Source organism: Solanum pennellii, chromosome 3 (assembly GCF_001406875.1).
Source record: "Solanum pennellii chromosome 3, SPENNV200".
Lineage (NCBI taxonomy): Eukaryota > Viridiplantae > Streptophyta > Magnoliopsida > Solanales > Solanaceae > Solanum > Solanum pennellii.
The window spans coordinates 35,228,153-35,300,241 of NC_028639.1; the positions used below are offsets into that span (position 1 = coordinate 35,228,153).

The window sequence follows — 72,089 nt, forward strand, 5'->3', positions numbered from 1 at the left end:
CGTTAATGACCCTCTTCAATATCCTTTATTATTCCCAAGAGGTGAAGGTGGATGTCATCAAGGAATAAGAAAACGGAGCAAAATACTGCCTCACAGAAGAAGTGCTCACTCACCACCTATAGTCAATGATATTCCAACATTCATATCAGCTAATGCAATATTAGCCAACGAGGATCAAGGTAAAATATATTACATTATGCCCTCTTATAGCAAAAAAGTAGTCATGTTCTTCACAAGTTAGCAACAGATAAAAAACACATACACGATATAAAATAATACTACCAAAGGCGTACAAAATACAACTATAAGAAAATACATTTTTCTACTATACCAATATGATAACCAACATAAAATAAAAATAATATTAATATGATTCCTTTCACTTGTAGATGTCCGCTTGAGACAAAGGAAATGTTTCTTGCAGAGAGTACTATTGTTATAAGCTACAACTACAAGAAACAGAAAGGTCAGTATTACTAGTATGTGGAAGATTACTAAAACAATTTGTGGTTGAAATGTACATAAATTTGAAACAGCAAGGCTAGAATATTTCAGAAAGGAACAATCAAATTTTAGAAGAGAGGTTTATCAAGGTATTGTTGATAGTGTCAGCTCGGGAGAATGCAGGGGAGATAGAATTGGGCAAAGAATACTACTTCCATCATCTTTTATTGGGGGGCCACGAGATATGAAAAAGCGCTATATGGATGCAATAGCTTTGGTACAACATTTTGGCAGGCCAAATCAGTTTATAACAATGACGTGCAATCCTGACTGGATTGAAATCCAACAAGAATTGCGCCCCGGACAAACTCGTCAAGATAGACCTGACTTGGTAACAAGAGTATTCAGAGCTAAGTTGCAGGATCTAAAAGACCAAATTTTCTATAAAGAAATATTTGGAATTGTTGTTTGTAGATTTTCAAAAACGGGGATACCACACATACACCTCCTTCTCATATTAATAGAAGGGCACAACATCAAATCAGGAGATCAGTACGATGGGTTTATCTCAGCAGAGATTCCAGATAAATATGAGTATCCTATATTGCATAAATTAGTGCTCAAACATATGATGCATGGTCCATGTGGAAACAAACATCCAACAAAAACATGCATGCAAAATGGACAGTGTAAATATCATTATCCAAGGCCATACAACAACAAATCAATCCAAGAAAAGGATGGATATCCTATTTATAAAAGAAGAATGGATGGAAGAATAGCGATTGTTCGTGGAATGCATATGACAAATTAATAAGTAGTACCTTATAGCCCTTATCTGCTTACAACATACAATTGTCACATTAATGTTGAGGTTTGCTCAGGAGTCAAACCAATAAAGTATCTATACAAGAATATATATAAAGGACATGATTGGTGTGCAATTTATGTTCAGTCTGATTATGGTGAAAATGTTATTGACGAAATAAAAACATTTCAAGATGCGTGATGGGTCTCACCGCCTGAAGCACTATGGAGAATATATGAATTCAACTTGACTGAAATGCAACCTGCAGTCATCAACCTTCAACTACATTTGCCAGAAAAACATTCAGGTACACATATTAATGCATTATAATACACATTTACTTACAAAAATAATTAAAATTATCAAATACAAATACTAACTCAAAAAAAATCACAGTGTTTTACTGGACAAATCAAAATTTAAAAAATGTCATCGCCTGGGATGATGTCAATTAAACAATGTTGACCGAATATTTCAGAATGTGCTCAATTGACTCAGAAGAAAAAAAGTATCTTTATAGTGAATTCCCAAAGTATTATGTTTGGAATTCAAAGGTAAAGACATGGACAAAAAGGAAAACAAGATCTGTAATTGGTCGCATTGCAATCGGTAAGCTGAATGTAGTAAGCTATAAAATCATACACATTGATACTTTTTAAACTTATTAATTAGTACATATTGATTATATTGCACAACTAATCCTCGATAAGGGGAAAGATATTATGAGCGGTTGTTACTAAACCATGTAAGTGGACCATTGTCATTCAACGACTTACTCACGGTCAATGGCAAGCAATGTAAGACCTTCAAAGAAGCAACCAAAGAAAGAGGGTTACTTGAGTCCGACAACAACATATCAGAATGTTTGAGAGAGGTTGTTGTCTTCAAAATGCCATTCGCTCTTAGAAGTTTGTTTGCTACAATTTTGGTTCATTGTAACCCAACGGATATAAGAAAACTCTGGGATACTTATTATGAGGATATGTCAGAGGACTTCAGCAGTTATATGGCAACTCAAACAATACTATACTACAGTCTACTCTGAATAGTATTAATATTTGCTTGCAAAGTATGGGCAAAATCATAGACATATATGACATTCCTCTACTAGATCATAATTTCCTCGAAGTTGGTTCATCAGAATGTAGAGAAATAAATGAAGAAATGTCCGTGCAGATACCACCTGAAGATTTTGATGCATAGTCACAATTAAATCCAGAACAACATCATGCTTTTACAAAAATAATGCAAACAATCGATGCTGGAACAACTGCAATATTCTTTGTGGATGGACCCGGGAGAACTGGAAAAACATACCTATACCGTGCATTAATTGCCAATGTTAGATCAAGAGGTATGATAGGTTTGGCAACAGCAACCAGTGGCGTAGCTGCTTCAATCTTACCATGAGGACGTACAACACACTCAAGGTTCCCTCTTCAAACAAGTGAATCAACTATGACAAACATGTCAAAGCAAAGTGGTGCTGCCAAATTGATTAGAAAAGCAAAAGTGATTATATGGGATAAAGCACCAATGGCCAAACGACAAACAATAGAAACAGTCGAAACGAGCTTCAGAGACATAATGGACATCGATAAACCATTCGGCGGAAAAGTCATGGTTTTTGGAGGAGATTTTTGGCAGGTGTTACCAGTAGTTCCAAAATCAACTCGAGCAAAAATTGTAAATGCAAGCTTGGTAAAATCATATCTCTGGCCTTTGATGGAGAAGATTTAATTTACTAGAAATATAAGAGCAAGAACAGATCCAACATTCAGTGAGTTCTTACTTCGAGTGGGTAAAAGTGATGAACCAACAATAAGAAAAAAATTAATCCTCCTCCCAGAACAATTAACAATCAAACATTCCCAGGATGGAATTCCAGAAGAATCCATAATAAAAGACATATTTCAAAACCTGCAAGAAAATGCTGCTACAACAAAATATGTCACTGAAAGAGCTATTTTAGCAAGCAGAAATGGCCATGTAGATAAAATTAACAACAAGTTAATATCTCAATTCCCAGGTGAAAGCAAGAGATTCAATAGCTTTGACTCAGCAGAAGATAACACAAACAACTATTACCAAGAAGAATATCTAAATACTTTAACACCAAACGGTCTCCCACCACATAGGTATTGAACATAATACATTACAACTTACAAGAGGCGGAAAAAATAAAAAAAATGGATAGATTTTGACATATCTTATTAAATGCCGGTTAGAATTGAAGGAAAATGCACCTATCATGTTGCTAAGGAATTTGGACCCTTCAAGTGGCTTATGCAACGACACACGAATGATATGTCGAGGTTTCTCTCAAAATATCTTGCATGCAGAAATATCAAGTGGTCATTTTGCAACAGAACATGTGTTTCTTCCAAGAATACAACTATCACCACCAGATAATGAAGGATATCCATTTAAATTCATTCGAAAGCAATTCCCCGTATGCCTTTGTTTTTGCAATGACTATAAATAAATCTCAAGGTCAAACAATTCACAATGTTGGTTTGTATTTGCCCCAACATGTTTTCTCACATGGTCAATTGTACGTGACGATATCAAGAGGGATATCTATGTCCACAACAAAAGTACTTGTCCTAACAGAGCAACCCAAACGTCAAAAAGGAACGTACACAAAGAACATCGTCTATAAGGAAGTTTTAGGTACGATAACCCCATATACATATATGGTCATTCTAACACATATAATTAACTATTTACAGATACTATATACAAACAACATTACATTGCTTCAAATCACAGGTTTAGAAGACGCAAACAAACCTATGCAAACATAATGGATTCTTCAACAACCCACACTCTTCAATTCGTTAGGGTCATTTTCGGAATATTTCTTTCAATACTATTATCAACTTTATTAACATTATATTCTATTATAATGTTTAAATATTAGTATTATTGACAATTAACCGTACTTTCGTACTTCTATTTAAACACTTCATATTAACTGCATGTTATCGTTCCTACTTATTAGTAAATGCGTCAAATATTTTTCACCATACAAAATCACTAATACCTCATGTAATCATCAAAAGACTAATTAAAACAATGTACACTTCTACTACATCAATAACAATTCACCCAATCATCAAAACACTAATTTACTAAAAAAAATTCACATAGAATGATATACTTACCATAGCTCACACGTGCAACGCACGTGCCCCTGACTAGTGTGTGTATATATATATATATATATATATATATATATATATATAATATAGGTAATATGCATAAGTACCCCCTCCCGAAATCTCAGAGACACACTTATACTATACTAAGGTCCTATTACCCCCCTAAATTTATTTTTCAAATAATTTTCTACCCCTTTTCGGCCTACATGGCACTAGATTGAAAAAAATGTCAACACATGCTGGGCCCACAAGATAGTGCCACGTAGGATGAAAAGGGGTAGAAAATATTACTTATAAATTAGTTCAAGGGGGTAATAGGACCTTAGTATAGTATAAGTGTGTCTCTGAGATTACGGGCATAGGTTGAGGGGGTACTTGTACATTTCCCTAAAATATAAGTCATAATACATAATTAGATTCTAAGTCTCTTTTGCCATCTTAGACTCAACATCAATAGGATAAAATAGGGACACAACCCTTTAACATCATAACATAATATTTAATATATTACAATACATTGAATATAAACTTGACATAGGAAATCCTTGATCATAAGGATCCCTTTATTGAGCTTGGGAAACACATATCAAGCCCTTTACTTTAGAGATATCCTTTAAGCATCCATTACCTACACTTTGCGTAAAAAGGCGAAGAAGAATGGTGTTAGTACAAGAAAATGCACTAAGTATGACAAATATGCATTTAAAGAGGACATTTGGTTAGAAAACCATGCATCATGCTTTTTAGTAAAACTTCATAAAACATTGATACAATAAGTATAACATAGCTCATATACTTCACATAGGCATAGAAACTATTCATGACATTCCACAAAGCCACATAAACCATTTAAGACACATAAAGCCACATAATTCATTTTAGGCTCATTTAGCATTTCATGACTTTATTCATTCTTTTAACTTAAATCCTTTAGCACTAAGTAAACCTCTAGTAACACTTGGTGCAATGTATGAATAGTGTCCCATTCCACTACCCACACTCAAGCATCACCTTAAGGTCACCAAGGTGAACATTCACGTAACCCTCCTTAACATCAAACATCTTTACATATACATAGAGACATAGCATATCATGACACTACAACCTTCACGTAAAACTCAACATATTGCATGAACCTTATATAAGACTCATCCCAAGACAACATACAATTCAACACTACCAATAACATCATAATAGGCAATAGTCAACAACTACATGCTTGGACTTCACTTTACTACAACATCGTAAGACCTTACTCGTAATTCCAATCTAAGCCTACTAGTGCAACGTACTTGTGAAGTACCATAACCTCATATATACTAAGTAAACTCACAAAGAGACCACAAGAATGATATACTCCATATATCATCAAGACAAGTATAGACAACTTCATACATGCCAAGTATGACCTTCATCATATAGTAAATAAGACAAACATCATGCATATTATCACAAAAATTGGTCAATATCATAATGTCATGCATAAAAGAAATATAAATATACATATAGAACACCTTCCTATAACTCCCTTCAAGAGCTACTAGTGCAATGCATAGATAAAGTCCCATACACTCACCTACACTAAGCAACTTCCCTTAGGTTATCCTAGTTAGGGTTCATTACTTTACTTCCATTGTCCATTTTACTTTAGGGAATTGCTAGCTTAACCGAGAATAAGACCATGTAAGCTAAACATGGAATTTGATGTCATTCCCTCACACCAAAATAGGGTATCTTACTTTCCAAGGTAAGACGTGAGTATCATTCTAGCGTTTTAGGTGGATCCACTAGCTAGGTCCTATGGGAAACATAGTTATGGAAACTTGGGGGTATACATGGAAACCCTCTTTATGCCTATTGGGAATTGTAGTTATCCACCTCGCGAGGACTAAGGTGAACAAGCTTTCCCACATTGGAATAGGGCACCCCTCATCATCAAGTTCACTCGGTGCTAAGCTAACTTTCCTTTATTGAAAAGTCTTTATTAACTTTACTGCTTAAAAATAGATTTATGAGGTATAACTCCTTATATGCTTAACTCATAGGGTATATATTAGAATGTCCTTTCATCAACCTAATTCATGTAAGAAAACCTTTCACATGAACATAGCATATTCAGGCACAATCTAGTTTAGAGTACAATTAAGAATAATTTTCAAGAGACTCCCTCTTTACTAGATTATCAAACATGCTTCCTTAGATGCATTCATGTGTGTGTATGTGTATTTACATGAGAATACCTTTAAAATAAACACATTTAGACACTACACCTATGCATACTTCATCATAACATTTACTTTCATATTCATAGCTTAGTCATGCATTCATATTCATGTACATAGAGTAATCACCCTAGGAGTTATTCTATCAAGGTAGACATGTTCCATGTATAGGCAAAATGCATACCCTTACCTATACTAGTTCACCTATCAAGTCATCCTAGTTAATATACATATCTTACTTCATGGACGTATACTTTGCATGCATAGTAGTAGACGTTAGTGCATATGAGAATTATCCTTTCATTAGACGCCATAAACCTAGACTACTCATAAACATACATGAGGTGTGAGTGTGTGTACATTGGTAGACATGATAACATAATGGCTATCAATATAAAATTAAGGCACCCACCCTCTTAAGACCACATTATACACTCATGCATAGACCACACACCACATTATAGCATAGGAGACAAAACTTCATTTACATTGCATCCAAGAACCCTAACATTGGCTAAGATAACACATTCATATTGGGGCACATAGGTAGGGGTCATTTACCATTATTAAATCATCAATGGAAGAACATATATCATACCTAACCCTAACAACTTCATTCAAATGTATTAGACATTATCAACACCTAGAACATGATACTAGCATTGAAGACTAGACTTAACACTTCATAGGTGTGATCATCATAACCACACTTCATAATTCATAACTCTCCTTCAAGTCCATGATCAAAACATATAGATATATAGAAAATAAGGTAAATACCACCAATATAAGTGGACCATACCAATCAACACAATTCAATGTTAATTCTCTACTAAATAGAGAGATCTAGGTCAACTCACCAATACTTCCAAGATATGATCACCATTTATCAATTATCAACAATTCATCCAATCCTCATTGATTCATATTCAATATATATAGATAGTAATAGAAATAAGAAATTCAATAAAATCTAGTCACAATTCAATTAACATGGAATCAAGATCACAAGACCCACATTATATGCCAATTTGAGAAATTAGAAGGATCATGGTTTTTTTTATGGAATTGGATAGAATTTAATCTTAACATCAGTGATTAATCATGTATTCATCATTAGAATGCTTTAGAATTCAATTTGACTATGAGCCTATGGCTATATTGAAAGATAGGAATTTTGATCATGAATTCTCTTTGAAAACCTTTGAAGGAACTCCTTAGATGAATGGATAACTAAGGATAAAGGATTAACATACCTTATTGATTGAAGACCCATGAGAAGTTTGAGAAGAAACCATGAAAATCCAGCCCTAGCTTGAACCTTGAGTTTTCCCTCCAATGGAGGTTTGAGAGAATTTGGAAGAGAAGAGAGATTTGGGATTTTGATATCTTATTGGGTGTTGGGGTTTTTACTTGGGAAAGGGGTTAAATAAGTCCTAGAAACAGTTTATAACCAACTCCCAAAGATACCAAAACACCCCCATAATTATTGGGACTTTTAGACATGTCAAACTTGACTTTAAAACGACGCAACCGAATCTGAGAAGTGGCTGTGCGTCGCGGGGGCAGATCCTAATTTTTGCCTCACTAAAATTTTGAGGAAGTGGACCTCTGGTAGGGCACACGACGCACAGGCACACTCAGTTCCAGGTGCGCGACGCGTGACAGCATCCACTTTTTGCTGCTGCACGCTGCCTTGAGCAGCTTCCTTGTCCAACGTTTGGGTCCTCCTAGGGGGCCCTTAGGGTGGTCCTCGGGGAGTCGTACCCAGACGTTTTGACCCTTAAAATATCTAATAATATGATAGGATCACCTATACTGTTTGTGAACTCCCCACAACACATAAAAACAAGGCAAACATACAAGGACACACTAGCACGTCTAAAGACTAACTTTCAAACGTTGTGAACGTTCTTGGACGTTTGACCTCCAAACCACTTTAAATCAACTATGCACACTATAAAACACTTAATTAAAACATTAACCTTTTTATGCACATGTGAGTCTCTAGTCACCTTACTTCATTTTGAGAGACCTTACAGTATGGATATATGCAAGTAAAACATTTGAAGATATGCACAAAGGGACATTTTGTTATAAAATTTCTAAGTTCACTTTAAAATCCTTTATTCACATTCCAAGAACATATACAAGTCCACAACACAACAAAAATAGGACATATTCATATTCATGTTCAAAAGTAACATCATAATAAAGCCATTGGCAACTTTTCATGTGTAGAGTCCATTTCATCAATACATCACAAGATCTTACTCATAACCCCAATCCAAGTCCACTAGTGTAACGTGTATGTGAAGCCCCATAACCCCACATAAACCAAGTAAACTAGCAAAGAGACCATAAGCATTGTCTTTTACCTCGTACATCACCATAACAAGTGTAGGCAATATCATGCATAACAATTTAGAACAACATCACGTATCTTAAGTGGAACCAACATCGTATAAGACCAACATTACATATACATAAATAACCAACCCTAGAACTCCCCTCAAGGTCTACTTGTGCAATGTATAGGTAAAGTTCTATACCATTACCTACACTAAGTAACACCTCTTAAGTAGCATGAGCTATTAACATGTCATCTTCTTACTTACATTAATTCATTTTACTTTTGACAAACTTTGCCATAACCGAAATAGACCATGTGAGCTAAACATCGAATCCAACGTCATCCCCTCACACCGAAAGGAGGGTGTTCTACTTGCCAAGGTAGAATATATACATCATAATAACATCTAGGTGGTTCCACTAGCTAGGTTTCCTATGGGGGCACATAGTTAAGGAACTATGAGGTTGTTACTAGAAACCCTTTTTATGCTAATTAGCATTGTAGTTTCCACCTCATGAGAGAACATAGTGTGAACCTTCCTTCCTTTGTGAAGGAAAACCTCTCTTTGTTAAGTTCACTCGGTGCTAAGCTAAATTTACCTTTTGAAGTATCTTTAAGCCTTTCTTAACATTAATGCATATCATAGGCCTTAGGAGTTTAACCGCTCATATAACATGTTCGTAGCTCATAGGTTCTAGGATGAGAAAGTCCTTTCATCACAAACCCAACACCATGTGATAAAATTACATCATATCATAACCATAAGATGCACATAGGAATTACCTTCAACCCCTTATAATAGTACATCTATCATCATCTCACAACCATAATATTCATAGCATGAAAATACATTCATAACTTCATCATTCATACTTCAATTAACCAACGTTACCAAAGATAAGCGAATAATACTTCAATAACAAATTCATAACCTTGAAGGTCATACCAATGGCCTCCATGACCCATTCAAGACTTCATTCCAAAGCAATGATGTGTATCCATAAATTCAAATATCATCTTCATTGGATAGTCAATTATACAAGAACATACTCAATTACATCACCTCTAGTCATTAATCAACATAATTCAAGAGCTAGGGTTAGGAGAAGAAGGACATTCATGGATTCTGAAGAATTAGATCAAGACTTAAACAATACATGATATAAGGCTCCATGAAGTAATAATACAATTAACACCAATATAACAATTGATATACTAATCATTTTTAAGCAATTCATCAAACAAGATCCAAGATTTATGAAATTGAGGACGAACATGGGTGCTATGGAATTTCACATTAAAAACAACAATTACTCATATCTATACACTTAAATAACCCTAATTAATCATAATTCATCATAATTGATACACAATTTAGGATTTATAAGAAGACCCATGTATAGAGAAAACCCTTGAGTTTTGGGGATTTGAAATCATGTTTGAATGGACCTCTTGGGGAAAAGAATCCCAAGACTGAAAGGGTCCATACTTTGATGAAGACTTTAGCCACGAATTTGAGTAGAAAAATTGGAGAATTGGTCTTCTTATTCAAGCTTCAATGCTCTTCAATGGAGGTTAGGTAGAGAGAGAATTTAGAGAGAGGTGAAAGCAAATTTGGATTTCAATATGAGTATTTGATTTGGGTAGGTAAAAGTGATGTAAAATTAACTTAAAATCAATATAGAACCATACCTAAAATACCCAAAATACACCTCACTTACTTAGACCTTTTTGTGAAGTCAAACTTGACTTTAAATTTTTGAATTTTCGTCGTGGACCAAGTCCGCATCGCATAGCTGTCCGTCAAGTTTTATGGAATTAATTTTTGAGACAGTAGAGTCCATGATGACGTATGCGGCAAGGATCAAACATATTTCCCATGGGGGAGTTAGTCCGCAACGCGGACATGCTCTTTCCATGTACAAATGCTTGCTCCCTTGGGCAGCTTTTTGGCCAATGGTTGGGTCCTCCTCAAGGACCTATAGGTGGTCCTTGTGGGGTTGCACCTAGATGTTTTGATCCTAAAAACATTATTTTACCTATATACAGTTATTTACAAGTTTTAGCCTTCATACGACACTCCCAAACCTTCACAAGACTTAAGGTCATATGCTAGTTCAATTTCACTACTTTCCGGAAATCATGGTCGTCCGTTGACGTTTAGGATCTAGTAATTCTAAATAAAGTTTATTACATAAGTATAGGTCAAGAAACACCAATTTAAACATCATTCATTAAGTGAGGCTCTAGCCTAGGTCAGTGGATTTTCAGGTATAACATTACTCAGCGGAAGAGTTAAACACAAGAGGTAACTCATGAAATAACTTGAAAGTAATATTTAGCAAAACTGGAAACTCATGTACTAAACATTTATAATTGAAATGAATAAGAATAAAAAAACTATGTTATCTGTCTATCTATGAAGCCTCTAAAAACAAAGAGGGATGTTGGGATAGAACCCCCAATAATCCTAACAACTTAAAATAGAAAATATGTGATAAAAAATGTCTTCCATAATGTAAGGAGGCTTACCAAATGACTTTGAGCTGTTCACTGGATCAACAGTACGCTAGATGCTGATCCTAGTACCTGCGTCTACATCATGAGACTATGCAGTTCAACTGACATCGGTACACTAAATGTACGAGTGTGCGAGTTGGAATGCGAAACTCAACTTTAGCTTGAAAAGAATATGAAGGGAACAATTGCCTTGACACTTCTCAACTCAATGAATAACTTAAGTCAATATAAATCAATAAGACACATGCAATANATAGCTTTTAAAATAGTTTAAAACAACTTAGTTCATTAAAGAAAGTGCAATAAGAAACTCAACTTTACTTGTGTAATAAAGTGACATAGTTTCTGTGGGAGATTCTCTAACCGAAAACCACCACTATGAGCTTAAGTGTTGATAGATCATCTTGCTCACGCTGCCAGAACTCTCCAATACATTGCTGTCGCATATAACTACTTGACTTTGTGGATCCACTAGCTTAACTTAAGTGATCATCTAAAAAGTATGATCCTTTAATACCCATGATGACTACATGGTTTATGAAGACTTGAGTTACTATGAACGCGCATCCCAATATCGGTGCTGAATTCTACTCCCAAAAATATACTTAAATCATGTATCATTAAAATAGCTTCTTTCTTTGGGTTGAGATAATTACTCAACACTTAGCTTAAAATCTCTCTTGGAATCAATGTTCTCTTTCTTGTTCATATGTTAAAACATTTATGAATTCTTAGGAAATATTTAGTTCCCTTATAACTTTTTGAAATGAACTCAACTCTTTACTCTTTACTTAACTTGAAAACTTGAATCTTAAAAACAAAGCTAAAATGTTGCTATAGATTCTTGAAAACTTTTGAGGACTTTGCTTTGACTTGCTTCTTAACTGTTAATCTTGAATCTTAACTTCTATGACATTGATCTTAACTTTCATTGAATTGAATTATGGATTCAAGGTTCATGATCTCATGTTTACGGTTGATTTCATGATGTTTAGAGGTACCTTAGACTGTTTAAATCAATTAGGAAACATGGGTACATCATGAAGGAACTAGTACGAAAAGATGAGGGAAGAATGGGGAGAGTTGGCGTCCCTGGTGCTTTGAGAGGCTTGGGGTGCCAGCCCTCAAACTTGAGAGAGCTGGGTCGGGTGCTCTGGCTGTCGCGGCGCCCTAGATGCCAACGGACAGAGATTATATTTTGGGTCTCCTAGAGGCGCGACGCGCTAGGGCTCTTTCGAGGAATTGTTCGACTTCTCTCCTTCGTTTTTTATCTCTAAACCCTCTAAACTTCTATTGTTCTTTTCCCAAATACTTAGGATCATTAGTACTATCTGTAGCGACTCTCATAATGAAATTGGTTTACCTAGAGCTTTGCAAGTGTTTAATAATGAGTTAAAATAGTGAATTTATCATTTCAGGTCAGTTTTGTAAGTTTGGAAGTTAAACGTCAAGGGACGACCAAGACGTTCCAAACTAGCCTTATGTTTGCTAGTGTGTCCTTGTTTCTTGTACATGATTTTAGGTGTTTTTTGGAGTCTAAAACAAGTCGGGATGGCCCTAGTACCTAGAGGGACATACCAAGGGTAAAAATGTTGTAGTACGATTCCTCGGGGACCAACCTAAGGGTCCCCAAGGAGGACCCAAACGTTGGACAAGGAAGCTGCCCAAGACAGCGTGCAGAATCTAAATGTGGGGGCCACCTCGCATCGCGCGCCTGACACTGAAACTGCCTATGCATCGCGCGAGTGACACGAGGTTCACTGCATCAAAAATGGTGAGAGGAAAAATCAGGAGCTGCCTCCGCGACGCGCAGCCACTTCCCAGATTTGGTCGTGTCATTTTTAAGTCATATTAGACTTTGTAAAAGGGTCTAATTAGTTGGGGGGGGGGGTCTTTTAGGAAGTTTGGGGATAATTTGTGGACGATTTTAGGTCATTTAAAACCTCATTTCCCCCACCAATTCAAACCTTCATGTTCAAAACAAAAATATCTCCAAAACCTTTCCTCCAAAGTCCTCCATTGAAGAAGCTTCAAGCTCCAAGGAAGAAGAACAAGTTCTTCAAGTTTCAAACCCAAATCTCGTGGGTTTCTTCATATTAAGGTATGGTAGTTCATCCTTGAACCTTGTTTCATTCAAGGAGCCTTTCCAAAGAGATTTCAAAAAGGGTTTCAAACTCCAACTCCTTCTATCTTTGACTCTAAGCATGGTTCTTTGCATGAAAACGTTATAATGGATGAAATATATTATTTTCAATGTTAATTGATGATTTTAAGGTCAAAATCCCAATGAAACCATGCTTATGCATATTCTCAACTTTTGGCTTTTGGAGTGGGTCTAATGTGCATGATTTAAATATGGTTTTATTTATGTTACGTTGTGATTAGATACTGCCTTAAATGCTATTTTATGATGTATTGATGGATAAATTGAGAAAAGTTGGTAACGGATTGGACAAGGGTGGTTGTTCTATTTTGTTTAGTTCTTATGGTGGAATGATCTTGAGTGGTACGGTCCACCTTTGGTGGCGGTGTTTATTTGAAGTACATTAATATGTTTATGTATGTATATTGTGAGTATGACCTTGAAGGCATAACATGTGAAGTTAAGTGACAAGTATGATGTATATGCATGATATGTATTAGGAACTGGACAATGTATATCTGGAAGAGGTTATATCTAAATGAAGTATATGTATATGTGAAGCATGATAGTGGGTGTTACGATGAAAGCAAGGTGAACATGATTATAATTCAATGTCATGCATGATAGGGGTTATGTGAAAGGTGTTCTCACATGTACTCACACACACCTTAGCTGAATAAAAGAATGAAGTTAATTGTTGTGTATGAATGAGAGTCTATTGAAAGATTTTTTCAATAAGACTCTAATGAATATAAATGGGGGATTGTACGGTAGACACTCTTCGTGAGTAGAGATTAAGTGTTTAGACCACCCTTACTATTCAAAGAATATGAAAGAGGGGATTTTTAGGTGAACACTCTTCATGAGTTGAAATGAAGTGTTTAGTAGCAACCTCACTATTCCCAAGAGCTTTCTAAGATAGGTTGGAGGTGGGATACCCTTCGTGAGTTGAGATGTGGTGTTCAAAAGTAACCTCTAGGGATAAGTACCCTTTGTGAGTTTAGATGTGGTGCTAAATATCTATCCCTTAAACTATAGTTAATTGAATGTTTAAGACTCCGTGGGGGAGTTATGCTTAACACTAAGAGGATTAGAAGAAGGGGTGGGTACACTTCGTGAGTTGAGATCTTGTATTCAATGTACCTTTTTAGATGAGTACTCCTTGCTAGTAGAGAATGAGTTACTTAGAAACAATCTCCTTATCCATTTACTATGCGCCCACATAGGTGTACCTATTGGAAAATCCATGTAAAGGCTAAGAGAATGACCCTACCTTACGAAAGTGGGGATTCCTTATCCGGTTGGGGTTAATACCGGGATTCCATGTCTAGAGCTCATGGTCTGTGTCAGTTAAAGCTATCTCGTACAAATGAACGTAAATGAAATGAAGTCTTCTTAAGGGTGTACTACTTAGGGTAGGTGGTGGTATGTGACGCTATATATCCATTGCACAAGTAGGCATTTAGAGGGAGTCTTGGTGTGTACTTATGTGAAAATGTATGAGTGGGTCATTATGTGATGTAAATGAAGTTATGTGACATAATGTCTAATGTCAAGAAAGCATGTTAAGGTTATGTCTTGTCTAATGAAGTTTATGAATGATGAATGTGATGTCCCTAATGTAAGGGAATCCTCAAGGAGCCCTTGGTGGGAGTAGTATTATGGGATTCAACTTTCACATTGCACTACGTGTAACTTGGGGGTTGTCTTGGAGAAAGGTCCTTATGTGAAGTCCTTGAATGCAGGTATGTTTCTCTAGTGTCTTTGATGTTGATTGTGGGCTTGTTACCTGTGTGAAGTAAGCTTATCCCTGGTAGTATTGAGGATTACTTAGGTGTGTATTCAAGGGATTGTATGTGCATTTTTTTCATGTCTTACCTTAGTGAGTCTTAGGATAACTTTGGGTAGAGAAGCTTCAAAGGAAATGAGTTCACTGTAAGTTGTAACGGAAATAGTTCACTGTAATGCTTTTATGAGTTCACTGTAAGGTGTAGTCTTGTGTTAAAATTATGGAGGTATTACCTTATGTGATAAATGATGATGTATATGTTGTTTTATTACTATATTCATGAAGGTTTTACTTAAATATCATGAAAGCTTTATTTCAACTAAAACATCCTTTTTACATGTGTTTTTGCATAATGCCATACTTAGTACAATGTTTATACTAACCCTATACTTTTCTATACTCTATAAGTATAGGTTGGAGGCAAGTGGAAATTTAGAAGGCAAGCTTGGGAAGTTGACTCTCTCATGACTCTGTATGTCCTCATATATTCGAGGACATAGTCTATGTTTCTTTAGTTCTTCTTCAAGATTTATTATGTATTTCTTTCAATGTAAAGAGCTGTGACCTTGAGATATTTATGTTTTGTCTTTAAGTTTGTTTGTGAAGATGAGACTTATTCCTTAGTAATTTATAAAAGATTTTCTTCTTTATATTGTTGTGAAAAGATTTAAATTCCGAACTACTTTTCATATCTTATGTAATGAATGATAGCTAAGAGGCTTGTACAAGACCTCCGAAGGGTCAAGTACATCGTGTGACGACTCTAGAGTGCTCCCTTGTCCTAGGGTGTACTTGCGGGTCATTACAAACTTGATATTTGAGTATATGGTTTTGGGAAATAGTTTAGGGTCCAAAGTGTCACAAGCCACTTCTAGTAGAGTCTTGTTCATTGGTGTGAGTCGTGACACATCTATGAGCGAGATGCTATAGGATGATAGTGTTTCTCTTTCTTTATTGCTCTTATGTTGTGCCATAGAGCTTAACTCCATATGATTTCTCTCTTATTTACCTTGTCCAGTGGAATTCTAGATATGATTGCTTGGAAGGGGTGATGTTGAAAGGTATGAGGGAGAAAATGTGAGTTTTGATGATTATGTGGTTTTGTGACTAGATGAGTAGATGTAAAGTGAGTTTGGAAGATTTTGATGTGATTCCATATATGGCTATGTGTGATCTATGAGATTGGGGTATTCTGATGGGAAATTGTATTGTGGTGTAGTTCTAGCATGATAAGAGTTAAATTGGTAAAATGATGTACTTTTTGGGGATAATGAGTTATCTTGTATGCTATGTGCAATAATGGTAAGAAGCCACGATGTAGATGTGAGGAGTGTTGGAGGAATATGGCAACAGTAAGAGTGGGAAGTTTCCCTTTTGAATGTGTAATGGTTTGTAGATGTCATTGTGTTAGATTAAAGTTCTTGTGTAGGCTTATTCCTAATAAGGAGGAATTATAGTATGTTTTCCTAGAAAGGTAGTTTTGAGGTTATGCTAGCAAAAGGTTGAATTAAAATAGCTAGAATGTTGTTTCCCAAATGAATCTACCTTAATGGGTGGAAAGGGAAAGAGGAAAATTTTATTCCATAAGTTTGATTTATGTTGTGACTAAGAGTTGAATGAGGTGATGTTCAAGAGGGTTTGTCTAAGCTTGAATCCTAAGAGGAGGGTGTTATGCTTGACTAATAAGGTTGATTGTTTGTCTTGATGTTCATAAGTTAAGGTTAGTATGTGTTTCCACCTTATGAGAGGTATAGTAAGATTTTGAAGTATAAGACCTTGAAGATGATTGGTAAGGGTCTTAACAAGAATTTATGAGAATGGGCTAAAGAGCTAATTCAGAATAGACGCCCCGGTAAGTTAAAGTTCCTTATGGTTGTTTGATTTTCCTTAGATGACTTTACGAAGTGGGGGAGAATGAGTTGAGTAGGAGGGTGGTTGATATCCTTATATTTTCCTTCTATTCTTACTCAAGCTTGAGACCAATATTCTTAGTAGTTTGCATATGTTTTGGAGTCTTGCATATGAGTATGAGTAGCATGTCTCTTCATGTTATGAGTATCCTTGATGATATGATGTTTTGCATGCTCTTGATGATTTCATGGTTATTTGAGTATATTTGTAGTTAATCTATAATCTTCCATGTTAATTAGTAGCTAATTATATTGCTCAGTTGCTTCAAGATTGTTATGTTTATGTGCCAATGTGTGATCTGAAAGTTATTACATTTTAAGCTTCGAAATGGTATGATGATCATGTCTAATGTTGGAGAAGGTAGTTCCTCCATCAAAGAAATGAAAATCATGAAGTAAGTGTGTGCTTTGAATTATGCAATTTGTTCCAAGAGTATCCTGTGTTGCAAAATAAAATGCTTAATGATATGAAGTTGGTGTTCCTTGTAAGTTGATGCATTTATTATGGATGTTTTGACCATGAGGTTATGTGTTATATGCTGCTTATTGAGACCTTGATGTCCTTAAAAGTGTTTACTGTTATTCGAGGATGAATTTTTTTTTAAGGGAGAATGTAGCGACCCTCATAATGAACTATATCGAACTAGAGCTTCGCAAGTGTTACATGAGTTAATAATGAGTTAAGATAGTGAATTATAGCATTTGAGGTCAGTTTGGTAAGTTTGGAAGTCAAACGTTAAGGGACGACCAAGACATTCGGAAACTAGCTTGTGTGTGTGCAAGTGGGTCCCTATTTGTAGTGCCTGATTTAGGTGTTGTTTGGAGTATAAAACCAGTGGGATGACCCTAGTACCTAGAGGTACATACCAAGGGTCAAAACGTTCGAGTACTACTCCTCGAGGACCACCCTAAGGGTCCCCAAGGAGGACCCAAACATCGGAGAAGGAAGCTGCCCAAGGCAGCGTGCAGAACCTAAATGTGGAGGCCACCTCACATCGCGCGCCTGGCACTGAAACTGCCTGTGCATCACGTGAGTGGAACGAGGTTCACTGCATCAAAAATGCTGAAAGGCAAAATCAGGATCTGCCTCCGTGACGCGTAGACACTTTCCAGATTTGGTCGCGTTGTTTTAAATCAAATTAGACTTTGGGAAAGGTCAAATTAGTATGGGGGTCTCGTGGGAACTTTGGGCATTTTTTGTGGACGATTTTAGGTCACTTAAGACCCATTTCCCCCTCCATTTCAAACCCTCAAGTTCATAACAAAAATCTGTACAAAGCCTTTCCTCCAAAATCCTCCATTGAAGAAGCGTCCAGTTCCAAGGAAAAAGACCATGTTCTTCAAGTTTCCAACCCAAATCTTTTGGGTTTGTTCATATTAAGGAATGGTATATTATCCTTGAACCTTCTTTATTTCAAGGAGACATTCCAAAGAGATTTCAAAATGGGTTTCAACCTCCAACTTCTTCTATCTTTTACTCTAAGCATGAGTCTTTGCATGAAAACGTTTTAATGGTTGAGATATGTTATTTTCAATGTTATCTGATGATTTTGAGGTCAAAACCTCAATGAACCCATGCTTATACATGTTCTCAACTTTTGGCTTTTGGAGTGCGTCTAATGTGCATGATTTGATAATGTTAGGACTATGGTTCTTTATGTTACGTTTATCTACTGCCTTAAATGCTATTTTATGATTTATTGATGGAGAAATTGAGAAAAGGTGGTAAAGGCTTGGATGAAGGGTAAGTTGTTCTATCTTACTTAGTTCTTACGGTGAAATGACATTGAGTGGTATGGTCCACCTTTGGTGGCACTTTTACTTGACATATATGAATGTTGAAGTATGTGTATTGTGAGTATGACCTTGAAGGCACAACATGTGAAGTTAAGTGATAATTATGATGTATATGCATGATATGTATTAGGAAGTTGAGAATGTATATCATTAAGAGGTTATGTCTAAATGAAATATATGTATATGTGAAACATGATAGTGTGTGTTATGATGAATACAAGTTAAACATGATTAGAATTCAATATCATGCATGATAGGGGTTATGTGAAAGGTGTTCTCGCATGTACTCAAACAAACACCTTGAATGAATGAAAGAATGAAGTTAATCGCTATGTATGAATGATAGTCTATTGAAAGGTTTTCTCAATAAGACTCTAAGGAATGTAAATAGGGGATTGCAGGGTAGACACTCTTCGTGAGTAGAGATAAAGTGTCTAGACCACCCTTACTATTCCTAGAATATGAAAAGGGGGATTTTGTGGTGAACACTCTTCGTGAGTTGAGATAAAGTGTTTAGTAGCAACCTCACTATTCCCAAGAGCTTTCTAAGATAGATTGGAGGTTGGATACCCTTTGTGAGTTGAGATGTGGTGTTCAAAAGTAACCTCTAGGGATAAGTATCCTTCGTGAGTTGAGATGTGGTTCTAAATAGCTATCCCTTAACCTATAGTTAATTGAAAGTTGACTCCATGGGGGAGTTATGCTTAGTGTAACACTTCTAAAATGACATAGGTGAAACTAGATCCTAACACGTGTGTCATGAAGTTATAAAATCCTAAAATTGTTAATAATAGTGTTAGAAGTCAGTTTGAGGAGTTTGGAAGAGATTGGAAGTGAAACGTCCAAGACGTCCCGAAACTAGTCGAAGTTGAACTAGTGTGTCATAGTGTTTTTGTAGTGGTGTTTTGGGGTATGGTTTGAGGCTGAAAGTGAGCATTGATGGTTCCTACGCATATCATGACATGTACAGGGTCAAAACATACGTGAATGACAGTGTGAGGACTTTGGAAGAGATTGGAAGTGAAACGTCGAAGACGTCCCGAAACTAGTCGAAGTTGAACTAGTGTGTCATGGTGTTTTGTAGTGGAGTTTTGGGGTATGGTTTGAGGGTGAAAGTGAGAATCGATGGTTCCTACGCATATCGTGACATGTACAGGGTCAAAACTTCCGAGAACGACGCCCTGAGGAGCAGCTTAAGGGTCCCCAAGGAGAAAACAAACATGGGTAAGCAAGCTGCCGCGCCAGCCAAGAATTGGCAGTGGCTGCGCGTTGCGCAGCCTGTATTGAAAAGGGATAATTTTTCCATTCGATGCGGGGACATCGGGAATCATTCTATCTCAAAAATTTCCAGAACCAAGAACTGAAAATGCCTCCGCGACGTGCAGTAACCTCCTAGATTTGGTCGCGTCGTTTGTAAGTCAAATTTGAATTGTTTGCAATGTTCATTAAGTGAAGGGGTCTTTTGGGTAATTTGGTGATGAATTATGATGATTATTGAGTATTTTTAAGCCCCTAATCTCACCAATCAAAGCTAAATCCTCAATTCAAAACAAAACCTCTCCATTACTTCTCTCGAAAATCCTCCACGGATTAAGCTTTGAAGCTCCAAGGAAGAAGACTGATTTTCCAAGATTTTCTCCATCAATTTCATGGGCTTTGATTCACATAAGGTATTATTTTAATCCTTGAATCTCTTTTCTTCAAGTATCCAAAATTTAAAGTGAATTCCCAAGACTTTCTCAAACGATGAACTTCTATATTGAAATCTAGCCATGGGTTCTTGCATAAAACATTTTGAATCAATGTATTATAATTGAATTGATGTAAATTTGATTATTTTAGACTAAAAACTCTATGAACCCATGCAAATCATGCAATCCTAGTTATGACTTTATTATGGGTGATTTGGTCATGTCTCTATACTATTGAATTCGAGTTTACTTTGGGATATTGAATTATGAAAGAATCATGTTAGAATTATATGTAAGTTGTCCTAAATTGATGAATTCATATTGTATTATCTTGGATTCATTGTATGTTGTGATTATTGGATCAAATTGGTGATCATGGCTAGAGGTAAGAGCCTTTGCGTATTGAGTTGGTTGAATTGACTATGGATTGGAGTTGTGAGATTAGATTGGTGGTAAGTTGACCTAACCTTCTCTATATTTTGTAGTATAGGTCTTCAATTATGGCGCCGTTGCTTATGTGCTATACTTGTGAATAATGTGGCCTCGTTGGCATTACTTTATGAATTGTGAAACAGTGTGGCCTTGTAGGCATTACTTTATGAATTGTGATATTATAATGTTATAACTTGAATATGTGAGTATTGCGAAGGTCTTGATGACTTATGTGTATATGTGAAGTCAAAGTATGTGTTCTTCTAAGTGACTATATGTGATCATGATAGGCTATAGTGATGCCTTATATGTGTAGAATTGATGTTGAAGTGTGGATCTTCCTAGTTGACTATATGAACATTATGATGAGTTATGTTGATGATTCTATAGAAGTGTGTAGGCTGACTTGCAAGTATACTTAGTTGACCCTATGTGCTACAAGAATGATATTGTATATGTGATAAGATGATAATGAAGTGTGTCTTGTTTAGGTAGACATATGTCCCTTACTTGATACATGAAGAATGTGAATATGGATCCTTGATTTAGTAGGCTAAATCACCATTTTCATAAATGTATATGTATGAATGGAATATGATCTTGAATATAGTAATAAAGGTCATTTATGTGGAACCTTTTAGAAAGAAGGTTATGATATCATCCTTAGGAAATATATATTAAAGTTGGTTGGTTGGAACGACATAAAATCATCAATCTGAAAGGCATTGAGCTATCTTGATAACCATTGTTGGCAGCCCTCGTGGACCCTCTTTGGTAAGGTGTAGTATGATTTGATTATGAACAAGATATGATGCCTCTTCATATGTTATTTTATTGAATTACTCTAGAGAACAAATGATAGCACCGAGAGAGTATGCTTTGGGAGTAGCTCTAGTGTAAGATGAGGCTAGAGTACAAAGAAACCTTGATATTCCTTAACCATGTTCCTACATGGGTTGTGTCCTAGTTTTACCATTGGCAAGTAGAACACCCTTTACCGGATTCCATGCCTATCTAGAATGGTCTATGTCGGTAATTGCCTATTCTCGTCATGTGGTATACATGATAGTGTGGGGTGAGTTCTATGAAGTTTAGGTAGTGGAATGAGACACTATCTACATATTGCACGAGTAGGCTTTGAAGATCTTAGTATGTGAGTTCCCTAGGTCTTCTCCAAGACCATTATGTGAATGTCCTTAAATGTTGAATGTCTTCTAAATGGTTTAACGAACATAATACCTTAAGTAAGTTGTATGTTAATGAAAAAGTACTTATGTAGAGTAGCTTTAAGGATTGCTAATGTAGGCTTGGAGAGGGTGTATGGGCGTTCTCTTCATGTCTTACTTAGGTGAGTCTTAGAGTAATTCTAGGTAAGAAGTTGAATGTATGAAATGGGAATAATCTTATCTTAAGTAGTCTAAAGGATCACTTTGGTGTGTGTGAAGGGATTGTATGGGCGGTCGCTTCATAACTCACTCAAGTGAGCCTTAGAATCACCTTTGGTAGGAGGGTCTCATGTGTATATGAATTGAAGTGATATTAGTGTTATATTGTGGAATGTGACTATATGTACTTATGTTGACTTAATGTGATTTCTTATACTTGATTTATGAAGTTTTACTCAAAAAGAGCATGTTTTATACCAATGTCCTTTTAGCATGATTTTATTGCATTATGCCATACTTAGTACATTCGGATGTACTAATTTCATATATTTTGTCTATCTCTAAAGGTGTAGGAGGCATTTGAGAGGAGTCTTGAAGTGGAAGCTTGGATTAGTGTTCATTCAAGCAAGTGTTGGTATGTCGTCACTAGATTCGAAGACATCATGATGTTTAGATTTCCTTATTGAAAGTATTTTAATAGACCTAGATATTTTCTATATGTTGAAGTATGAGCCGTGTCCCAATATATTCGTATGTCTAAGATGGCGACTTTGAGACTTAGTCTTTCATTATGTTTTTCTATAAAAGAGATATTTTGAAGTATTACTATTTTGTGTGAAAAGTTTTAATTCCGCACTACTTTTTGTACATGTATGCAATGAATGATGTAAAGGGCTTGTAGAAAACCTCCGAGAGGTCAAGTACCCCATATCGCGATTCGAGAATACCATATCTTCTAGGGTGTACTCTCGAGTCATGACAAAGTTGGTATCAGTGCATAAGGTTTTGGGAGTAGTCTTTAGGAATCCAAAGTCTCATTAAAGCCACGTTTAGTAGAGTCTTGTTCATCGATGTGAGTCGCGACACATCTACGAGCGAGAGGCTATAGGACGATAGAGTTTCACTTTCTTCATCAATCTTTCGTTCTTTTCTATAGAAGTAATGTTATAGGTGTCTATTCATATTCTCTTCTCTTGTGATTATAGGGTATGACTACAAGAAGAATGGCTGCAAGAAAGTTTGAAGAGGAAGGAGTGCATTAGGAAAATCCCCAAGGTGGATTGGATCCACAAGGATATCAAGTTCCTTCCCAAGGTGATCAAGTCCCTATTCGAGGTGAAGGTAATGAGGTTCCGGTGGTTCCCCCGAACTTGACTAATGGGGAGATTAGAGAGGTTCTACTTACTTGAGCCCGAGCCTTGACAACTCATGTGACTAGGGACGTTGGACCTAGGATGAATGATTTAGAGAGTACCATGTCCTATAGGTTGCGAGAATTTGTGAGAATTAATCCTCCTATATTTCATTGCCCTAAAGTGGGAGAAGCCCCAAGAGTTTCTTGATAGTGTGTACAAGGTGTTGAGAGCTATGGGGGTGACTTCTAGGGAGAAGGAGGAGTTGTCCTCATACCAATTGACGGATCTTGCTCAAGTGTGGTACACTCAATGGAAATATAATAGGCCGGTTGAGTCGGGTCCTATAGAATGGGAGGAGTTTAAGGAGGATCTCTTAAAAAAGTACTTTTCCCGTGAGAGGAGGCATGTGAAGGTTGAGGAGTTCATTAACCTTAGACAAGGGAACATGAGTGTGGAAGAGTATTCTTTATAGTTTACATTGTTGTCTAGGTATGTCCCATTCTTGGTGTCTAACCCTAAGGAAGAGATGATTAGGTTTGTGACCGGTGTTGCCGACCTTGTGAAAGAAGAGTGCCAAATGGCCATGCTCTACAATAATATCAACTTGTCTAGGCTTATGGTGTATTCACAATATATTGAGGAGTCCAAGCTTAGTAGGATTTCAAGGAACTTGAAGAGCAGTGGATCCAATTAGCAAAACCAACCTAGGTTTAAGAAGAGGGCTCAAAACCATGATGGATCTAGTACTCCTAAGGTCAAGGGTGAAGGTGGTAGTAGTTCTCAAGGTGTTAAGCCTACTTGCGCTACTTGTAGGAAGAAGCACTTTTGGAAATGTCTAGTTGGTATCAGATATTGCTTTGGTTGTGGTAAGGATGGTCATAAGGTAAGGGATTGACCTAATATTGCAGCTAGAGGAGGAGAGGCAAAGGAACCTACTTTAAGTGTTCCAAAATGTGGTGTTCCAAAGAGGAATCTGTCAAGATACGAGAGTACCCCCTAGAAGTTAGGGCATTCTCGATACGGAACAAGTCTTACTTGACCTCTCGGAGGTCTTGTACAAGCCCTTTGACATCATTCATTATATACATGTATGAAAAGTAGTGCAGAATTAAAACTTTTTAGGCGGAATTAAAACTTTTCGCACGAAATATGTTAAAACATCTTTCATATTAAAAATCAAAGAAACACGAAGTCTAAACATATGCGAATCTTAGACTCAAGAATACTTGGGACACGACCCATACAATATGAATATAGAAATACTTAGTCTATTACAATACTTCAAATTAAAGAAATCTAAAGACGATTATTCCCTTGAGTCAAGTGAGGATATACTTCAACTTTGCTTGAACAATAACCAGATTCCAAGCTTGCTCCAACATACCTCTCACCTTCTGTACACACCTTTAGAGATAGACAAAGAGTATGGAATTAGTACAAACAGTTGTACTAAGTATGTAATCAGAAATATGCTCTTTTTGATTAAAACATCATATTAAAATTATAAGAACCACATTCAAGTACCAAACATCACAAATAGTATCAAGCCTACATCAAAACATATAGACATGAGATCCTCCTACCGAAGGTGATTCTAAGTCTCACTTAAGTGAGTTTGAAGTGACCGCCCATACAATCCCTACACACACACCTAAGACATCGTTTAGACTACCTAAGATAATATCATTCTCACTTCACATAATAGCATATACATATATAACATTCTCTTCCCAAGGTTATCAAAAGACTTACTTAAGTAATGCAAGAAGAGGCTGTCCATACACCCTCTCCAAGCTTACCTAAATAATCCTTAAGACCACCTAAGTATAGTTCAAGTGTACTTATTAAATTTACTTTCCCTATCTATAGTAATTCTTAGGACTTACCTAGATAAGATATGAAGTGACCATTCCTATGCCCCTTTCATACCTTAACTAAGAAACCCTTAAACTACTCTAGGTAAGTACTTAGTCATTAACATGCTTTCTAACATAGCAATTTTCTTTATTATTCATTAAGAGACATTCATCACATAAGGACATTCAAGTAATGGTCTTGGAAAAAACCTAGGGAATCACTCCCTAACATCTTCAAAGTCTACTATGCAATGTCTAGATAGCATCCCGTACAACCAACAAAACTTCATTGAACTTCTCCAATGCTAGTGGATATCCCATATGATGATAATAGGCAATAACCTACATAGACCATGCGTCACGACCCGAGACCACACACTAGAAGTTAGTGCCAATCTCAAATTTCAACCGGCATACTTGACCTCTTGGGGGTCTTATACAATCCCTTTTCGTATCGTTCATCGCATATACATAATAAAAAGTAGTGCGGAATTAAAACTCTTCACAAAATATTAGAATATCTTTAATAACATCTTTCATTAGAAATCATAGGAAATACTGTCTCAATCTTATCAAACTTAGACACGAGAAAACTTAGGACACGACCCATACAATACGAATATAAGAAAATACTTAGTGTATTACAATATTTTGAAATAAAAGACATATATGTATTCCCTCGAGTCAATTGAGGACAAACTTCACTTCTCTTGGACCACTCTAGAGTCCAAGCTCTCCTTCGCGATCCTTCTCACCTTTCACCTACACCTTTAGAGATAATAAAATGTATGGAGTTAGTACAAACCATTGTACTAAGTATGACATTATGCATAAAATCAAGAAAACAGACATTTATTAGAAATATGCATCTTTTCATTTAAAACATCATATTAGAAACACATAATATAACATTTAAGAAATTTATAGCATTTTGAACCAACTTTACAGTAACCTGAATTCACTGTACAGTGAATTCCTTCACTGTTACAGCGAAGTGCTTTCTCTTCACTTTGACACTTCCTAGCATGTAGTATTCTCACTAAAAGCTATCCTAAGACTCACTTAAGTAATACAAAGAGAGATAGTCCATACAACCTCTCTAGGCACACCTAAATGATCCTCAAGACCACCTATAATGAGATCAATACATATTTACAAGACATCAAACACATAATCATGACATTCTCCTTGCAAAGGCTATTAAAAGACTTACTTAAGTAAATCAAGAAGATAATGTCCATGATTGACCTCTTCAAGATTACCTAAATAATCCTTAAGACCACCTAAGGCTTAGATAATGTCCACATCATCAACATCTTCCCTAAGTAGAGTCATTCTTAAGACTTATCTAGGTAAGATACGAAGTGACCATTCCTATGCCCCTTTCACACCTTAACTAGACAACCCTTAACTACTCTAGGTAAGTACTTATTCATTTAACATAATTTATTACCTTAAGTCATTACATTCATTAGTTCATTTAAGACTCATTCATCACATAATGACATTCAAGTAATGGTATTGGACAAGACCTAGGGAATCTAACTAAATCTTCAAAGCCTATTGTGCAATGTCTAGATAGCGTCCTATGCCACCACCTAAACCTTATAGAACTTCTCTAATGCTAATAGGTAACCCATATGATGAGAATAGGCAATAACTGACATAGACCATGATAACTAGACATGGAATCCGGAGTTCTAACCTACTCCGATGAGGGTGTTCTACTTGCCAATGGTAGAACTTGGACACATCCCATGTAGGCACATGATTAAGGAATATGTAGGGCGTGCTTTGTACTCTTGTCTCATCCTTTAACAAGATATACTTCCCTTACCATACTCACTCGGTGCTAGTGTCATGACCGGAGTCAAGACCCTAGACGAGACCGCCATCGTTGACCTCTCAGAGGTCGCAGACAAGCCTACATACGTCATTCTTACTTCATCTAGATTAATTTTAGCGGAAAATTTGAAAATTTTTGTTTCCTAACATGCTTACTAAACATTCTATTACATATATAATTGTTCACTATCAACCATCTAACATTAATATCATCAAATGAAAGAAATAGTTCATAGCTGCATTAAATGTGTACTTGTAAAAACGGCACCAATACAAAGTCTGAAATGAAATGGGAAATGAAACACTATTGGAACATGCTCCACTAGATAAAGCATACATCTAGGCTAGATAATAACAGTAGACAGCCTCGAAAGCATGAGGACCTACCAATTCCGGATGAAAGCTCCACGTCCGGATAGCTGCAACGTCAACCTGTAAGCTCTAGAGTCAACCTGTGCCTGCACATAAAAATATAGAGTTGTATGGAATTAGTATACACTTGTACTAAGTATGGGTATATGCAAGCACACCCACGGACATGCATGAGAAAGAATAGCTCTTTCCTAACAACATGATTTATGGAAAGTCAAGTCAGTGGACTTGCCAAATTTGGATTAGGAAAGTCAATGGACCTGCCAAATTTGGATTTGGAAAGTCATGCCATAAGTGTAACATGCATCATCAAACTTATCATTTTGCAAACAACAGATAACATATTGCACATATCATATCACATCTAGAACATAACATCTTTCATATATTTCATGCATATGCCATGAGACCTTGGAATCACGGACTTAACATTAAGAGTTTCCAGAAAAGAGGGCTCCACCTATGGGACCTCAACTAGGGAATATGCTTTAGCAAACACAGAGTCTGCTTCGTTCATTCATACGTATTCCATTTCATTTCATTTATGGGCCAGTGTAAACACCAGCTATACCTATGATGTAGTTTAAGACTTTCATCGGGTTCGTTGTACAATGACCAATAATGACCTAATTTCATTACTTGAATCTAACTCACCGTTTGATTATCCTATCTTAACACCTTTGGTATCATTCATTTCATTATGTGCATCATTTAAGGCTGGCCTCCTTCATTAATTGGGAACTTTAACTTTAACCGACATAGATCATGTGAGCATCATGAAATCGAGTGTCTTGGAACTCCACATCGAAAAGAGGTGGAATCACCGGCCAAAGTGACCCAAAACATGCTAGCGTACATGGGAATTGAACCCCGCCAGATCCCTATATTGGCAATATAGTTTCGAAGACTAGGAGATATAAGGAGACCCATACCCGGCATGTCGGACAGTCTCATCTCATGAGAGTTATGTGAACCTCCGCCCTTCCCGAAAGAAGACAGCACCGCTCATAGCTAGTCTATCGGTGCTCAGTATAAAGTTCCATTACATTCAACTCACGTCATGGAAGCTGGCTTCTAGTATGAGGACATCATAACTCAATAGATGATTTCTCATCTCATCATTAGTATTTAGTGTGTTAATCTCAGTACTTTAATTAGAGGGTTCATAGAGACTGGTCTCTTCATTAACTTTACACTCTCATAGGTGAGTACGTTTTAGTAACATTTACTTAGGCTCATTTGAGATTGCTCTCATCTTTTATATTATGATCATATCATGTTGTCACCACATTCATTAACATTAGCACATTTGCTCTTCATAATTACTCAACCCTTTTTAGTGAATGTTCATTTCATCATATGCCAATGCACTTGGCCATTTAGTGTATTTCACACTCTTACTTAACCCTTTAGGGTTTCATCACTTCATTGTCATTTCATTGTTCATTTCGTCATATTCCAATGCACTTGGCCATTTAGTGTATCTTAACTCGTACTTAACCCTTCTAGGGTTTCATCATTTCATTACCTACATCTTAGGTTCACTTACTTTTAAACGTATGCTAGACTTATATATCAATATATACAAGCCATGGGGCTTAATTCATTATTTGTCTAAGTGATTCATATTTACCCAATATTTTGTGGTACAAGACTTATGTATCTTGTAGATATGCCAAGATATTGATTTCGATCTTTAGAGGCAGCATTCATTAAATATTTACTTACGTATGACTTATGTGTCAATACGGAATTGGGCAAGGGAACCCGATTTCGAATCCCTTGTACAACACTTAATCTTATTTTAAACTTGATAATCGCATTTTCCAGATTTTGGGGACCCTAGTTCGATCCCCATCAACCCCATAATATTTCCTTTCTTTTTCTCCTCTCCTTTTTCATTTAAGTCAAGGAGGTTGTGGGTTCAATCCCCCACAAGCTCATTATTTTTATTTTATTTTATCTCTTACTTCTCACCTATCCAAGAGGTTGTAGGTTCAATCCCCACTCTCCACATTTATTTTCTCCTTTATTTTTCTCCTAACACTCTCATCCACTCAAGAGGTTGTGGGTTCAATCCCCACTCACCACATCTATTTTTCCTTGCATTTTTCATGAAATTTTTATGAAATTTTCATTTGGTGAGGTCATGGTTTCAATCCTCAATGACCTCACATTTAAAATTTTTTTTTAAAAGAAGCTCATTTTTTTAAAAGTTGGCCGAGACTACAATTTCCAGCAGGCTGGAAATTTAGTATCTTCCAATCCATTTTTGTCTTAATCTTTAGTTGGTTTTTTTGTAGCTTTCATGTAATGATGTCTTGGGTTCAATCCTTAGTTATCTCAATTATTTTACATTCATTTTTCATTGCATTTTGTACCATTTTGTTTGGCCGAACACAACCTATCAAATGCTGGAAATTTGTTCACTATTTTCAGCTTCTTTTTATCATCATTCATACGTTAATTCTTATGGCATTTCGTGGATCATTTGGTGCATCTTTAAGTGTAATCTTTGTATGATTATATTGATCCCAGAATTACCATTTCATCCAAAAACAATACAACACTTTTACACCTCATGATTTACACAAACATTCGCACATAAAATTTAACCATAAAAACAATTTCACATACTTTCGGTTGACATAACTCAACATGCTTAAAATACCAAACACATAATCAAGAACACATTATCACGACAATAAAGCTTCATACTTAAACTAACATCAAACATACTAACCACATGATCTATAACCTATTTCACATTGAGATTAAAGGGATACTAGGCACAAGGAGTTCGACAAGTACGGGAACAACCCTAGTTTTTGAGTAGATTCATCTGAGCCTTAAGGGTATCTTGGGAAAGGTACAAAGAGTAAGAAAACCCATACCTTTTATGAAGTTCAAACCTCGACTTGCTGCCCAAAATCTTCTCAAAAAATCACGTCCAAATCCCCTCAAAGTCAACACCAACTCGACGGACAAACTTCTCTTTGCCTACGTGATTGATTTCGTTTGTTTTCTTATATTTTCGTTGTGAGTTCTTCAAGTGTGAAGAACTTTGGTTTACCTACTGTTTTTGAAGTTATTTGGCAGAGAGAATCGTGAGTGAGAGTGATAGAGACGTGAGAGAGAAAGAGAGATGAGCGTGGGAGAGAAGAGTTTTCTTAGGGTTAGGAGTCTAGTTTAGGATTAAGTCAAATAAGGTTTCTATTTAATTATTAAAAATCTGATTTCCTTTTATTTTAAATCATCTAATAAATAATAAGTATAAATTAATTACATTAAATTACCAACTTAAATTAAAAATAATTTAATTCATTGCTTCCACCTAGGTTCGAACCCAGGTGGAGCAAGACTTCACTTCAAGAGCTAATTTTCGGTCCTCCCTCCCCAAAATTTCCCTCCACATTATTAATTAAATAAATAATTATATATTTAGGGTAATTATGACACTACCCTTAGTCTGGAAAAAGACCATTTTACCCCTAGACCCTCCAAACTTAAGATTTTCCCTTTTTAAGTCCGGTAAAGACTCCTTCAAGTAAATATTCGTATTCGAGAGCCCTACATTGTTGGACCCAACCCTTTCTAGCTCAACTAACTCCCCAAGTTAGTTGTCTTGGATGTAACAAGGGTTTAGAGGTCTGGTTCTACGCGCATCAATCCGTGTGAACCCGGTCTATTCGTAGGCATTCTAGACACATTAAGCATTACTTAGCATACTTATTTTTTAGGGTTGTTACAACTAGATTTTGTTCTCATAGATTAATTTACATTAAAGTTTCATATAAAGGAGTTCCATATCTAGTTCATAACCCGATCACATTCACCCTACCAAAGAGGTCCACTAGGGATAGCTTACAATGGCGACAAGAAGCTCAGAATGACTTTCCTAAGGTTTTATATGATGAAGTTCCAGCCAACCAACCTTAAGTCTATCATACATTACTTGAAGGATACCATTACGACTTTCTACTTCAACATTCATAACCTTACCACTATGTTCAAGGTTTCACATACAGGACCATCTTAACATCATTTAAGATCTCATGTCATTCATACATACAATTCAAAGAGTCTTTAGCATCCGAAGTCAAGACATCTCATATTCACATTCATACATGCATCAAGTAAGGGACACAAGTCAACCAAGACAAGACACAACATATTTCACTTGAAAACATATTACATGTCATTCTAGAAGCACATATAAATAACCATTATCATTTTTAATTTATCCTATACACTACCATATCATCATCAATATGACCATCATAGACTCATATTGTCCAGTAGGAATAACGACGCATCAACCCTAAGACTATACACATAAAGCCATAGTTTTAGTCTAACATGATCATCTAATTAGCATCAACAGAAGAACACATATACTTTCACATTACTTATCATGTAGATAGACATTATCCAACTTCACATAATAAACAACACAAATCATCATAATACTTCAAGAAGTGCCGACAAGGCCATGATTAGCATATTACATAGAGTAACGCCGACAAGGCCATATCAATTCCAAGTAAAACACATAACACCGCCACCATAAGTGGAACATACCAATCACAACATAATTGAAGTCTAATTAACATAAATAAAGGGAATTAGGGCAGCGTACCACCACTCTATCCTCAACACTTCAATCTAATGCTAAAACATCCAATTCAATACCATAAGGCTCTTACCCATGGCCATGAACATCAATTCAATATAAAAAATATGATACTCAATGAAACTAGGTCAAATAAATATATATTCATCAATCTAAGACAACCTAGATATAAATTCAATACAATTATTACATCAATCAATAGTCCATAAGAACCACACTAGAATTCATAAGCATTAGATCAATATTACTTAATCCATAAAGTAGTCAAAAACTAGGGTTCCTCCATAACATGGGTTCATAGGTTAATTGAGTTGAAATAGTATAATTAATAACAATTCAATCAATATTCAATGCTTAAAAACGTTTAATGCAAGAACCCGTGGATAGATCAAGAAATTGGACAATGCATCTTTGAAAACTTTAGAAAACATCTTTGAAAGTTGGGATCCTTGATGAATAGATTTTCAAGGATCAAAAACCTTACCTCAATGAAGCAAATTCATCAATTTGATGAAAAATCTCCACTTAACTCTCCAATCCAAGCCCTTCCTTGTGTTTGGCTCCTATGGAGTTCTAGAGAATTTCTAAGGGTTTTAAGTTTTTGGGAAAATGTTTATTTTGTATAGTTTTGAGACTTTTTAGAGTCGCCACTTAATTTTTAAGGAATAATCAAGAAAACTATCTTTCAATTTGACTAAAACAGAAAATCAAATTTGAAAGATTTTTAGGTGTTCGGGGAGTCTTATTAACGCCTTAGGAAGGTTTTGAAAGCACCTAAGACGTCCACTTACTTGCGGTTATCCGACAAATAATTCATTTGGCTAAAGAAATATCTAACTTGATTTTGAGGTAATGAAAATACTTAGAATTGTTTGAATAATTAAGTACTAATTTTACCAATTAGCTTGTAAAAGATTTTTTTAAAGTTATTTTATTTTGGATTGATTAAGTCGTTAAAACCGAAGCGGCATTTTGCAAGGATTTGGATTCGTCAACCCTAAGACTAACGACAACGAGTATTTAAACAAAGGTAGAGAGAGAGAGAAAGAGAGAGAGAGAGAGAGATTGGGTCAAAACCAGTTTCTGTCCGCCTGGACCGGTATTTGGACCCACCTGTCTTGGGTTTTTGACCCATTTCACCTGTACCTGTCCTAAAATCTAAGGATATGATAAATACAGTAATTAAATGCGCTAAGGCCCAACAACAGCAAAATACAAATTTTAGGAAAAATTAAATTTCGGGCCCTAATGACCCAATTTCTTCAACTCTTCAACTTCTTCCACTCGAAATTTTCTGCTTTTGATCTGTACGCCTAAGGATAGTGGATGGTTGACTTGAAGATTGTGTAAATGGGCCTCCATGGACCATTTTTAAAATGCGCAAGATATGGAGTCCCGACAGACACAGAGAAGTATCACATGCAACATAACGGAGTATTAGGAAGTTAAGATATGCTCATAGTGATAAAACAAATGAGATAACCAAAATGGAGCTCAATTGCCCATAAGCAAACAAAGATGTAATAGATCAATAAAGGGGGGTAAACAAAAATCACAAACTCAAATTCCACGACGTCAAAACTCGAAGGAAAATAAAAAAAACACGGGACAGAAACAACAAACAATGAGACACTAATCAAATAAAATATTTAAAGCTAATGACAAAGTGACTAAAATTTAGGAGAAAACATGTCACTTGGCACTAAGAGGCATTACAACCAACATCACCACCAAGAGAAACACATCCCCCCCTGTTATTAAAACACGCAACATATGCATAGTAAAGAGATAGAGATAATTTTCCTTTCATTAAAGAGCATCATCTATGTATGCTACAACTCCAGCAAAACCATGAGTCCATTTGAGAAACACAATGTATAGCAAAACAATTTATGGCGTCAGACCCCTCCAAGCGATAAGACAAAATTCATACAATTAAAGAAAATACCCACAAACTTAAACTTGTGGAGGCAGAGATTCCGGATGACTAAAAACTACAAATCCTATCTCAAAATGAAAGCCCTCCTACCACCAAATGATCAAACGAACTAGACTTCAGCAATATGGACAAAAATAATAACTCTAAACCAGATAACAGAAGGAGCAGCAGGGCGACACCTTAACGTCTAAAGAAAAAGCATAACTCGAACATGAATATATTTTTGGAGACTACGGACTCAAACTATATTAAAGCTGTCCACATCAAACAAACCTACATATTGAATAAAACGAAACTAAGGCTTCAGGACATGATTAAAACAGCGATTTTAAATTAGTGATATTTGCGAAACCTTTAAAGAAGCGAGTTATACTTATGAAAGTTATGATGTAAAGTAGACTGGAGGAGTTAATCCCTACTTTTCCAGAATTTAGCATGATTTTAAGGATATAAACAGAAAAGAAGAAAAGAGGAAAACATGAACCCATAAACGAATATAAATACTAGGCTTCAAATTATACTAAACAGATAGTGAGTGCATTCAACATGAGAAGCAAAGGTAACACAAAATAAGATTTAAACCATTACGCATTGTAATTTGCATATTTACTGAGGATGGCAGGATCACGCAAAAAAATAAATAACTTGAACGCTATACGCCTGAACTCATACTCAAACAGAAACGAATAAGAAAACAGTAGAATGACCAGAAAAAAAAACTCAAATACCGAAGGAGACGAACAACATTAAGCCAAAAGATTTTTATGAACCATACAACATATCGATCAAAATGAACTAAGATGTGAAAAGGATTATACCTTCTTAGAAGCACCGTACTAGACAACACGAACAAGGTGCGGCAATGTTTCACCACAAAACGTGAACCTGAGTTAAGAAGGCTAGGCAAAATCCACACAAAAAATTTGAACCAAAGGTTGGAAGTATGGTACCTCTATTCTTTTTCAAAGGGGTATGTAGTGAGTATTTAGAGGAGTTCGCTGAATCTTTCTTTGTATCCTTCTTCCTAGGTTAAAACTCAACTAGAAAAATAAAATACTGGTCAAATTTCCAACTCCAATTTTCTAGCCTCTAAAAAACAAAAACTTTCCACTAGAACCGAAACAAATATATAAAGGAAGATTTAGGGTTTCTTGAGGGAAACAGAATGGGCATCCAGTTCAAGGCCCATCCCCATTAGAATTTGAAAAAATTCCCTCAAAAGGACGAACATATTTTCTACAAGTTCACCCTTATTCCCGAAAAAAGAAAGGCGAGATTAATGGCTTTGAACGATTCCATCGTCCTTGGGGGCGATGTGGTTCGATCCCACAAAACCAAGGACGATTTCGCGTGCCTTGTGTGTTGCGGAGGTCGTACAAAAACGGGGGCAAACAAAGAAAAATTGTAGGTGTCCGTTGTTGAGTCTCATGCATGAAAAAGAAAGGGAGAAAAACAAGGGTCGTTTGGTACGTGCTGCTGCTGTAGCTCACGCCGTCTAGAATCATCGCACATGTATCACTGCTTCTGTAACATTCTGGAAACTCAAATGTCTAATGAAGAGCCCACTATGCCCTTAGTATAGCATATTATGGGAACATAGGCACCCCAATGCCCAATATTGAGAAATATTGGGCATAGTATAGAAAAAAATTGGCTAAGGGATGTTAGCCAATTTTCTATATACGAATTAGAAATATACTTTTTGGGTTGTCATACTCCATTCCAAGATTGATGTTTAATAAATGTACCTGCAATGAAGACTTTAAGCTAAAAGAAAATCTGTTCAGAAAAGTTTAACACAAATTACTAGGCATTCAAGTGTCAAGCCTAGTACCATTCCACATGACCATTTAAAATGATCTCGTAAAAAAAATTAAGCAGTGCCCAAGGACATAGTGAGGATCCTTGGGACAATATGTAAATATTCCAAATAGGACATAAAGAATAGTTAGTTAGGAAAGTATAACCAACCCATGGGCAAGAACATGGGCAAAGCAAGTGAGAATCGACCAAAGGAAGGGGACCACCCTAACAAAATTCGGTTAGGGTAATTAAGGGGCAGCATGGTAGACGTGTCCCTCCGTGTGGGGCCTAACTTCCTAAACAACTCTAGGTCATAACTAACTGTCTTAAATAGCTAACTAACCTAGGACTAACCGAAATGGACCCACTAGTACACCCGACAACTTAGGACTAAAGCGGGTTGACACTAACCTAGTAGTAGTTAAAGAGACAACCTAGTACCTAACCTTGGATGGTCCAAAGAGTTCGTTAAGGTCCTAACAACATAGGGATAATTTAGTAATTATCCTAGGATACTTAATCAATTAATTGAGCAAGTTAATTAATTAATTTAAAGGGGAAAAACCGAAATCACAAAGCAATTTCCAGATTGCGGTTAAAACAAGAAAAAGAGAACCTAGTACCTAACCTAGGAAGGTTCAAAGGATTTGTTATGATCCTAACGACTTAAGGGTACTTTATTAATTACGTTGGGTCACCTAATTAATTAAATATCAATTTAATTAATTATTTTAAATGGTCAAAATGAAATCCTTACACTAACCTAGTATAATTCAAGAAACATCCTAGTATTTAACCTAGGATGGTCCTAAAGGGTTGATTTTGGTTCCAAAAACTTAGGGGTACTTTAGTACTTACCCTAGGTCCATAAATTATTTGAGTTTAGGATTTAATTAATCAATTTAAAGTCAAAATGTTGACCGAAACCATAGTAAACACTAATTTCCAGATGTTTTAACTAGTCAACATTCTCCTATGTTTAGTCAACTTAGGAGGGGCATTTTGTTAATTGAATAATTAGTTTATTGATTTAACTTATTAAACGTATGTTGTATAATCCAAGATCAGTTCCTAAACCTAAAAATCATGATAAAAATCGTTTATACTCACGACCCTAAGGCAGTAGGCGACAAACCACAAGAAAACGTAGAACGCTAAAGATATCTTAGGCGAATTCAAGGTTTTCTTCAAGGCTTCGTGTAAGGTGATCTTTATAGATTAAATTGTAAATAAGGTATGGGTTTGTATCCTGGACTTCTTTCTCCAAGAGAACTTTTTTTCGAACGATTAAAAGATCTTGAAAACTAGGGTTGTTTCCTGTCGTTCTCGTCGACCTCCTTTCCCTAGTATCCTTGTATGATTTTAATGATTAAGTAGGTTAGAAATCATGTTGTTGGTATGTGGTGATGGATGATAATATGTGTAATGTTCTTGAATGATGAATGTCGCATGAACCTATGAACTTATAATCGTACGAAGTAAAACGGTAATAACGTGAATTAAGAATTGATGACGTGCTAGTCACATTTGGAATTGTTAAGTGTTGATGTGTTTGTACGAATGTTGTATTGCTGTTATTATGACGTTATGAAGGTGTTAAATTCATCAAATATTAATATGATTCTGTATAATATGTCTTAAAAACGGTACCCTAATGTTATGAACCAAGAGTTGTTAAGAGAATGATACTATGTTAAGAAGTGTCCGAAAATGTTAAGTATGAATATAATTACAGTTTGTTGTGCATACCTACTGAAATGTGACATGTTGATGATGTTGTGTTCGTTAAATGAATAATGTATCCTAAATTGAGTATTATTGGATGAAACTTTGGCTCATGCTAATAAAGAATGTTATGAAGTCTATAGCCAATTGCTTATGCCAGTATTTATCTTATGCCATTTTTATATAGCCGAAAGATTGAAATGATAACCCAGTAATTCAATGAATGTAAATGGTTATAAATTTATGTTTTAAATGAATAAAAAGATTGAATAATGAGTAAAAGACATATCCAACCAAGCATGAAAGAATGTAAAATTGGCCTATGCCAACAAAAATGGTTGTGTAATCTATACCCAAATGTTTATGCCAATACTAATCATATGCCAATCTTGTCCAGTTAGAGTATCAAATGATATTATAAGCACTTCTAAAGTAATTCAATGAATACATAACCAAGGGCATTCCATTCATTGGCAAAACTCCGAACATGCTCTAAAAGAATGAACTGTGGACATATGTAACTCATCGAAAGAAGTGTTCATCATCCATAAACGATGAAATGAAGCTACTTGAATAAAGTAAAGAAGTAAAGTGAGTCATAACATAATTAAAAGGGGTCTAAATTAAGTGAGTAACCAGAATGGGATGTTAAAGGAAGTGAGACAAGTCTTACTTACACCTAAGCTACTATGTTAAAAGAATACTCACGAATGAAGGTGTTACAATGTGTGAGACTAGTCTCATTAACACCTAAGGATGATGTGCAAGGACAATTCACATTTCATCAATGTAAAGTAGGATGATATGTAAGGACAATTCACATATCATCAATGTATAGTAAGGATGATATGTAAGGATAATTCACATTTAATCAATGTAAAGTAAGGATGATATGTAAGAACAATTCACATTTCATCATTGTAAAGTAAGGATGAGAAGTCATCAAAAGAGTAAGTAAATATCAATCTAAAAGTAAGCTTCCGTAATGCTTGAGTCAACTCTAAAAGATAAAGAAGATAATGAAAGTGAGCACAACACCGATAGACTAGTTATGAGCATGTGCTTGCACGTGTAAGTCTCATGAGACGAGGCTACCACCGAGGTGGATAAGTAGTCTTCTTAAGTACCTAGTCTTCGAACTATGTCTAGCCAACATAGGAACTACCCAGTGGTTTCCACCTAAGCGAGCTAGGTATGTTCGATTTCACTTTTGCCGGTGATTCCACCTCTTTTAGGTGTGGGAAGACACCGGATTTCATGTTTAGATCACATGATCTATGTCGGTTAATGCTCAAGACATGTTTTTGATTCACTATAGCCGTGAGCCACTCCTTTTTGTGTGTAGTGAACACTTGAGATGGATTAGCCATAGCCGGGAATCACCCCTTTTTGTTGTGGGGCAGACACTGGATTTCATGAGTAGGTCACATGATCTAGATTCATTTTAATCGGTAAATCACCTCTTTTCGGTGTGGGGAAGATACTGGATTTCATGTTAAGCTCGCATGATCTTATTCCTAATGATGTCACTATGAAAGTGAGAACGAATGATGATGATGGAACATTTGTTCAAAGTGAGCAATGAAGAAGAGCTTAAGCATGTCAATTGCCAATATCACACTCATTAAGTTTCAGCAAATAATGGGCAAAGACAAATAAGATTGGCCTATAATGACTTCTTCTATGATGTCAATAAAGGGGAGTAGAAACGTAATGTTTACTAAATACCTCATAACTTCCCTAAGATGAAAGTAATGAAATATATGGCATAGCTAATAGATAATGGCTTATGAAATGTTAATGAATACATAGTGCAAAGAATGACTCATTATAAGGTAGGGAAATCATTCCTTTGTCCTTGGATTACTTACGTCGATTCATTGTGGGTATGGTACTAAAATGAATCATTGCACTTGTAAATAAAACATAGACTAAAAGAAGTATTAAACTACACAACAATAAGAAGAAAAGAATTGAAAATAAAACTAAATATAGAGAGGTAAGTTCTCGGGTTCGGAAGAATAATTTTTCAAATCTTCGCCCGAGTGGTTCTAAAATTATGTTGATGATACTAATGTCTTGTAGTAATATATAAAATGAGTTGTGTGTTTTTAATGCTTTAAAATACATCATATTCATACCACAATTCACAACTAACGGAAAGTCTAGTGACGACAGATTGACGACACTTGCAGCGGTTTGGACTTCAGAGTTTCTCCAGACCATTTTGTAGGTCCTCTTGGTTTCGAGGATGCTACAACTTAGTCTAGTGTTAGATATAGACATAGCCAGTGGATGTTGTCACTAGAGTTTCCTTCACAATTTATTTCGAAGCTTTTTGTAATAAGGCCACTTTTGTCAAACGTATTTATGATATATTCATATTCTATTTTGAATTGATTCTTATGATAGATGGTTGTTTCATTTACGTTGAGCTTAGTATATGATGCAATAAAGTATTAACTATATGAAGTCTATGTAAACTTCATACTTATAAAAAGTTTTAAATTTTCCGTTAAAATTAACCGTATGAATGTGATGAATGCAAGAAGAGGCTTGTTTGCGACCTCTAAGAGGTCAACGACGTAGGTTGTGATTTGGATTCCAGAATCCGAGTCGTGAAAAACATGGTATCAGAGCATGAGGTTAAATTACCTAGGAACTAAAGATCAACACAACCACATTACATAGTTTCTGACTTATGGTTGTGAAGCGCGCCACAATCATGATTTAGAGACTATATAATGCAAGGAAATCTTCCCTTATTCTACTCTTTATCGTGCCATGTAGAGTTGTGACATTTTTATGTCATTTTAAGGATCTACTCTCTTCTTGTGTATACATGTAGAATGATGAACACAAGGAGGAATGCCATGAGAATAGTTGAGGAAGTAGCTGTTGGAGGGAACCAAGCTCCTCCTTAAGCGCCAATTGCTGAAGTTCAAGTGCCTGTCAACCCAGCTGGGTTGACAAATGTTGAAGTAAGGGAGCCTTTGATGAAGATGGCACAGGCCATCACCACTCAGGCGCACGCCATCACAGCTCAAGCTACAAGAGAGGGTGCTCACAGGGATAACCCGCATGCTAGCACAATGGCTAGCAGGCTGAGGGATTTCACCAGAATGAATCCCCCAGTTTACTACAGATCAAAGACCAATGAGGATTCTCAGGATTTCGTAGATGAGGTCCATAAGATTCTGTGTGCCATGGGAGTTAATGAGGAGGAAAAGGCTATGCTGACTGCATATCAACTCAAGGATGTGGAACATGTTTGGTACAGGATGTGGGATGATGGCCGAGCAAGAGGAGATGTCCCCATCATTTGGGATGTTCTCAAGACTGCCTTTCTTGGGAGGTTCTTGCCTAGAGAGCAAAGGGAAGCCAAAGTTGAAGAATTCATCAATCTGAGACAGGGAGGTATGTCTGTCAAGGAGTATTCCTTGAAGTTTGTTAAAATTTCAAAGTGTGCTTCTTCCCTGGTGGCAAATTGCAGGGGTGAAATGAGCAGATTTGTGATTGGCGTGTCGGAGGATCTAGTAGAAGATTGTCGGGCAGACATGTTGCATGACAACATGGATTTTGGAAGATTAATGGTACATGCTCAGCAAGTAGAGGAGAGCCGCAACAAGAGGAGAATTCATGAAGGCAAGAAGCCTAAGGTCGAAGACCATACTGGTTCTAGTTCGGGTAGAGGTTCATTTGGAGTCCAGAACAGGCCTAAGTTCAAGAGACACTCGGGTAATACTACTCCTTCTAAGGATACTAATACCAAGGAGGGCAATGATAGAAATGTCCAGCGTGATAGAAAGTCATGTGATAAGTGTGGTTGTTCGCTGGAGGTGAGTGTTTTGTAGGTACGAATGCTTGCTTCAGGTTTGGCAATACTGGAGACATGTTCCGAGACTATCCTCAAGTGAGGAATCAGAGATGCTCAGCCTCGGCCAAATCCTAATGCTGCAGCTGAACCCCCCCCCCCATGAGAAACCGGTTCTATGTGTTGAAAGGAAAAGAGGAACAAGAAAAGTCCGTGGATGTGGATACTGGTAACTTGCTTGTCTCCTCCTAACCTGTTTATGCATTATTAAATCTCGGATATACCTTGTCTATGGTAACTCCTTCGGTGGCTAATAAATTGGACTTACTTACTGAAATCTTACATGAACCGTTTCTAGTTAGTACTCCCATATGAGACAGTATTAAGGCCGAAGGGGTATATAGAGAAGTAGATGGCATAGTGGCAAGTCCCTTTAAAATTAAGTTGGGCGTCATTAGGTTCAAATCTTAAAGCCAACATGATTTTATCTAAGAGGTTAGATATACTCTTCTAAGTCTGATTTATTTTTAAGAAACTCTAAGTTTTAAGTGCTTTAGTCGATTTGGTGTGATAAGTCCCTAATCGTAGGTCTTATAATAGCACTATGTGAGTTAAAACGAAGTTATGTGTGCATTTCATGTGCTGTTTTTGTGCAACATGTACATGTTTGTTGTGTTGCATGATTTGTGATGTGCATTAAGTTAAGTGTGATTGAGAAGGAAATTGCTCGATCTCAAATATGAAGCTTCAAATAAGCTTGAATGATATGCATCATCCAAATAAGTGTGAATCAGATATTCACAAAAAAGAAACGTCTAAGTATGATAAAGTAACTTTCGAAAATCACCCTCTTTTTTAAAATGATGTGTAAGTGTCATTCCGGGACGAATGTTCCTAAGGGGGAGATAATGTAATATTCTGGAAAAGCATATGTCTAATGAAGAGACCAATATGCCCTTAGTATATCCTATTAGGGGTACATAGGCACCCAATGCCCAATATTGAGAAATATTGGGCATAGAATAGAAAAATAATTGGCTAAGGGATGTTAGCCAATTTTCTATATACAAATAAGATCTATACTTTTTGGGTTGTCATACCCCAATCCATGTTTGATGTTCAATAAATGTACCTGCAATGAAGACCCTTATCTAAAAGAAAATCCGTTTAGAATAAATTCACACAAAGTACTTGGCATCCAAGTGTCAAGCCTAGTACCATTCCACATGACCATTTAAAATGATCTTGTAAATTAAGCAGTGCCCAAGGACATACTGAGGATCCTTGGGACAATTAGTAAATATTCCAAATAGGACATAAATAATAGTTAGTTACGAAAGTACAACAAACCCATGTGCAAGCACTTGGGCAAAGCAAGTGAGAATCGGCCAAAGGAAGGGGACCAGCCTAACAAAATTCGGTTAGGGTAGTTAAGGGGCAGTATGTGCGGACGGGTTCCTCCATGTGGGGACTTACTTATTAAACAAATATAGGTCCTAAATAACTGTCCTAGCTATATAATTAACCTAGGAATAACCTAAATGGACCGACTAGTGCACCCGACAACCTAGGACTAAACCGGGTTGACACTAACCTAGTACTAGTTGAAGAGACAACCTAGTACCTAACCTTGGATGGTCAAAAGAGTTTGTTAAGGTCCTAAAAACATAGAGATACTTTATAAATTACCCTAGGATACTTAATTAATTAATTTAAAGGGGTAAAACAGAAATCACAGAGCAATTTCCAGATTTCGGTTAAAACAAGAAAAAGACACCCTAGTACCTAACCTAGGATGGTTCAAAGGATTGGTTATGATCCTAACGACTTAAGGGTACTTTAATAATTACCTTAGGTCACCTAAATAATTAAATTAGAAATTTAATTAATTAGTTTAAATGGTCAAACGAAATCCTTACACTAACCTAGTATAATTCAAGAAACATCTTAGTACTTAACCTAGGATGGACCTAAAGGGTTGGTTTTGGTTCAAAAGACTTAGGGGTACTTTAGTGATTACCCTATGTACCTAAATTATTTAAATTAATGATTTAATTAATTAGTATAAAGTAAAAACATTTAAAGAAAACATAGTGAACACCAATTTCCAGATTTTTTAACAAGTCAACATTCTCCTATTTTTAGTCAACTAAGGAGGGGCGTGTTGATAATTGATTAATTAGTTTATTAAATTAAATTATTAAACTAAAGTTGTATAATTCAAGATAGTTTCCTAAACCTAAAAATCACGATAAAAAATATTGAGAAACACGACGCTAAGGCAGTAGGCGACAAACCGCAAGAAAACGTAGAACACTAAAGATTTCTTAGGTGAATTCAAAGGTTTTCTTCAAGATTTCGTGCAAGGTGATCTGCGTAGATTAAATTCTACATAAGGTATGGGTTTCTCTCCTGGAATTATTTCTTCGAGAGAACTTTCTTTCGAACGATTCGAAGATCTTGAAAACTAGGGTTGTTTCCCATCATTGTCGTCAAACTCCTTTCCCTAGTATCCTTGTACGATTTTAATGATTAAGTACGTTAGAGATCATGTTGTTGGTATGTGGTGCTGGATGATCTTATTTATAATGTTCTTGAATGATGAATGTCGCATGAACCTATGAACTTATAATTGTATGAAGTAAAACAGTAATAACATGAATTAAGAATTGATGATGTGCTAGTCACGTCCGTAATTGTTTAAGTGTTGATATGTTTATACGAATGTTGTCTTGCTGTTATTATGAAGTTATGAACATGTTAAATTCATCAAATATTAATATGATTCTGTCCAATATGTCTTAAATACGTTACCCTAAAGTCATGAACCAAGATTGGTAAAGAGAATGATACTATGTTAAGATGTGTCCGAAAATGTTAAGTATGAAGATGATTACAGTTTTTTGCATGCCTAATGCCAATGTGACTTGTTGATGATGTTTTGTTCGTTAAATGAATAATGTATCCCAAATTGAGTATTATTGAATGAAACTTTGGCTCATGCTAATATGAAGTCTATAGCCAATTGCTTATGCCAATATTTTTCTTATGCCAATCTTATATAGCCAAAAGATTGAAATGGTAACCCAAGTAATTCAATTAATGTAAATGGCTATAAATTTATGTTTTAAATGGCTAAAAAGATTGGATAATGAATAAAATACATATCCAACCAAGCATGAAAGAATGTAAAATTGGCCTATGCTAACAATGATGGTTGTGTAATCTATACCCAAATGTTTATGCCAATACTAATCATATGTCAATCTTGTGCAGTTAGAGTATCAAATGATATTACGAACTTTTAAAGCAATTCAATGAATCCATAACCAAGGGCATGCCATTCATTGGGACAACTCTCAAGATGTTCTAAAAGAATGAACTATGAACATATGTAACTCATTGAAAGAAGTGCTCATCTCCCATAAATGATGAAATGAAGCTACTTCACTAAAGTAAATAAGTAACGTGAGTCATAACATAATTAAAAGGGGTTAAAATTAAGTAAGTAACCATAATGAGCTATTAAAGGAAGTGAGACAAGTCTTACTTACACCTAAGCTACTATGTTAAAAGAATACTCATGAATGAAGGTGTTAGAATGTGTGAGACTAGTCTCATTAACACTTAAGGATTATATGTAAGGACAATTCACATTTCATCAATGTAAAGTAAGGATGATATGAAAGGACAATTCACATTTCATCAATGTAAAGTAAGGATGATATGTAAGGATAATTCATATTTCATCAATGTAAAGTAAGGATGATATGCAAGGAAAATTCACATTTCATCATTGTAAAGTGATGATGACAAGTCATCAAAAGAGTAAGTAAATCTCAATCCTGAAGCAAGCTTCCATAATGCTTAAGTCAATTCTAAAATATAAAGAAGACAATGAAAGTGAGCACAACACCGATAGACTAGTAATGAGCATGTGCTTGCACGTGTAAGTCTCATCAGACGAGGCTACCACCGAGGTGGATAAGTAGTCTCCTTAAGTCCCTAGTCTTCGAACTATGTCTAGCCAACATAGGAACTAGCAAGTGGTTTCCACCTAAGCGTGCTAGGTATGATCGGTTTCACTTTGGCCGGTGAGTCCACCTCTTTTAGGTGTGGGAAAGACATAGGATTTCATGTTTATCTCACATGATATATGTCGGTTAATGCTCATGACATGTTCTTGGTTCACTATAGCCTTGAGCCACTCCTCTCGGTGTGGAGTGAACACTTGAGATGGATTCGCCTTAGCCGGGAATCACCCCTTTCCGGTGTGGGGCAGACTCTGGATTTCATGAGTAGCTCACATGATCTAGATTCATATTAACCGGTGAATCACCTCTTTTTGGTATGGGGAAGACTTTAGATTTCATGTTAAGCTCGCATGATCTTATTCATGATGATATCACTATGAAAGTGAGAACGAATGATGATGATGGAACATATGTTCAAAGTGAGCAATGAAGAATAGCTTAAGAATGTCAATTGCCAATATCACACTCATGAAGTTTCAGCAAATAATTGGCGAAGCCAAATAAGATTGGGCTATAATGATTTCTTATATGATGCCAATAAAGGTGAGTAGAAACATAATGTTAACTAATTACCTCATAACTTCCCTAAGATGAAAGTAATGAAATATATGGCACAGACAATAGAGAATGGCATATGAAATGTTAATGAATACATAGTGCAAAGAATGACTTATTATAAGGTAGGGAAATCATTCCTTAGTCCTTGGATTACTTACGTCGATTCATTGTGGGAATGGTACTACAATGAACATTTCACTTGTAAGTAAAACATAGACTAAAATAATTATTGATCTACACAACAACAAGAAGAAAAAGATTGTAAATAAAACTAAGTATAGAGAGGTGAAATCTCGGGTTAGGAAGAGCAATTTTTCAAATCTTCGCTCGAGTTGTTCTAATATTATGTTGATGATACTAATGTCTTGTAATCATATAGAAAATGAGTTCTGTATTTTGAATGCACTAAAATACATCATATTCATACCAGAATTCACAACTAACGAATTAGGGAAGTCTAGTGATGTCACTTTCCAGAAATGACATGCTATTTAGGAAGAGCTTCCCTTGATCATGCATAGATTTATGTGTATGTGTGCATACACCCATACTTAGTACAAGTCGTGTACTAACCCTATACAATTTACTATTTTTATAGGTGCAGGTCAGAGGACAGATTAACGACACTTGCAGCGGTTTGGACTTCAACGTTTCTCCAGACCATTTTGTAAGTCCTCTTGATTTTGAGGATGCTACATCTTAGTCTAGCGTTAGATATAGACATAGCTAGTGGATGTTTTCCCTAGAGTTTCATTCACAGTTTATTTCAAAGCTTTTTGTAATAAGGCCGTTTTTGGCAAACATATTTATGATATATTCATATTCTGTTTCAAATTGATTCTTATGATAGACTGTTGTTTCATTTACGTTGATCTTAGTATATGATGCAATTATGTATTAACTATACGAAGTCTATGTAAACTTCATACTTATAAAAAGTTTTAAATTTTCCGCTAAAATTAACCATATGAATGTGATGAATGCAAGAAGAGTCTTGTCTGCGACTTCTGAGAGGTCAACGACGCAGGTTGCAATTCGGATACAAGAATCCGGGTCGTGACAACTTCTCTTGGCATTTTCTGTATTCGCATTGGTGATGATTAAAGAGGTCTTGGGTCGGGTCAAGTGGTTATGCTGAATTGTGAAGTTGGTTGGGCTGGGAGTTTCTGGGAAATTTTGGGTTTTCGAATTAGATTGGAGAGACTTGTATGGATAGAAGAATGGGCTGGGAATGTTTTGTAACATTTGAACATTTGCATAAAATAAATGGGCCCATTGAATTTGAGGTAAAGACAAGAAAATTTGGTTCAAAATTGGGTAAAATAAAATGGCTAAATAGAACATAGTTAGTCATTTAAAGTATAGTCGAATTAAGTTGATCAATAAAACCGCTAGAATTTTAAAATAAAGTTAATTGACATTAACTAATAAATGAGCTTCTTAATTCTGACAAGATAAAATAGGTAACTTAAATATAGAGAAAAACTCAGAACATAAACTAATAATTTTAGCCGAAATCAATTACAATAAAGCATTAGCAAAACTAAATCCTTTGAGATGATTTTAGAAAATTTATAAAATAAACTGAATATAAATAAAAACCTATATCACTTCAAAACTATAAAAATCGACCAATGCTACTTTAGAGTGATTTGAAAATTATTTGAATAGTATAAAGTCGACTATTTCAAATTGTTAGAAAATTAAGAAACTCAAAAATTAATTATTATCGGGGAGGTCAAAATTGAGGTGTCAACAACATATACTTTCACATTACTTATCATGTAGATAGACATTATCAAACTTCACATAATAAACTACACAAATCATCATAATACTTCAAGTAGTGCCGACAAAGCCATGATCACCATATTACATAAAGTAAGGCTGACAAGGCCACATCAATTTCAAGTAAAGCACATAACACCGCCACAACAAGTGGACCATACCAATCACAACATAATTTAAGTCTAATTAAAATAAAATAATGGTAATTAGGGCAGCGTACCACCACTCCATCCTCACACTTAAATCCAATGCTAAACCATCCAATTCAATAGCATAAGGCCGTTACCCACGGCTATGAACATGAATTAAATATAAAAACTATGATACTCAATGAAAATATGTCAATTCAATATAGATCCATCAATCTAATACAACCTAGATATAATTTCAATACAATTATTACAACAATCAATAGCCCATAGGAAACTACACTAGAATTCATAAGCATTAGATCAATATAACTTAATCCATAAATTATTCAAAAACTAGGGTTCATCAATTACATGGGTTCATAGGTTAATTGAGTTAAAATCATCTAATTAATAACAATTCAATAAATATTAAATGCTTAAAAACCTTTGATGCAGGAACCCATGGATAGATCATGAAATTGGACAATTTATCTTTGAAAACTTTATGAAACATCTTTGAAAGTTGGGATCCTTGATGAATAGAGTTTCAAGGATCAAAAACCATACCTCAATGAAGAAAATTCTTCAATTTGATGAATAATATCCACCCATTCTCCAATCCAAGACATTCATTGAGTTTTGGCTCCAATGGAGTTTTAGAGAATTTCCAAGGGAATTTGGGTTTTGATTTTGAAGAATGCAATCTTTTAAGTTTTTTAGGCTTATAAACATATTCAAAATACCCAAAAAACCCTCAAGGAATAGCCCTTTCTCTTATTTGGAAGTGGATTGAATTTACCAATTCACCCCTTAAACTTACAGTGAGCCTGTGCAGAGACAGACCCATGATGGATGGACCATCGACGACCCGACCCTTGACCAACGGACCGTCCTACTGGTTCGTGGTCTAGGAATGAGGCTTGTCTTTGGCCTCTCTTTAACGATGCAAAGTTTCCATCGACGATACCTCACCTACGGGGCATCGAATGAACCACAGGGTGTTGATTGCCATCCGTCAGTGGGCTGTCTGGGGCAGTCTTGGTCACCAACATGGGTCCTTCCTCAAAGACCCTTGGATGGTCCTTGGGGATGTTTGACCGAAGGTTTCCAACCCAAACATACTCATATACGAGTTTAGGACCTCTCACATGAATTTCATCCAAAAAAAACACATAAAACTCAATGAAACATGCATAGACACACAAGGTCGTTTCAAGGCAAACCTTTCAAACGTCATGGATGTTTCACCTCCAAACTTCACAAAACTTGACACACATCCTATATAAACTATGGTAACTCATTTAAGGACTTTATAACCTCATGAATCACACATAAACACATAAAACCACATATGAGGCACAGAGGTGACTTAGTCATCGAACGTCTTAGTCGTTCCTTGACTTTTTTCTTTCAAATCACCTAAACCTCTAACCACTGCCTCGAAACCACATGATAGACCATTTTAGTTCTTTATACCATCATAAGAAACATTTTAGGCTATAGCTTCATCTATGTCATTTTGAGGGTTGTTATACCATGGTAGCTAAGCATGGAATCCAGAGTCAACCCTACTCCGTTAAAGAGTTTTCTACTTTCCAATGGTAGAACTCAGGAACATCCCATGTACGCACATGGTTAAGGAATATGAAAGGCTTATTTGTTATCTAATTTCATATTATGTTAGAGAAACTCTCTTGGCCATACTCACTCGGTGATAGCCTTTGTTCTCATAGATTAATTCACATAAAGGATCACATGAACAGGTTCCATATCTAGTTCATAACCCAATCACTAGTTCATAACCCAATCACATTTCAACTTACTAAAGAGGGTCCACTAAGGATACTTACAATGGTCAAGAGGATTGATAAATGATTTTCCTAAGGATGATTTCATATCATTCAAGACAATCAACCCTAAGTCCACCATTTACACAAAAAGGATACAACTACGACTTTCAACTTCAAGGATATCATAACATTTCATTTAGGATGCAAGTTCCACATAAAGGATCTTCTTACCAATGTTCAAGGTCACATGTCAATCACACATACAAAATTAAGAGGCATTAGGATACTAAGTTAAAAAGTCATATTCACATTATACATGTATCAAGTAGGGGACAGAAATCGACCAAAACAAGACACACACATACTTCACACATAGCACATCATTCTAGAAGTATATAGGTATAACCTATATCATTTATAGGTAGTCCAATTCTTTACTATAATATCATCAATATAACCATCATAAGACTCAATAAGAAGTAGGAAGAATCACTCATCAACCCTAACACTACACACATAAGGCTATAGTCATAGTCTACATGATCACCTGATGTTAATAGAAGAAACACATACTTTCACATTACTCACAAGTATATAAATACAATCATACTTCACATAAATCACTAAACAAATCATCATAATATATAACCTAATGTCGACAAGTCCATGATCATCATAGGTCATAAAGTAGCATTGACGAGGCTACATAATTCACAAGTAAAGCACATAGCACCGCCACCATAAGTGGACCATACCAATCACAACATAATTCAAGACCTAATTTACATAAGACAAAGAGAATGAGGGTAGCATACCACCAAATCCACTCTCACCAATTCAATCCATAGCTAAATCATCCAACACAATACTCAAAGGCCCTTACCCATGGCCATGAACACCAATTCAATTCAATACTTGCAATAGACAATGAATCAAAGATAACTCAAAATAGATTTATGAATTTAGGGCAGCATACTATCGATTGTAGCATAATTCTATCATAATTCAATAGCCCTAATCAAACTACACAACAATTCAATAGCATTAAGACATAATCAATTCACCCATAAAGTAGTCAAAACTAGAGGTGCATGGTTTGCATGGGTTCATACAATTTTTAGTTTAAAACCATCAAATTAACATCATTTCAATCATAATACAATGCCTTTAATGCAAGAACCAATGTCTAGATCACGAAATAGGAGAATTAATGTTTTGATCATCTTTGAAAAATAATTAGAATTGACTCCTTGAAGAAAGAGATTTCATGGATAAAGAACCATACAGCAATTGTGATGAAAAGCCAACAAAATTGATTGAGAAACTTGAGAAAATCAGTCTTCTTCCTTGGAGCTTCAAAGCTTCATCAATGGATGTTTTGAACCGAAGAACGGAGATGTTTTGTTTTGAGTTGAGGGTTTAGCTTTGATTGGTGAGTTTAGGGGTATAAAAAGACTCAATAACCGTCAATAAATCATCCCCAAATTACCCAAAAGACCCCTACAATTACTAGACATTTTAACCAATTCAAATTTGCCTTAAATACGACGCCACCAAATCTGGGAGCTTACTGCGCGTCGTGGAGGAATTTTCAAATGTTGTTACTGGAAAATTTTGAGCCAGAATGGTAAGTGACAGCCCCGGTTTTCATGGCTAGCATAGCAGCTTGGCTGTCTCATGTTTGGGTCCTCTTTGGGGACCCTTAGGCTGGTCCTCGGGGCGTCGTTCTCGGAGGTTTTCACCCTTTACATGTATGGATATGTGTAGGAACCATCTATACTCAATTTAACCTTCAAATCATCTCCCAAAACTTCAGTACGAAACACAACGACACACTAGATTAACTTAGACTAGTTTCAGGATGTCTTGGACGTTTGACCTCCAAACTCTTCCAAACTTTATATATAGCCTATAAACAATAGTATTTACCATTTTAGGACTTCAAAACATCATGACACAAGTGTTAGGATCTATTTCAACCTAGCTCATTTTCGAGGGTGTAACAATACTCCCCCACTTGGGAACATTCGTCCTCGAATGACACTTGCTATTCTTTAGGCACTTTAAAGAGATAAGAAACTGTAAACTATCAGTACATAGCCATACTACACCATACAAAATACACATATTTAGGAGGAATACCTATTTCACATACTTAAGAGACTCAAACACAACAAGAGGATAGAAACTAATTTACGACTTATTATGAAATAAGACTCACATACTTAATTTGAAATAGGAGGAACTCCTTGTCCATTCATTATCATGCTCATATTCATCAATTCTAAACATATTACAACAATTTTCAACAAAAGAACAATTTAGTCAAAATTTCCATAACTTAAGACTGAACTGCAATTCATAGTGAATCATGCTCAAATTTTCAAAAATGCAACTCTTAGGCAATTAATGATGAAAGCATGATAAGATAATAGATATAACCATATAAACTCAGTTTACAACATAATCATAACTTCATGAAATGTATATCGCAAGGAATCAATGAAATTCAATTCCAATAAGACTCCTAAACACAATGCAACAATGTAACATGCTATTATGACTTTCTAACTCTGATGCTTGAGTTGAATACAGGAGATGAGACAATCAGTTAAAACTCCACTAATCACCATACTCCCCCACTTAGAAGCAACTCATAACAACTAAAGAAAGAAGTTATAACTTATGAGCATCATCATCACTATCCGACTTTGATCTGCTTGCCTGTAGTGCATAGAAACGAGCCTTTACCTTTGGAGCACCAGCTTCCAGAACACTAGGAGGATCTTGCTTACCTTCTTTTACTCTAGCCGCAATAGCAGGACAATCTCTCACCTTATATCCATCCTTATCACAACCAAAGAAATTCTAGGTACCAACTAGACATTTTCCATAGTGCTTCTTCCCAAAAGTAGCACAAGTAGGCTTACCACCTTGAGAGCCACTATCCTTCTCAAATTTGACCTTAGGATCTCTAGGTTTGTCATTAGTTTGAGCCCTCTTCTTGAAACTAGGTTGGTTTTGATCAATTGGTCCACTCCTTTTCAAATTTCTCTAAATCCTACTCAGCTTAGACTCCTCTATGGATTGAGCATAAACCAGCCTATACAAGTTCATGTCACCGTGGAGCATTGTCGTACGACACTCTTCCTTCACAAGGTCAGCAATGCCCGTCAAAAACCTACTCATCTCATCCCTAGGGTTAGACACGAAAGATGGAGCATACCTAGATAATGTAGTGAACTTCAAGGAATACTCCTCAACACTCATATTGCCTTGCTTGAGATTGATGAAATCCTCAACCTTCACGTCCCTCCTCTTATGAAGACATTACATTACTAAGAAAGCCTCCTTAAACTCTTCCCACTCAGTAGGAACCGACTCAACCGGCCTATTATCTTTCCATTGAGTATACCACACTTGAGCAACCTCCCTCAATTGGTACGAATCTAACTGCGCTTTATCTGTAGAAGTAACCCCCATTGCACTCAACACCTCATACACACCATCTAGAAACTCTTGGGGATCCTCTCCCACCTAGAGCCAAGAAAGATAGGAGGATTCATCCTCATAAAGTCTCTCAATATATATGTCATAGTGTTTTCCCCAACATTCACTCTAGGTTCAATACCCCTATTCCCATGAGTAGTCATGGCTCGAGCTAAAGCAAGTAAAGCCTCTCTAATATCCCCATTAGTCATTCCCGAGGGAACTACCTGAATCTCATTACCTTGACCTCCAATAGGGAATGAACACCTTGAACACCTAGAGCCCCTTTAGCACCTTGAAGAATTTGCTCAACTTGAGGAGGAACTTCATCATCCACCCTTCCTTTTTCCAACCTTCCAGCGGCCATACTTCTACTATTTATCTCCTATAAACACAAGAGAAGAGATTAGGAATAGACACTTACAACCTCAAATCTGTAGGCACGACACAAGATTGATGAAGAAACTTAAACTCTATCATCCTTTATCCTCTCACCCATAGATGTGTCACGACTCACACCGATGGTCAGGACTCTACTAGACGTGGCTTTATGAGACTTTTTGATTCATAAGACCATTTTCATAACCCATGCTCTGATACAAGGTTTGTCGCGGTCCAACAGGACCCCCTAGAAGTTGGGGCATTCTCGAGTTGGAACACGGTGTACTTGACCTCTCAAACGTCTTGTACAAGCCCTTTGACATCATTCATTGCATACATGTATGAAAAGTAGTGCAGAATTAAAACTTTTCACACGAAATATCTTAAAGAATCTTTCATATTTAAAATCATAGAAAAAACTAAGTCTCAACATATGCGAATGTAAGACTCAAAAATACTTAGGACACAGTCAATACAATACGAATATAGAAATACTTTAGTCTTTTACAATACTTCAAATTAAAGAAATCTAAAGACGATTATGCCCTAGAGACAAGTGAGGACATACTTCATCTTTGGTTTAACAACAACTAGATTCCAAGCTTGATTATAGATACCTCTCACCTGCTATACACACCTTTAATGATAGACAAAGAGTATGTAATAAGTACAAAAACTTGTATGACTTAATGCATAAAATCATGAGAATGGACACTTATGAGATATATGCTCTTTTTAATTAAAACATCATATTAAAAGTATAAGAACCACATTTAAGTACCAAACATCACAAATAACATCAAGCATACAACAAAACATGTTGACATGAGATCCTCCTACCAAAGATGATTCTAAGTCTAACATAAGTGAGTTATGGAGTAACCGCCTATACAATCTCTTCACACACACCTAAGAGATCCTTTAGACTACCTAATATAAGATCATTATCACTTCACATAATAGCATATACATTTATAAAATTCTCTTCCCAAAGGTTATCAAAAGACTTACTTAAGTAATGCAAGACGAGACCTCCCATACACCCTCTCAAAGCTTACCTAAATAATCCTTAATACCACCTAAGTTTAGATCATGTCTACTTATTCAATTTACTTTTCCATCTAGAGTTATTTTTAGGAATTCCCTATATAGACATGAAGTGACCATTCACATGCCCCCTTCATACATTAACTAAGCAATACTTAACTACTCTAGGTAAGTATTTAGTCATTAACATACATTCCAACTTAAGCCATTATCTTTATTAGTTGATTAAGAGACATTCATCACATAAGGACATTCAAGTAATGGTCTTGGAAAAGACCTAGGTACTCACTCACTAACATCTTCAAAGCCTATTGTGCAATGTCTAGATAGCGTCTCATACCACCACCTAAACTTCATAGAATTTCTCTAATACTAGTGGGTATCCTATATGAAGAGAATAGTCAATAACCGACATAGATCATGATAGCTAAGCATGGAATCTAGAGTCAACCCTACTCCGATAAAATGTGTTCTACTTGCCAATGGTAGAACTTGGACACATCCCATATAGGCACATGGTTAAGGAATATGAAGGGTTTATTTGTTCTCTAATGTCATCTTATCTTATATCAACTCCCCTAGCCATATTAACTCCGTACTATCCTTTGTTCTCATAGAGTAATTCATATAAAGGATCACATTGTGAGTTTTAATATCTAGTTCATAACACAATCACATTTCACCTTACAATAGAGGGTCCACTGAGGGTACCTACAACGGTTAAGAGGATAGATAAATGACTTTACTAAGTATGATTTCATGCCGTTCCAGCCAATCAAACCTAAGTCCACCATTCATGCAAGAAGGATACCATTGCACCTTTCAACTTCAAGGATATCATAACCGTCTATCTAGGATGAAGGTTCCACATAAAGGACCTTCATAGTAATGTTCAAGGTCACATGTCAACCGGACATACAAGACTAAGAGACTTTAGCATACTAAGTCATATTGACATTATACACGTATCAAGTAGGGGACACAAGTCTACCAAAATAAGACACACACATACTTCACATATACCACATTATTCTAGAAGCACATAGGTAAAACCAATATCATCTATAGGTCATCCTATTCACTACTATAATATCATCAATATAACTATCATAAGACTCACATGACAAGTATGAAGAATCACACTTCAACCCTAAAACTATAGACATAAGGACATAGTCATTGTATACATGTTCACCTGGTGTTAATTGAAGAAACACATACTTTCACATTACTCACAAGAAGATTGATATAATAATACTTCACACAAATTACTACACAAATCATCATAATATATCATGTAATGCCAACAAGGCCATGATCATCATAGTTCATAAAGTAACCAATGAGGCCACATAATTCACAAGTAAAGCACATAGCACCGCCACCATAAGTGGACCATACCAATCAAAAAATAATTAAAGACCTTATTTGCATATGATAAAGAGAATGAGGGCAGCGTACCACCAAATCCACTCTCGCTAGTTCAATCCATAGCTAAATAATCTAACACAATACTCAAAGGCCCTTACCCATGGCCATGATCACCAATTCAATTCAATACTTATAATAGACAATGAATCAAAGAAAATTCAACATAGATTTCTAAATTTAGGGAAGCATACTATAGATTCTAGCATGATTCTATAATAATTCAATAGCCCTAATCAAACTACACAATAATTCAATAGCATTAAGACATAATCAATTCACCCATAAAGTAGTCAAAACTAGAAGTGCATGGTTTACATGTGTTCGTTGAGTTTTTAGGTTAAAATAATCAAATCAACGTAAATTCAATTACAATATAATTTTTCAAAACCTTTAATGTAAGAACCCATGGCTAGATCCCAAAATAGGAGAATTTATGTTTTGATCATCTTTGAAAAATCATTGGAATTGACTCCTTGAAGAAATAGATTTCAACAATGAAGAACCATAGCGTAATTGTGATGAAAATCCCACAAAAATGATGTAGAAAACTTGAGTAAATCAGTCTTTTGCCTTGGAGCTTCAAAGCTTCATCAATGGAGGCTTTGGAGAGAAGAATGGAGAGGTTTTGTTTTGAGTTGAGGGTTGTTCTTTTATTGGTGAGTTTAGAATTATAAAAAGACTTGAGGGTTTAGCTTTTATTGGTGAGTTTAGAAGTATAAAAAGACTCAATAATTGTTAATAAATTTTCCCTAAATAACCCCTTCACTTATTAGACATTTTAACCAATTCAAAATTGACTTAAGAACGATGCGATCAAATCTGGGAGTTTGCTGCACGTCGCGTAGGCATTTTCAAATGTTGTTTCTGGAAAATTTCAATACAGAATGGTTCGTGACAGCCCCTTGTCGCAGCGCAAAATTTTTCCCACTTCGTGCCAGCGGCGGGACGCGCACCCTCTACCAAATCATGGTTGGCGCGGCAGCTTGGCAGTCCCATGTTTGGGTCCTCTTGGGGGACCTTAGGCTGGTCCCCAGGGCGTTGTTCTCGAATGTTTCGACCCTTTACATGTCAGGATATGTGTATGAAGCACCGATGCTCAAGTTCACCTTCAAACCATCCCCAAAAAAACACCACTACAAAACAGTATGACAGAGTAGTTTAACTTCGACTAGTTTCCGGACGTCATGGACGTTTGACCTCCAAACTCTTCCAAACCCTATATACTACCTATAAAAACTATTAGTAACCATCTAGGACTTTTAAAAATCATGAAACAAGGGTTAGGATCTAGTTCAGCCTAGCTCATTTTCGAGGGTGTAGCAGAATCGCTTCTATGCTCTTCGGACTAAAGGGGCAGATTCACAAGATGATGCCGGTAAGTTATACTTTTCTCTCTTGTGTAGTAATGGGTTCCTTATAAGTGGGGGAGTATGTTGAGTAGTTGATTTGTGATTTGTTGTCTCTTTTCTTCTATTCAATTCAAGCTTGAGAGATAGAAAGTCATAGAAGTATGTTGCATGTTGCATTATGTTTAGGAGTTTTGTTGAAATTGAATTTCATTGATTCCTTGAATTGTGCATTTTATGAAGTTATATTTATCTAGGAAAATAAATTAATATTGTTTTGTCTCTTATATTTTTATGTTTCCATCACAAATTACTTAAATGTTTCATTATTGGTTGTTTTAGAACAATTCACTAGAAGGTTTGACAGTTCACTGTAAAGATTTTATAATTTTGACTTAATTGTTCTTTTATGAAAAAATGGTTATAATTCGTATATAAATGATATATATGATCATGATAATGTGTGGAGAAGCAGTTCCTCCGATATGAAATGAAGAATGCGAGTCATATTGCATGATGAGTTGTAGAAGTTGTTTTTATCTTCTAGTTTTGTTTTGAGTCTCTAGATTATGTGGTAATTGGTGTTTCTCCTAAATATGTGTATTGATTATTGTGTTGTATAGTTAGGTGATGCTAGTCTTGACTTCCTTATCTCTTGAAAGTGCCTAAAGAGTAGGAAGTGTCATTCGAGGACGAATGTTGTCCAAGTGGGGGAGAATGTAACACCTCTAAAACGACATAGGTGAAGCTAGAGAATAACACATGTGTCATGAGGTTATTAAGTCCTAAAATTGTTAATAATACTGTTAGAAGTCAGTTTGAGGAGTTTGGATGTGAAACGTCCAAGACGTTCTAAAACTAGTCGAAGTTGAACTAGTGTATCGTAGTGTTTTGTAGTGGAGTTTTGGGGTATGGTTTGAGGTTGAAAATGAGTATCGATGGTTCCTACGCATATCCTGATATGTAAAGGGTCGAAACATCCTAGAACAACACCCCGGGGAGAAGCCTAAGGGTTCCAAAGGAGGACCTAAACATGGGCTGCGCCCACTAAGAATTGGCAGCGGCCCTGCATCGCGCAGCTTGCACTGAGAAGGAAAAATTTTGCCCTGCGAAGCGGGGACATAGGGAACCATTCTGTCTCAAAATTTTCCAGAACCAAGAATAGAAAATGCCTATGTGACGCGAAGTAACCTCCTTCAGTCGCGTCATTTGTAAGTCAAATTTGAATTGTTTGAAATGTTCATTAAGTGCAGGGGCCTTTTGATTAATTTGGGGATGACTTATTGATGGTTATTGAGTATTTTTAATCCCCTAAGCTCACTAATCAAAATTAAACCCTCAAATCAAAACAAAACCTCTCCATTCTTCTCTCCAAAACCTCCATTGATGAAGTTTTGAAGCTCCAAGGAAGAAAACTTATTTTCTCATGTTTTGCTAATCAATTTCGTGGGATTTTCATCACAATTAAGGTATGGTTCTTCATCCTTTAATCTTTTTTCTTTAAGGATCCAATCTTTAAAGTGAATTTCCAAGACTTTCACAAAAGATGAACTTCTAAATTGGAATCTACCCTTGGGTTCTTGTACAAAACATTTTCAATCAATGTATTATGATTGAATTGATGTTAATTTTATGATTTTAGACTAAAAACTCTATGGAACCATGCAAATCATGCAATCCTAGTTTTGACTTTATTATGGGTGATTTGATCATGTCTCTATACTATTGAACTCTTGTGTACTTTACTTTCAATTATATGTAGGCTTTCCTAAATTGATTAATTCATATTGTATTAACTTGGATTCAATGTATATTTTGATTATTTGATTGAATTGGTGATCATGGCTAATGGTAAGAACCTTTGGGTATGGAGTTGGTTGAATTGGCTATGGATTGGAGTTGTGAGACTGGATTGGTGGTATTTTTACCTAAGCTTCTCTATATTGTGTAGTATAGGTATTGAATTATGATGACGATTGGTATGATCAAATTATGATGGCGGTGCTTATGTGTTTTACGGTAACACTCCGAAAGTCCATTACCTAATCTAGAGCCTCAAATATTGGTTTAAGGTTAGTAACACTGTTTTAGGACCTAAAATAAAGTATATAAATCATTTAGGAAGTATTAGAGTCAAGACGTCAAGAAATGTCCATGACGTCTCGAGATTTGTTAAAGAGGTGCTAGTGTGTTGAAATACCGCTCAGATGAATTAGGTGAATATAGAACCTAACATATGTGTCATGAGGTTAAAGGTCATAAAATGGTTTATAATGTGGTATTGAGTCAATGTCTTGAGTTTTAGGTGTTTTGGAAGTGAAACGTCAAGGGACGACTAAGACGTTCGACGACTAAGTCACCTATGTGTCTCATTTGTGGTTATATGCCTATATGTGTGTTTCATGAGTTAATGAGATCATTATTTGAGTTATTATATTGTGTATAGTCAGTGTGTAATGTTTCATGAAGTTTGGAGGTCAAACGTCCAAGAATGTCCATGATGTTCGAAAGAGTTGCCTTGAAACGACCTTGTGTGTCTTGGCATGTTCCGTCGAATTTTACGTGTTCATTTTGGATAAAATTCTTATAGGAGGTCCTAAACTCGTATATAAACATATTCGGGTTGGAAACATCCAGGAAAATATATCCAAGGACCATCCAAGGGTCCTTGAGGAAGGACCCTTCATTTTAGCCAAGGCTGTTTAGACTAGGCTCTAAACAACTGAGGCAAACGATGGATCGTGGGCCAGTCGACGCTCCGTTGATGGGTGTCTTGAGAGTGAATAATTAGCCTAGGGATCTCAATATCCCAAAGGAAAGTCTCAGAACCAAACGACGAGAGGACAGGACGGTCCTTTTGTGGACAAATGATTCGTCGACTGCCCAGTCGTCGATGGAGCTGTCAAAGTCGCACCTTCACTGTAATGTTTAGGGGTGAAGTTGTAAATTCACCCCACATACAAATAAGAGTAAGGATGTTTACTTAAGGGTAATTTGGGTAGTTTAAACATGTTTATAAGTCTTAATCACTTAGGATAATTCATTCTTCAAAATCAAAACCTAAAATCCCTAAGAAATTCTCTAGACCTCTATTGAAGACAAACTCAATGAAGAGATTTGATTGGATATTTGAGTGGTGATTCTTCATCTAATTGGTTTATTAGAATCAATAAGGTATGGTTGTTGATCCTTGAAACTCTATTCATCAAGGAGCCAATCTTCAAAGTAATTCTCAAAGAGTTCTTAAAAGACGAGATTTCTCAATGAAGATGATTTTAACTCAATTAACCGATGAACCCTAGTTTTTGACTAACTTATGGGTTAAGTGATATTGTTCTAATGCTTGTGAATGCTACTGTAGTTTTCTATGGGCTATTGAATGATGTGATAATTGTAATAAATTGATGTATAATTGGTATTATATCTATAAATCTCTATTGAATTGACTTATATTCATTGAGTATTGTGATAATTGTATTTAATTGATGTTCATGGTCATGGGTAAGGGATTTATGGTATTGAATTGGATGATTTAGACATGGATTGAAGTGGCGAGAATGGATTGGTGGTACGCTGACCTAAATATATTTATTTTATGTTAATAATACATGAATTATATTGTGATTGGTATTTTCCACTTATGTTGGTGGTGATATATGCTATGCTTGCTGGCCTCGTCGGCGTTGCTTTATGTATTATGATGATCATGGCCTTGTCAGAAAACTAATTAAAGTATTATGATGATTTGTGTAGTTGATTATGTGAAATATGATCATTTATACCTACATGATGGTAATGTAAAAGTATGTGTTCTTCTAGTGATATTGTTAGGTGATCATGTTAGACAATGACTATGCGTTTATGTGTGTAGTGTTAGAGTTGATTCATGATTATTCATAATTGACTATATGAGTCTATGATGGTTATGTTGATGATGTTATAGTAATGTATAGGATGACATTAATAAGATGAGGGTCATTCACGAGTTATTTAAAGAATGATATGCTATATGTGATAAAGTAAAGTATGTTGTGTCTTGTTTTGGTAGACTCATGCCCCTTACTTGATACATGTATGAATGATATGTGAATATGAGATGTCTTGACTAGCTAAGATAGTTCACCCTTTTCATGCATGAATGAATGATATGCGAGACCTTAAAAGATTTAAAGAACATGTACGTGGAACCTTAAACCTAGTGGTAAGGTTATGAACCTTGAAGTAGAGAGTCGTACTGGTATCCTACTTGTATGAGTGATAGACTTAGGGTTGATTAGCTGGAATGACATCATATCATCCTTAGGAAAGTCATGATAAGCTTTCTTAGTCGCCATTGTAAGGTAGCCTTAGTGGACCTCTTTGGTAGGGTGAATGTGATTGGGTTATGAACTAGGTATGAAACCTCTTCATATAATCCTTTAATGTCAATTACTTTATGAGAACGAAGGCTACCACCAAGTGAGTATGTTATGGGAAGAAGCTTTACTTGAGAAGGAGACTAGAGTAGAATGTATCTCTGCTTGAGAATGAGAAGAGTACATAAAAGCCCTTCATATTCCTTAACCATGTTCCTACATGGGATGTGTCCTTGTTCTACCCTTGGCAAGTAGAGCACCCTCATCGGAGTAGGTTAGAACTTCGGATTCCATGTTCAGCTATCATCATCTACGTTGGTTAATGCCTATTCTCATCATATGAGATACCAAATAGCATTATATAAGTTCTATGAGGTTTAGGTGGTGGTATGGGACGCTATCTACGCATTGCATAATAGGGTTTGAAGATGTTAGTGAGAGTCCCTAGGTCTTTTTCAAGACCATTACTTGAATATTCTTTATATGATGAATGTCTCTTAAGTTAGATAATGAATGTAATGACTTAAGTTAATAAAGTATGTTAAAGGAATAAGTACCTATCTAGAGTATTTAAGGATTGTCTTGTTAAGGTGTGAAGGGGGCATAGGAATGGTCACCTTGTATCTTACCAAGATAAGTCTGAAGAATGACTCTAGTTAGGGAAGATGGTTGATTATGTATACATGATATAAGCCTTAGGTAGTCTTATGGATTATTTAGGTAATCTTGAAGAGGCCAATGATGGACGTTATCTTCTTGATTTACTTAAATAAGTATTTTGATACCTTTGGAAGGAGAATGTCATATTAACTATATGTTCTGTATAAGCGAGAATGATTCAATCCTAGGTAGTCTAAAGGATCTCTTAAGTATGTGTGAAGGGATTGTATGGGAGGTCTCTTCACAACTCACTCAAGTGAATCTTAGAATCACCTTTGGTAGGAGGATCTCATGTTCATATGATTGATGTATTATAGGTGTTTATATCTCATTATAGGTGGTCTTAAGGATCATTTAGGTGTGTCTAGAGAGGGTGTATAGGCGGTCTCTCTTTGTCTTACTTAAGTGAGTCTTAGGATAGATTTTTGTGAGGGAATTGTATGCTATAAAGTGACTATGATAAAGCTAAGAAACTTTACTGTAACAGTGATATACTTCACTGTATGATTTCCTAAAAATGTGCTAAATTGACTGTGTGATTTCTTATGGGTTTTGTAATGTGTTATATGTTATTCTTATGATTATGATATGATGTTTTAATGAAAAAGAACATGTTTCTAATAAATGTCCATTTTCATGATTTTATGCATTATGTCATACTTAGTACATGTGTTTGTACTAATTCCATGCTTTTATATATCTCTAAAGTTATTCATAGGTGAAGGTGCTTTTGGAGAGATAAGCTTGGATTAGAGGATCGTTTAAGCAAGTTGAAGTATATCCTCATTTGACTCAAGGGCATATATGTCTTTTATTTCCTTTATCGAAGTATTGTAATAGACTTAGTAGTACTTATTTCTATCGTGTATGGGCTGTGTCCCAAAGTATTCTTGTGTCTAAGATTAAATGAAGCGAGACTTAGTATTTCCTAAGAGGTTTTCATGAAAGATATTTTGAAGACTTATAGAATGTTTGTAAAAAGTTCTAATTCCGCACTACTTTTATATGTCTATATGCGAAGAATAATACAAAAGGGCTTGTACAAGACCTCCGAGAGGTCAAGTACGCGGGTCCACGACCTAAGGAATGCCCTACCTTCTAGGTTATAAATGCAGGTCATGACAAGCTTGGTATTAAAGCATAGGTTATTAAAGTGGTGTTAGGAATAAAAAAGTCTCATCAAGTCACGTCTAGTAGAGTCTTGACCATCAGTGTGAGTCGCGAGACATCTATCGGCGAGAGGCTATAGGACGAAGAGTTTCCCTTCTTTTCTACTCATATATCATGCCGTACAGTAAAAGTTATGAGTACTTATTTATTATGGTTTTCCTTGTGTTTCTAGGAAGATAAATACGAGGAGGACACCGACTAGGAGAGTTGAGAAGAATGATTTAAATGAGGATATTCCTCCTCAAGTTGAGCAAGTTGCTCAAGGTGCTCAAGTCTTTATTAGAGGTTAAGGTAACGAGGTTCTGGTGGTTCCCCAGGAAATGACTAATGGGGAAATTGGAAAGGCTTTACTTACTTTAGCCCAAGCTTTGACTACCCATGTGAATATGGGTCTTGCACCTAGAGTGAATGTTGTGGAGACCACTATGACATCTAGATTGGGAGAATTTGTGTGGATTAATCTTCCTATCTTTCTTGACTCTAAGGTGGGAGAGGATCCTCAAGAATTTCTTGATGGTGTGTACAAGGTGTTGACTGGCATGGGGGTGAATTCTAGGGAGAAGGTGGAGTCCGCTTCGTACCAATTGATGGAGGTTGCTCAAGTGTTGTACACTCAATGGAAAGATAATAGACCAGTTGAGTCGGATCCTATAGAGTGGGAAGAATTTATGGCGGCTTTCTTAGGGAACTACTTTCTCCATGTGAGGAGGAAGGTGAGGTTAGGAAGTTCATTGACCTTAGTCAAGGTTAGGGGAATGTTGAAGAGTCCAAAATTAGGAGAAGTTCAAGGATCTTGAAGAGGAGCATGAGGACTTTGAAGAAGGGTAAAGCCAATAATCAAGGTCAACCTATGTTTAAGAATAGAGCCCCAAATCAAGCAAGAACTAGTTCTTTAAAAGAGAAGCTTGGTATAGGTAGTGGTTTCCAAGGTGGTAAGCCTACTTGTGCTACTTATAGATAGAGGCACTATGGGGAGTGTTTAGTTGGTACCACAAATTGATTTGGTTATGGTAAGGATGTACAGAAAGTGAGGGATTGTCACTAGAGATGGTAAGAAAGTTGCGCCTAATGTTCCAAAAGATGATGCTCCAAACAAGAGGTGTTTCTATGCAGTACGGACTAGAGGAGCAAAGATAGATGAGGATGATGAATGATGGTAAGTCCTTGTCTTTCTTTAGAGTATGAGTCCCTTCTAAGTTGTGGAGTATGGTGAGTAAAGGAGTTTATATTGATTGTCTCATCTCTTTTATTCAACTCAAGCTTGAGAGTATAAAGTCATAGAAGTATGTTGCATGTTGCATTGTATTTAGGGGCCTTGCTGAAATTGAATTTCATTGATTCCTTGCATTGTGAATTTCATGAAGTTACGATTATGTTGTAAGATGTGTTTATGTGATTTTATCTTGCATATTAGCATGTCTCCATCATGAATTGCCTAGAAGTTGCATTTTTGAAAAATTTGTATAAATCACTATACTACTGCCAGGGAAAATCTACTCACCGTGAGATTTTTAAAAAATTGACTAATTCATTCTCTAGTCAAAAATTGTTGTAAGGTGGTTCTAACGGATGTATATGAACATAATAATGAATATAAAATGAGTTTTTGCTATTTGGAATGTAGTATGTGAGTTTTATGGCATAATGAGTTGTAGAATTTATTCTAACTTTTTTTTTGTGTTGTGATTCTCTTGATTATGTGAAGTTGATGTTTTCCTAGGTGTTGTATTGTATAATGTGTTGTATGGTATGGTGATGAGCGTCTAATTGAGTCTCTATTCTTGGAACTGTTCGGAGAGTGGCAAGTGTCATTCGAGAATGAATGTTGTCCAAGTGGGGGAGATTGTATTACCTCTCAAATGATTTAGGTGAGCCTAGAGCCTAAAATATGTGTAATGAGGGTCTAAGGTCCTAAAATGGTTTATTATGTGGTATTGAGGCAGTGTCTAAAGTTTTAGGTGTTTTGGAAGTGAAACGTTAAGGGATGACTAAGACGTTCGACGACTAAGTCACCTATGTGTCTCATGTGTGGTTATATGCCTATATGTGTGTTTCATGAGTTAATGAGATCATTCTATGAGTTATTATAGTTTTTATAGTAAGTGTGTAAGGTTTCATGAAGTTTGGAGGTCAAACTTTCATAACATTCGAAAGGTATTCTTTAAAACGACCTTGTGTGTCTTTTCATGTTTCGTCGAGTTTTACTTGTTTGTTTTGGATGAATTAATTTGGGAGGTCCTAAAGTAGTATAGGGACATATTCGGGATGGAAACGTCGTGGAAAACATCCCTAAGGACTATCCAAGGGTCATTAAGGAAGGACCCTTCATTTGAGCAGAGGTTTTCTAGACCAGGACCCAAATGACTGAGGCAAACGACAGTTCGTGGGCCAGTTGACGCCCCGTCGATGGGTGTCGTGGGTCAAAAATTGTCCTAGGGAGATCAAGCTCCCAAAGTCAAGTCTCTGAACCAAACAAAAACAGGAAAGGATTGTGGACAAACGGTCCATCGATAGGCCAGTCGTCGATGTTGTTGTCAAATTTGCACCTTCACTGTTATGTTTAGCGGTGAAGTTGTAAATTCACCCTACATACAAATAAGAGAAAGGGAAGTTACTTAAGGATAATTTGGGTATTTTAAACATGTTTTTATAAGTCTTAAACACTTAGGAGAATTCATTCTTCAAAATCCAAACCAAAAATCCCTAAGAAATTCTCTAGAACTCCATTGAAGCCAAAACTCAAGGAATAGCTTGGATTGGAGATTTTAGTGGTGATTATTCATCAACTTTGTGTATTAGAATCAATAATGTACTGTTTTTTTATCCTTGAAACTCTATTCATCAAGGAGCCAATCTTCAAAGTGATTTCAAAGAGTTCTTAAATGATGAGTTTTGTAAATTGAAATCTATCCATGGGTTCTTGCATTAAAGGTTTTAAAGCTTTGATTATTGATTGAATTGTTGTTAATTTGATGATTTTAACTCAATTAATCTAAGAACTGATATAATTGATGAGCCCTAGTTTTTTATTACTTTATGGGTTAAGTGGTATTGTTCTAATGCTTATGAATTCTAGTGTAGTTTTTTATGGAGTATTGAATGATGTAGAAATTATAATAAATTGACGTATAATTGGTATTATATTGATAAATATATATCAAATGACTTAGATTCATAGAGTATTGTAATAATTGTATTGAATTGGTGTTCATGGCCATGGGTAAGGGCCATATGGCATTGAATTGGATGATTTGAGATTGATTGAAGTGGCGAGAATGGATTGGTGATACACTTCCCTAATTCTCTTTATTTTATGTTAATTATACTTGAAATATATTTTGATTGGTATGGTCCACTTACGGTGGCTGTGCTACGTGCTTTACTTTCAATTGATGTGGCCTCGTCGCCGTTACTTTATATATTATGATGATCATGTCCTTATCGACAAACTAATTGAAGTATTATGATGATTTGTGTAGTTGATTATATGAAGTATGATCATATCTACCTACATGTTAGTAATGTGAAAGTATGTGTTCTTCTATTGATATTGTTAGGTGATCATGTTAGAATATGACTATGTGTTTATGTTTGTAGTCTTAGAGTTGATGCATGATTGTTCTTAATTGACTATATGAGTCTACGATAGTCATGTTGATGATGTTATAGTAATGTGTAGGATGAGATAAAGATAATAAGGGTCATTCCTAAGTGCTTCAAAGAATGATATGCTATATGTGATAAAGTAGAGTATGTCGTGTCTTGTTTTGGTAAACTGTGTCCCTTACTTGATTCATGTATGAATGATCTGTGAATATGAGATGTCTTGACTAGGTAAGCTTAGTGCACCCTTATCATGCATGAATGAATGATATGTGAGACCTTAAAATATGTTAAGAAGGTTATGTACGTGGAACCTTATATCTTGTGGTAAAGTAATGAACCTTGAAGTCGAAAGCCGTAATGTTATCCTTCTTGTATGAGTAATGGAGTTAGGGTTGATTGGATGGAATGGCATCATATCATCCTGCCGAAAGTCATGATGAGATATCTTTGTCGCCATTGTAAGGTAGCCCTAGTGGACCTCTTTTGTAGGGTGAATGTGATTGGGTTATGAATTAGATATGGAACCTCTTCATGTGATCCTTTAATGTCAATTACTCTATGAGAACGAAGGCTAGAACCGAGTGAGTATGTTATGGGAAGTATCTCTACTTGAGAAGGAGACTAGAGTACAATGTATCTCTACTTGTGAATGAGAATAGAGTACACAAAAGCCCTTCATATTCCTTAGCCATGTGCCTACATGGGATGTACCCTAGTGCAACCCTTGGCAAGTAGAGCACCCTCATCGGAGTAGGTTAGAAATCCGTATTCCATGTTTAGCTATCATGGTCTATGTCGGGTATTGCCTGTTCTCATCATATGGGATACCTATTAGCATTAGATAAGTTCTATAAGGTTGAGGTGGTTGTATTGAACGCTATCTAGACATTGCACAATAGGCTTTGAAGATGTTAGTGAGAGTCCCTAGGTCATCCTCAAGACCATTACTTGAATGTCCTTTATATGATGAATGTCTGTTAAATGAACTAATGAAGGTAATGACATAACTTAAGAAAGTATGTTAAATGAATAAGTACCTATCTAGAGTATTTAAGGGTTGTTTAGTTAAGTTGTGAATGGGTTATAAGAAAGGTCACTTCATATCTTACCTAGATAAGTCCAAAGAATTACACTAGTTAGGGAAGATGGTTGATTATGTAGACATGATCTAAGCCTTATGTAGTCTTAAGGATTAATTAGGTAATGTTGAAGATTTCAATCATGGACATTATCTTCTTGATTTACTTAAGTAAGTCTTTTTGATAGCCTTTGGAAGGAGAATGTCATATTATCTATACGTTATGTATAAGTGAGAATGATTCTATCCTAGATTGTCTAAAGGATCTCTTAAGTGTGTGCGAAGGGATTTTATGGGCGGTCGCTTCACAACTAACTCAAGTGAACCTTAGAATCATATTTGGTAGGAGGATCTCATGTTCATGTGGTTGATGTATTTTAAGTGTGTATATCTCATTATAGGTGGTCTTAAGGATCATTTAAGTTTGCCTTGTCACTACCTTAAAGTACCCTCTAGAAGTTAGGGAGAACCCTTGGTCGTGACTGGGCTTACATTACCCTTTGTGGTCTTGAATAAGCCCTTTATCTATCATTTATTACATAAGAAATGAAACGTAGTACGAAATTAAATTTTTTTAAGACATTTAATATAAAAGGAATTCTTTCATAAATACTAAGAAAATCTCATCGTCACAAGAAAAACTTGAAGGCATGACATAATATCTACGGGCACGACCCTTTACATTGAAAGAAAATGCATAATAAGACTAAATAATTAAACTACGAAACATAGACTATGTCCTCGAATATATGAGGACAAACCAAATCTTGAGAGAGTAGATTTGCCAAGCTTCACCTTCAAATCTTCAAAAGCCTCCAACCTATACTTATAGAGTGTAGAAAAAGTATGTGGTTGGTACAAATAATGTACTAAGTATGGCATATGCAAAAACATGCAAAAAGGGACATTCTATTAAAAACACATTTTCATGCCTATTTTGTAAAATATCCATTAATATAGAAGTAAAACAACATAAGAATCATCATTTAAAAATTAGAGAAGAGTTTCCATAATTTTCTCAAAAAAGGGACTATTTTACAGTAAACCCTCCAAATGTTACAGTGAAGTCCTTTTGACTTTTACAGTGAACTATCCCTATTCTAGAAGAGTGAACTTCCAAGGCCAAGCAAAGAGTAAGTAAACTCATTTCCGTAGGAGTTTCTCTATGTAAGGTTATCCTAAGACTCACCAAGGTATGATATGAAGGAAGTGTACATACAGCTTCTTCAATACACACAAAAGTGATCCTCAAGACTACCCTTTTTCGGCTTGCTCACCTTGGGAGAACAAGCCCCCACTCAATGACATGACATTAGAAGAACACTCAAGCAACACGCCAAGACTTCCTTTTCAGAATGCCTACTTGGTGCAATGAGTAGATGGCGTCCCATACCCCCACCTATCCTAAGTAGCGCACTCTTTTAGAAGGATTGGCACCAAGACTCCTCTTTTGGAAGGTCAACATAGTACAATGGATAGATAGCGTCCCATTCCACTACCTACTCTAAGTAGTACGTTCTTTTAGAAGACTTAGTTCATTAAATTCATATAAGGCTTACCAAGACTCCCCTTGCGGAATGCCTACCTAGTGTAATGGATAAATAGCATCCCATTCCACTACCTACCCTAAGTGGTACACTCTTTTAGAAGACTTAACATTTTTTTTCTTTTGTGGGAATTATCTTAGCCGACATAGACCATGAGAGATAAACATGGATTCTTGATACTTTCCTTATCGGAGAAGGGTCCCCTCACTTGCCTAGGGTGAGGTCTTTCTTTTGTTTTTATCTTGTACATGGCGTTCCTAATATCTACACCTATGAGGGAGCATAGTTATGGGATAAGGAGATTCCTACTAAGTAACTCATTCTCTACTAACAAGGAGTACTCATCTCAAGAGGTAGAACATCTCAACTAACGAAGTGTAACAACCTCTTCTTCATATCCTCTCGGTGCTAGGCATAAATCCCCAAGGATTCTCAACATTCACTACTAAATTTCAAGGATAAATTTTGGACACCACATATTAACTCACGAAGGGTATCCATACTCCAACCTACATTTGAAAGCTCTTAGGAATAGTGAGGTTGTTACTAAACACTTCATCTCTACTCACAATGAGTGTTCACCCCAAAAATCTCCTTTTGACTTAACTTAGCTTCATTCATTCATTCAAGTGTGAGTGTGTGTATACATGTGGATACACCTTGCACATAAGCATCATTTAATTTACAGTTAATTCTACACATGCTTTGACTTTCTTTCATCACATTACACACTTTAACATGCTTCACATAATCATATAAGTCATATAGACATAATCCTTAGCATAATATTCATAATAAGCTTCATAAAACACATTAGCAAGAGTCTCTTAATTTCCATATTTCTTCACGTAATATGACTTCATGGACTCATTCACAATACACAAATAAGTACGCATTCATGCAATTCAAGTAAACACCGCCACCAAGAAGGTGGACCATACCACTCAAGAGCATCTCATAATTAAAACTAAACAATATAACCATCTTACCCTTTAATCCAACCTTCCGTCACCTATATCATTTTACACAACAATTCATCATAAATTATCCCTTAGGGCAGAATCTATATAACAACATTAATCCAAAAAAAACGAAAGCTCAAAGATTACTATCATGCTCATTCAACCCATTTCTTAAGCCAAAAATTTGATTAAAAAACTTTAACATGTTTTCATTAAATTTTAGCATTAGAACCACCAAATAAAATTATAAACATCATATTTGAATCATTAGAAACGCTTTCATGCAACACACATACTTAGAGTCAATGATAGAAGAAGTTAGGGTTGAAAAACTCTTTCTGAAATCTTATAGAAAGGGATCCTTGAGTGGAAGAGAGTTCAAGGATGACTACCATAACTCACATAGAAGAAAACCTAATTATTTTTTATGAATAAATATCCAACAACAGCCCCTTCTAACCCTTGTTGAGTTCTATCTTCCATGGTGACTTGAGATAGTCTTTTAAGAGGGAGGGGTTTGGGGTTTTAGGAAATGAAGTCTAAAATTAGGGCATAGGTTTTAAAATACTTTAATCTACTTAAATAAACCTAAAAATATCACTCAAGGTTCATGAAAGACATGAGGTGAATTTACCAAACACCCCAAGCCAAAACAAAAAATGGCAGCTTTTGGACAGCCTTCAATCGACAGTTTGCAATCAACGGACCATCTGTCCATCAACGGTCGGTTAGTGGGGTTTAGTGGGTTGATAATTAGAATCATTTGGGGCCTATACAATTTACCTTGCATGTTCAATCGACGGGGCAAGTCGACGGGTCCTTGGTTGGACCAGTGGTCGTCGTTTGCCCTCATTGGTGGATAGTGCCAAGGCAGTTTTTGGTCCTTCTCTAGGGCCCCTTGTCGGGTCGTACCCAGACGTTAAACCCCTAAACAT

General features: G+C 35.9%; 1 protein-coding gene across 1 annotated transcript; it reads left to right on the plus strand.

Annotated features, from left to right (window-relative positions):
* Positions 1 to 2,719: 2,719 nt before the first annotated feature.
* On the plus strand, positions 2,720 to 40,891 carry LOC107013340. Its single transcript, XM_015213271.1, has 3 exons — positions 2,720 to 2,953; positions 3,128 to 3,390; positions 40,816 to 40,891. The coding sequence occupies exons 1-3, from the start codon at positions 2,720 to 2,722 to the stop codon at positions 40,889 to 40,891; spliced, it is 573 nt and encodes a 190-aa protein (XP_015068757.1).
* The last annotated feature ends 31,198 nt before the right edge of the window (positions 40,892 to 72,089 follow it).

Coding starts and splice junctions, on each gene's coding strand:
- LOC107013340 (XM_015213271.1), top strand. CDS start 2,720: ATGTCAAAGCAAAGTGGTGCTGCCAAATTGATTAGAAAAGCAAAAGTG. Junction 2,954..3,127: donor AAATTGTAAATGCAAGCTTG/GTAAAATCATAT, acceptor AAACATTCCCAG/GATGGAATTCCAGAAGAATC. Junction 3,391..40,815: donor AACGGTCTCCCACCACATAG/GTATTGAACATA, acceptor GTATACATGTAG/AATGATGAACACAAGGAGGA.